Here is a 72,089-nt window from a genome sequence, read left to right as displayed (position 1 = left end):
CGGATGCAGCGCCGAAGGCCTCCGGAGCGTGCGAAGAGTTGGTAAGCTTTTGTCTTTCAGATGCCGGAATGCAGTATGAAGACCTCCGGAGCGCACGAAGAGTAGGTAAGCCTTTGCCTTTCCGATGCCGGAATGCTAACCTGTTCTTTCTTGTCTTTATAGGTGTTGCTGAAGACTGGATTCAGGATGGTAAGCCTTTGCCTTTCAGATGCCGGAATGCTAACCTGTTCTTTCTTGTCTTTATAGGTGTTGCTGAAGACTGGATTCAGGATGGTAAGCCTTTTTCCTTAGGCCCAGGACTGGATGCAGAAGACACGATGAGCGTCCTGCTGCAGAGGGTGCAGAATAACGCAAAGCAAGATTCATCCACCGGGTGTGGTTTAAATAGCCTCCTGTAGTGCTTAGGTGTCTCCTTCCACAGCCACGCCTAAGTAAGAAAAGAGTTCCTGGTAAGAAAAGAGTTCCTGCCTTCCAGAAGAGTTCCAGTGTTCTAAATCTAGGGAGTGGCTCCAGCCCCACCCAACAGGAAAAGTAGTTCCAAACAGAAGATGATCAGAGGCTCAACTGGCAGGCAAGTAAGCAGCATGGTCTGCTGCAGGTAAGTCCACCCAAGCATTATGAGCCCGGCGCTTCCAGCGCTGGGACTGGGCATATTTATGAGCCTGGTGCCACTGGCGCCAGGACTGGGTCCAAAAGGTCCCCATTGGGACTGGTTGGCACTCGGAACCTGGGTTATGGATCTGCTTCCTAGGGAGTTGGGAAAACCCAGACCTTTTGGAAGCAGAGATCATGACAGCTCTTGGCCCTTAAAGGACTACTGGAGGAGGAGCTGCCTGCTGCCTCCAGCCCGTATCAGCACTCTTAAGCACCTACGTCCACGTCAGCGGAGCAGAAGTGATGCGCAAGTGGTGTTGAAGGTGTTGCCGGGTGGTGCCTGTTGAGTAGGACATCCCCCGGAGCTGGCAGCATCTATTCCAATTTATTTTTTCAGACTTGAGGAGCTCTCAACAATGAAAATGAGACACCCAGCAGGTGACCAGATGGAAGTTGGAGGTGAGCCGGGAATTAAAACAAGAAATCAGGTGAGACAGCGCCTTACCTCACTCCCAGCTCTGCCCCCTCCCCCCTCCTCTTACCTGACGACCTTGAAGCAATTGCTACTACCCTATGGGAATAAGGAACTGACCACCATTGACATGGGGAGGAAAACTGTGTTGGCTTCAGAACCAACAACTTTGAACGGCACTGACCACCTGGACACCTGTCCCAGGGGGGTGCGACCACGAGACTTACCTTCCATACCCCCCTCGGCCACACCTGTCAAGGGGGAATATGGCATCCAAAGCATTATCAAACACCAGTCTTACAAACCAGGATGGAGGCGTGGAGGAGGGCCCAAATCAAGCCCCTTACTATAATGGGGGAGGATGTGTGGAAGCAACAGTTCATGCCCTGGAGTCGGAAGTCTTCAGGCAGGTGCCGCCAACACCAAACTCCCCGCAGTTAAAGGATGTGAAGCAAGTGTCTTCGGGGAGATGATCCTCTACAATTAACCATGGGACCAAAGATCTTATAAAAGAAGTCAGTGACATTAACTGCGTACCACAGGCTTTGGTGACCCATGACTCAATGGAAATGGAGACGGTAGATAGAAACCGGGAGGCAGATTCTTTTGTGGGTAGCCTAGAAGGGCTATCGGAAACAACATGGAATAATGACCCACCCCTCACATCTAATACTGAGACCCTGCCAGCTACACCTAAGCAGTTCGACACGGCAGAGCTCTTTGAGGGGAATGCGATAAAGTCTAATCTAAAATCATCGATCTATAGGATCAAATTGAAATCAACCCTTGCTCCCAAGGATGTGGAAAAAACTCTTAGCCCACTCAAAAAAAGTCACCCCAGCGACCTCATCAATTCCTAGCAGGAAGAGATATATATGAAAATCGGATGTGAGAAATGAGTGAGGCGGATACTGAAATATGGTTAGAGGATGACCCCTGGGATGAACTAATTGAACCTCCCCAGCCTTCAAAGAAAGATCAGGGGAAGCGTTAGGTATGCCATCTGCGGAAGGCAGGATTAAAATCCAAGCTTTGGAAAATGAAAACCTACATTGGTTGGGCCTTTCAAGCCAGCCCTCCCACAGCGGGCTAGCAGATACAGAGAAAAGAACACCAAGTAATACAAGTCTGGTGGATAAACTAATTCAAGACATTTCCAACCTAACAGGGCAAATCGTAACAGAAAAAAGGAAACGTCTCTCTTTTATGAAGGAGAGGCTAGATGCCCTGGATGGGGGTGCCCTGCTTGAGGATTCCAGTGAAAGATTAAAGGGGCTAAACGAGAGGGTCTTAAACACTCCTGTTAGCACTCTGGCTGGTAAATCAAACGTGAATTCTATCTCAGAGGCAAAGGGCTGAGAGGAAATGAGTATAGATGAAGTCTCACTCAGGAAAATCAGTGACCTGTCTAGAAAGGACAGAATGGACGATTTTGTGCATACACAGAATGTGGTGATGGCGGCGTTAAACATTGTGATTGCCCCTTTTCTCAAGCTATATGAGAACATCAATGAATCACTACAAAAAGTCCATGCGTCAAATCAGAAAACGAAGGAGCACTTGAGTGAAATAGATGGCTTCTGAGAAGGCTAGACCGGAGAATGGACAAGGAATCTGATCTACCAAGCCTTTGGCAGAATCGACTAAGCGTTTTAGCGAGACAAGAATCTAACGTCAAATCACTCTTATGGATGCTGTTTTGGAAAACTGTAAATGGCTAAGAAAGGCCCATCAGTTAAAAGACATGATGGCGGTAATATAGGCACGGCTGCTGCTGGTATTCATTTTTTTCCGGCGCCCAGAAATGGGCAATTACTGGGTCATTATGGCCTTGCCGGACCCGGTATTTGCACATTCCTGGGAGCCGGAAAAAATTCTTCCCCATTCCCATTGATTTATACGGTTTATAACGGTGCCTGTGCATCCGACATGCTGTGCTCACGGGCGCCTGGTGAGACCTAGTCAGACCTGGTGGAATGAAAGGCACCCGCAAGCACAACTCGGAGTTTGCCGGTCTGGATAGCTTACCGGTACCATTGTATCCGGACCGACAAGCTCGTAATGAGGCCCATGGTCTCCATCCCGGTATTAGAGGACCCCCTGGGAAAATTTACGGACCTAGGTGGCATGGAAAAGGCAAATAAGGAAGGTCAGGCCTCGCAGATAAAACAGCTGAGGAAGCAAAAGAGGGGTCCCCTGGTGCTGGCAAAGGGACTTGGCGACCCCCCTACCAGTGAAAGAACCTAGAGGACAGCACGTGGATGTCGGTCTTATGGATCCTCCATTACCTCCAGCACAGATGTATGCCTTAAAAGCAAGCTTTGCAGTTTTTAAAGAACCTGTTACACAAATATGATCAGGGTTGAAAGTGAAACTGAAAATGACTATGAAGTCAAGTCAAATGCATATCTGAATGATCTCATTGAAATGATAGAAAAAAATAAAGATGATAACAATTGGGATCACATTAGTCACACTGGCAAGAGAAAGATAAACAAATTGAACTTATCTCATATAACAAAAAAGAAGGGCTCAAGTGGAAGAATTCACAACAAACCTGTCAAGGATGGCAAAAAGGCGAACGAGACTAGTAAAGCTGTTGAAAGTAAACAAATATCTATTAAGAAGCGAAATATGGCAGTGATCTTGGAGAAACTGGAAGAGAGAAGAGGGGGTCGAGTGCAGGCCAAAGTTGGCTATCAGCGGGGAGCATCCCTGAGCCGAAATGATACAGAAAGACAAGAGAGAAATGGTACTGCGCATGGAAACACGAGGGATCAGGTTGCAAAGAAAGTAACCCACCAACAAAAGTTAAAATTGGAAAGAATAAACAGGAAAAATGTGATGACCCTATTCAATCAGTTTTCAAGACTGCAGACCATTACATCTGACGACATTGCAATTGTTGAATTTCCAATTGACAGAAGGCCTGACGTGGTAATCCTGCACTTGAGATCGCAGAAGATTAAAGACCCAATAAAGAAAGTTAAAGAGAAGCTGGACACTATAGGCTTTAGACTAAGTGACCAAGGGTCACGTGAAGGGTCGAGTGGAAAAGATAAAAGCCTGCGGCAGAATCAAGATCGTAAAGAGAAAAAAACAAAAACTGCAGAATCTGTTTATAGGTCAAAATATAATAAATATTTAGAAAGGCATGAACCTAAGACCAGGCAAAGTGAAAATCATCAGCCGAAGGAAAAGAAAAGAGAAATCTCTAAGAAAAAAAGGGAAGAAAAGGTTTTACCTAAACTTGTGGGTGACTCAGTCGCAAAGCTAAGATTTACTGTAGACAATTCAAGGACACATATGAAACAACTTGGAGTGCGGAAATAAGGATGTAAGAAAGTGGAGGATTGGGCATGGATGGCAAACATCTTGACCACAAAAAAGAAGCAATAGATTCATGTTGAAGATGATGGGAACAAAGTTCTACTTGCCTGATGGAACACCAGGGGATTTAATCACCTGTTCTCTGGAGAAAGTAATTTCCTGGGAAAGTTTGAACAAATCTGTCTACAAGAGACCTGGATAAGATCTACACGGGTTTGTGAGGGATCTAAAGTGTATATAAATCCGGCTAGAAAAGGTCTCAAGGGGAGACCCTTTGCTGGCCTTTTGACCCTAATAAAGGCGACTCTGATCTAACTGTGGTGGAACATCTTATCCCAAATCCCTTTGTTCAGACACTCAAAGTAAAGAAACTTATGGGAGCAAATGAGATTGGAATACTGTTGATTAATACGTCCTGGAGCACAAATAACTGTGAGATTGAAAAGTACATAGGCGATGTTATGGAGGCAATCGACAAATCGATGCAGGAAGATAAAAAACAATGTATCCTCCTATGCTGTGATCTTAATCTCAAACTATTGAATAAAGGAGGTCAGAGTAAACCGGTATTCACAATTGAAAGCAAGGGAGCTGAGATGGCTAGAAGAGATGGAAATTAGAGAGATGTTCATGCTGAATGGAGTGACTAAAGGGGATCTTCATGGGGCTGACACCTGGGCTTGCAACACGAGAAAAGCATGCCTGAATTACTATTTTGTGGCCAGGAATACCTTAAAATTGATTAACTCCATTACAGTTAAAAATCAATCCGCCAGTGACCATGCGCTGTTGGAAATAGAATTCCACTGGAAGGCCAGAGGGATGGACAGGAATATACCCCCGGCATTGGAAGTAACTTGGGGCAAAATAGACTAAGAATTAAACCCTGCGCTATCCCAGGAATAGTGATAAATTTAATAACCACGTGAAAGAGAATCCAGATGAAGTTGACTATATGTGGTTACTTAAGGAATATGAAGCAAAGAGCGATGTAAACAAAAAGAAAACAATTATAAGGAGACAAGAATTGGTTGCTAAAAGGAAACAATATCGAGCGCAACTGCTACGACTATGACAAAGCACTGTCTTGGACAAAGATGAACTTATAAGGAAATGTAAACAGATTTACAAAAATTAGCTGAGATCTTCAAGGGCACAGAATGCCCAAGGGGATGCAGAGCAAATGCTGGCCGCTATCAGGACAGGAAACGCTAGAAGCCTCTGGGAGATAATAAATAAGGGAGATGACCTCCAATTTGCCCTAGTTGCAAACCAAGTCTCGGCTGAGGCTTGGGTTAAACACTACACAACCTTATTTCAGCACAGTATAGCAGCTGGAAATAGTGAAAAAAGAGGTAATAAACCCTTGGCACATTGAGTTTGATCCCAAGGATATATCTCTGAGGATTAAAAAACTAAGTTCCTCAAGGGCAGCCGGTCCTGACGGCATATCTAATCATATGCTAAAAGCAAACTGTGAAACCTGGACTGACCTAATACTATCATTAGTCCAACAGATTATAAGAACCAGAACAATACCACAATCTTGGAAGGAGGATGTGATAGTGCCTATTTTTAAGAAAGGCGACTGCAGCAACCCCCGAAATTATAGGCCTATTGCCCTCTTGGACTCTATATGCAAGCTATTTGCCTCCATTCTTTTGCGGGACTTGAAGAGCTGGGCCTTAAAAGCTGGAATTATGGACAAAAGGCAAACAGCCTACATAAGTGGGGTAGGTACCTCCTTGAACCTATTTCTTTTGAACATATTAAAACTATGTGCACTGGAAACGAAGAGCAGCATCTATCCATGCTTCGTGGATTTAGAGCAGGCCTTTGACGGGATCAGCAGATAACTCCTCTGGGCTAAGCTCAAAAATGGGAACTGTCCGGATTACCTACTGGAAGCCATCCAAGCTCTGTATACGGATACATCAATTAAAATTCAAACGTCAAAGGGGGGAAGCACTACGGAGAGGATTTTGACCTTTAAGGGCATTAAACACGGTTGTGCCCTGGCTCTGTTCTTATTTGCCCTATACCTGGCTGATATGGCGGATTCACAGAGGAAAATACGAGCCTTCCCGCCCATGTGTGAAGGGAGAGAGATACCGTGTATCCTATACGCGGATGACGTTGTATATATAGATCAAACCGCGATTGGACTTCAAAGACGAATCACTGAATTCAAAAATTATCTAGATGAAAACAGCATGAAGATAAATGTAAGGAAGTCGATGATTCTAATTATGAAATCAGCCTGGGGAAAGCAAACTAAGAAGGAAAATTTCACTTGGTCGATCGAACATCAGAGTTTGGAAATAGTTGAATCAACAATCTTTCTTGGAGTGCGAATCAATAAAAACATGAATGAACAGGGCCAATACTGCCTAATCAGAGAGAGGCTACTGAAACTCACAAACCAGGGCTGAGCCTTCCATCGGAGATATGGTGTTTACTCAATGATTCCACTACTGCCTTTCTATAAACAGAAGGTAATAGCGGTATTGACCTATGGAGCCGAGTCACTGTTAAACCTTCCTTGGGAAACATGGAGAATCTGTAAAGCCTTCTTTTGGTGGAAAATACTCAGACTGCCTAACTGCTTATCGATCTCAACGATAAGACACAAGCTCAGATTGCAATCCCTTGCATCGACAGTTCTGTAGAAAACCATCTCCCTATATCGAAAATATATTCTTGAGTCACCTCCGATACCATTTAAGATCTTGACAAACACCGAGCCAAAAAGGGTCGACAAAAATGCTCAACTGTGGAGCCTGAAATGCAGGGAAGTATTAACTTCCTGTAATATCGACCCAGAGACAGTAAAGGGTAATCCCGAGAAGGCAAAAAAGATCCCTTCAAGAAAGGGATTGGAATGAAACTCTAATTCTAAAAAGAGAAAATAACCTCTGCTATAACATCATATGCAAACGAAAAACCTTGAATCTGCCTCCTCCCTACATGAGACAATTCCCATCTCCTTATTATCGGGATGTATTAATGCAATGCAGGCTTAACCTCTAAGAAAACACATCAAAATCCAAGACGCATGCTGTCGATTCTGCAGAGATCTGGAAACCGTGGAAACTATTAGACATTTGATGATGTCCTGTCCCAAACTCAATGAACAAAGAGTAAAAATAATGGGACGATATGTGGATTTATTCAACCTTGATAAAGAGGAAGAATATTGGGAAAGACTAATGACTGCCGACAAAATCGGTTGGACAATAGATGCCCTTGAATTTGTGGAATTCCTATTATTAACTGAACCTGACTTGGCCATTCATGAAGGGTGGGAAGGGCTCTTGACAATTGTGCTAGATGAATGGATCTATGTTAAAGGTTGAACATTTTGTTTAACCAATAAAACATTTTTTTTTTTAAATGATTGCCTTGCTTACTAATCCTAAAACTCAATTTATTTTTTAACTCTTTATTGCCGCATTAGCACATTATTATCGTAGAAGAAGCTGGCCTCCTCAGCAATGGTAATTTCGAAGGTTTGTTAGTTTTGGTCAACGCTTGTTTTAAACTTGTGGACAACGCCAACAGCGTACCCATATACAAAACATGCACACCACTGCAAGAGCTGTTGTATTGACATATTCTGCATTCCGCTGTCTCTACCTCTTTACCCTCCTTGCCTTGCAAAGGGTTGCCTTGTGATATACACACAGTGAAGCATATGCTAACACAAACCCTATTGTAACTGAAACTATACCTGAACTGATAACCAGCGCTGTCCAAGAAGTAAAAAGTCTTACGTGAAGCACACACACTGACTTTGAGCCTGTAAATGACTACTTAGCAGAGCAGACACACGTCACCATCAATATGTGGTACTAGCACATGACCAAGTTGTGAAGCGAGACCATGAAGGAGAGCTGCTATGTGTGCTCTCTTATCTCCTATGCCATGAGTAGTTCTAGAACAACCAGGGCTATGGAGATTCCAACAGCCAGAGCACAATGCCTTGTCCACGTAGCTCTCTGCACTACAAGGGGGCAATTTCAAGGAAGATGGGCCACATTGCGTGGATGTCACAAAAGATGTTCCCGTATGAAGATAGCTACATCCAGACTCAATAAATGATGGACAATTATTGGAGTTCAGATAAAACAATACAATATACTTTGGATTGCCTGAACAGAAGGGAAGCCAGGATAGTAACACAAAAAGAGTTGCAGTACCCGAAAACAGGGAAAATGGAAAAAGGAGGACTGCCAGGATGCTGGTAGAGATCTCAACTGTTGGTGTATGGACAGGTGTTCACAGGAGAAGCATGGGTAGAAGGGGTGATGGGGTGCAAAGCACAGGCACTCCTGACGGTTCCAGTGGAAGTGGTACAGAAGGAAAATTATGACTGCCTCAAAGAATGGGCAGCAAGTGACAAACTGCTCACATGGGTTGAGAACAAAGCAGGCCCTATGTCAATAATACCACTCGAGAATGCTTCCCTGTGTTTCCAGAACAATGGTCCAGTGAAGGTTGGGGCGAAGAAAAGATGCAAACAAACATCAAAGATACCAGGTATAAAGGTCAGCACCACAATAAAAATTGACCACTATTGGGCCTGCGGCTCCAAGTCGTACATGCAACTACCACCGAACTGGAGGGGGATATGTCCTCTAGCAAAGCTGACTACACCAGCCTTAGTGGCACCTCAAAAGGACATACACTTAGACGGGTTTCCCAAAATGGATGCACACCAGAGGAAGAAAAGATCTGTGGAGGTGACAAGAGTAAAGAGAGGAAACTATATCTCAACAAAGATGGAGGAAGCACTTGATGCAATACCACCATAACCCAAACTGTTTAGTAGGATGGCAATGTTTTTCATGTCAGTTGTCCCAGAGGTATAGGCCAACCTCAACACAAAGTGGCACCAGATCACAAGATGGGAACTGTTGCAGACAATTGATTCAATGGTTAAGGGGTTCAATACCATTAAAGAAGAACTGAGAGTTATCAGACTGATGAACCTGAAAAACAGATATGTCTTGGATCTCCTCACAGCTATGGAAGGAGGCGTGCGCACAGAGAGCCATCCTTTTGCACTTACGTGCCTGCCCACGATGGAGATAATGGAATCCTCACAGAAGCCATCATGCAGTTATCAGACTTGCATGCCAAGATGGAAGACATAACGAGCCCAGCATAGGAAGATGATGGTTGGCTGACATTCATGTTTTCCTGGATACCATCATGGATGGTCAACGGGCTGAAGGTACTCGTAACTGCCCCAGTACTAGTACTCCTCACTTTCTGTGTCATTAGAGTAGCTCTACCACAGTGCAAAAAGACTACTTAGAAGACAATAGGGATGAAAATATTATTAGATGTAGAAACAAAGGCAGATGGAGAGAAGCAGACTTTCCAAGTGCTAGAGTCACATTTGAAGAAATGTCCCCTTTTCCCTCCAGGCACAAGGTTCACATTTTGGGCAGGTCCACGCAACCACATGAGACGTTAGGTATGGTGCAAACCTGATGGAGGCTGCTGCTATTTGACCTGTGGTTTTGACAAACAAGTGAAGTACGAAGGTCACCTGGGAGGAGTGATGAAAGTATGGATTCCAAAGCGATACATTAACTCGGAGAACCTCCAGGAAAGTGTGGTCGATATATGGATCAGAGGGGTGATTGAAGGAAATATCAACATGGTCCCGCCCTCATCTCAACATCACAGATATGAAAGGTGTACATAGTTCTTGGCCCCGTCCTCTCCATCGCTGATGTACCGCAGATGTGAGAAACTGTCATGGCCCGCGCGCCATGGAAGCTATGGAGACAATGGAAAAAGGGCTAATTCCACCGGCGGTCTAGTCTTCCACGCACCTTGCACGTCATGACGCATTTAAATAGGCGTCACACGCGGAAGTCGTCGCGTTGCAACCTTGCTTCCCGGCTAGGTCCATACGCTTGTACTCCGCTCCTGTCCCGCATGTGTTTCTCCACTTGCCTTTCATCTTTGTCCGCCCTCTGTGGCCGTCCCCTTTCCTTTCATTCCGCCCATTGTGGCTGCTCGTTCTGCTCCGCCTCCTCTCCTTTCATTCCGTTCGAGCAGCCCGCTTTATCCCCAGCTTGTCTCGTGTGTATCCCTTGGTATCCTCCTGCTGTGTGTACAGCTGTCACTGTATGCTCCTTCCACCTCAGCGTCCTTCAGTCCTCTTCCTCATTTCTCGCCTGTAGTATCCATCCAAGCTGTTGTTCCGGATACCCATGCTGGAATCTCTTCCACCTGCCAACCATAGTGTCTTCTGGGAATTGGAGTCCATTCATCTTACTCCAACGGAAAGCCTTCCTGTCTTTGCATCCGTAGTGCTATCACATCTCAGCACACCAGGGTTTTTCAGCCACGCCTTTCCCTGGTTTTGGGGGCAGGTTCCCTGAGGGCCCCCTTTGCCTTGCTGTCTACCGGCAGGCAAGGTGGCCTCCGGTGGAGCTCGTCCTAAACTCACTAAGAAAGGACTGGACCTCTGGAGAGAAAGAAGAGCCATTTCCATGGACAGTTCTTCGGAAGAACCCAGTACAGGTGAGGAGGAGGGAACTAAAGAGGGTATTAGTCAAGCACACAATACTCCATCGCATGACAGTTTGCAATGCCAAGGATGGCTAGCTTAGAGCAGTATCAAGAACTGGTTAACGCCAAACAAGGGATAACTGCCGAGCTCCAAACCCTTAAGGTAGAAAACTCTGCTCTTAAGGCTGACAATGCCGCCCTGAGACAACAAATGATTCAGAGAGAAGAAGTCCGGGGTGATCTCCCACCTATGCCATTACCCTGTGGGAAGTATGAAGGGAACCCCAAGAGGATCAAGGAATTCCTTGACGCTTGTAGAGTATACTTCACCTTTCGCCCTAGGATGTATGAATTCGACCAGGCAAAGGTTGGCTTCCTCGTCTCAAACCTTGGGGGTAACGCCCTAGCATGGGCCACCCCATTGGTCACAGAAGCTGATCCAGTGCTAAATGATTACAATGCCTTTGTACTACGATTCAGAGAACGCTTCGAAAGGACCGAAGCCTTATACGCTTCGTATGAAAACATACTTGATCTCAAACAGGGCCTTTCTGATGTACAAACTTATGCCTCAAACTTCCAGATGATAGCTTTGGAGACAGGATGGCCCGATTCAGCTAAACAAACACTCTTTAGGAGAGGGTTACATGAAGACTTGAAGGATGAACTTTCTCGGGTAGCCAGACCTTCTTCATTCCAAGAACTGGTCGCCCTAGCCCTCCAGATGGAATTTCGGATATCCGAAAGACGAGCAGAAAGAAGGAAGTCCAGACCCAATCCACACTCTACTCCCTCCTCCTACTCGCCTACCGCTCCGGAGAAGTCTCATCTCCAGCCTGAAGAACCCATGCAAATTGGTGCAGCAAGGGGTCCCCTTAGTGCTGCAGAAAGAAAGAGACGAAAAGACCTAAGCTTGTGCATGTACTGTGGTTCTGAGAAGCACCTTCTTGGAGAGTGTCCAGAAGTACCTCCCAGAAGATCGGGAAACGAAGGACCCCGACCCTGAGCAGGGACACGGAAGGGGCTTCACTTGCTAATCCCTGTGTTACAAGTCCACCCATAACATGTAACCCCTCTAACCAACTTATGGTCCTGAAGATCGTTCTGGAATGGACAACAACTCATGCAGTAGAGTGTCTCGCTATGCTAGACTGCGGTGCAGCTGGAAACTTTATGGACGACCTATGGGCTAGTAAATACACCATTCCCAGAAGAGAAAAACCACAACCCATACCCATAGAAGGAGTAGACGGTACCCCTCTGTCTTCTGGTCTCATCCGACAAGAAACCACAGAAGTCGTGGTTAAGATGAAGACTCATCAGGAAACCCTGGTGTTTGACTGGATAAAGGCAGCTCACTTTCCAGTGATACTCGGAATACCCTGGTTAAGAAAGCACAATCCAGGGATTGACTGGGTAACCAACATAGTGGAATTCAGGTCAGACTTTTGTGTGCAGTCCTGCTTGAAAGAAGAAGGACAACATTCACATCAGGGAGATGCAGTGCCTGCAAGAAGTATCAACTCCATTCCTGTGACCTACCAAGAATTCACCGACATCTTTACAGATAATCAACCCAGACCCTTTCCTCCACATCGAGCCGAGGATTGTAGGATCGATCTTGTACCCAATGCTGTGGTTCCTTTTGGGAGAATGTATCCCTTATCACTTCCTGAGAAGGAAGCATTAAGGGACTACCTAGCAAGTCATTTACAGAATTGCTTGATACAAGAATCCACTTCATTGGCTGGAGCCTCCCTGTTCTTTATTCCAAAGAGAGGAACCAAGGAGCTAAGACCGTGTATTGACTTTAGGGGCCTGAATAGTCAAACCATACGAGACAGATACCCAATGCCTCTGATAAAGAAGATCATGGACGCAGTACAAGGGGCTAGATGGTTTACCAAATTAGACCTCAGAGGGGCCTATCATCTCCTACGAATCAAACAAGGGGACGAATGGAAGACTGCCTTTCGTACTCCTTTAGGTCAATCGAATACAAGGTGATGCCCTTTCGGTTAGATAACGCCCCAGCCCAGTTCCAAAGATTCATGGTCAAAGTCTTCAGTGATCTTCTGTTTAAATCCACGGTAGTCTACTTGGATGACATCTTGGTTTACTCGCACACGTTAGAACAACATTGTCTACATGTAAGGGAAGTACTCAAGAGACTACGAGACCATCATCTGTTAGCCAAACCTGAGAAATGTCTTTTCGATGTTTCTACAGTTCCGTACTTGGGCTTTATTCTGTCAGAAAACCGCATCGAGATGGATCCCAACAAGACAGCATCCATTAACAATTGGCCTGTTCCCAACTCAGTTAAAGACATTCAGAGGTTCTTGGGTCTGACTAATTTCTATCGGAAATTTATCACAGGCTTCTTCAACATAGTCTTGCCTATTACGGCTTTGCTAAAGAAGGGGGTGAAATTCCATTGGACAACCAAAGCTGATTCCGCCTTTAACCATCTCAAACAAGCGTTCACCTCTGCACCTATCCTCAGGCAGCCTGACCAGTTTCAGCCCTTTATCGTAGAAGCTGACACCTCACAAGGGGCCATTGGGGCAGCTTTGCTACAACGGAAGGAGGACCAACTCGAACATCCCAGCGCCTATTATTCCAGAACACTCACCTATAGTGAAAGAAACTATTCGGTGATTGAAAAGGAACTGTTAGCAATTAAACAGGCTTGTGAAGAGTGGCGTCATCTGTTGCAAGGAGCAAGGTACCCATTTCAAGTTCGGACTGACCACAGGAACCTAAGTATTCTCCAACAAATGGAATGCAGAAACTCTCGTCATGCTCGTTGGGCTTATTTCTTCTCCCAATTCGATTTCGTACTTACATACTTACCTGGTAAAGAAAACCACTTAGCTGATGCACTCTCCCGCAGCTACGGAGAGGAATCTGGGAACTACACAGAACAGGAATGTCTACTCAACGCGAAGAGTTTCATTGGAACCGTCAATAGTTATTTACAACAAGTATTGAATGCCCAAAAGACTGCATCTCTTCCAAAGGATCCCTCTCTAGCCTACAAAGGGGAATACCTATTCAAAGACGACTTGCTTTACCTGCCCACCCAAGATCTCTAGAACCAAGCAATGTCTTGGTGTCATGATCTGCCTATGGCTGGACATAAAGGTCGTGCTTCCACACTGGATTTGCTGAAAAGGAGATTTTGGTGGCCGACAATGAACAAGGACGTAGTGAAGTACGTCTCCACCTGCCCCATATGTGCCCAAAGCAAGCACAGTACGTCTAAACCATTGGGTCTTCTACAAAAAGATGAACCATCTACCGGACCCTGGCAACGTATATCCATGGATTTTATTGTTGATTTACCCAAATCAGAAGGATGTTCAGCAATCATGGTTGTTGTTGACTCCTTCAGTAAGCTAGCTCATTTCGTCCCACTCAAAGGTACTCCTTCGGCAACTACCACAGCGGACGTATTCCTGAAGGAGATAGTCCGTCTCCATGGCCTACCGTCCTCTATAGTGTCCGATAGAGGAACACAGTTCACCTCCAAGTTCTGCACAACCTTGTGTAAACAGTTACATATTCAGAGGGCGTTATCTTCTGGTTTTCACCTCGAAACTAATGGACAGACTGAACGCCTCAACGCTACACTTTAACAGTTTCTAAGATGTTACTGTAACCAGAATCAGGACAACTGGTATCATCTCTTATCAGTGGCAGAATTCTCATACAACAAAACCAAACATACTGCAATAGGAATGAGTCCTTTTAAATGTACCTATGGGTACGAACCCAAACATATCCCATTCTCTACAGTTCAACCCACCAATGTACCTACCATAGACCTACTGCTGAACACCCTTAAACAAACTCATAAGGCTGCTCAAGAAACCCTGTCAGTCAGTCGTCAGACTTATAAGAGATGGGCTGATAAGAACAGAAGACCAAATCCCGGTTGGAAAAAAGGAGACAAGGTATGGCTGTCCACTAGATATCTCCCCAGAAGAGTCCATCCGGGTAAATTCACTCCTAGATATATCGGACCATTTTCCATAGAACAGAAGATCAATCCTGTAGCCTTCCGGTTAGCCCTCCCAAACTCTCTTCTAAGGGTACATCCGGTATTCCATAACTCGCTTCTTAAAGAGTATAAACCTGATCCTTTCTCCAGAACCATCAGAAGAAAGATACCCAGTGAGGAGGATGACACCCAAGAGTATGAAGTTTCACGCATCTTGGACTCTCGATACAAACACGGTGTCCTGCAATACCTCATCTTATGGAAGGGATACCCTTGGACGGAAAGATCGTGGGAACCAATGAGAAATCTACATGCCTCCAGACTCCTACGCAAGTTTCACAGACTCCGTCCAGGTAAGCCTGGAGGAGGGTCTTGGAGAAGGGGTTATACTGTCATGGCGCGCGCGCCATGGAAGCTATGGAGACAATGGAAAAAGGGCTAATTCCACCGGCAGTCTAGTCTTCCACGCACCTTGCACGTCATGACGCATTTAAATAGGCGTTACACGCGGAAGTCGTCGTGTTGCAACCTTGCTTCCTGGCTAGGTCCATACGCTTGTACTCCGCTCCTGTCCCACATGTGTTTCTCCTCTTGCCTTTCCTCCTTGTCTGCCCTCTGTGGCCGCCTCCTCTCCTTTCATTCCGCCCGCTGTGGCTGCTCGTTCTGCTCCGCCTCCTCTCCTTTCATTCCGTTCGAGCAGCCCGCTTTATCCCCAGCTTGTCTCGTGTGTATCCCTTGGTATCCTCCTGCTGTGTGTACAGCTGTCACTGTACGCTCCTTCCACCTCAGCGTCCTTCAGTCCTCTTCCTCATTTCTCGCCTGTAGTATCCATCCAAGCTTTTGTTCCGGATACCCACGCTGGAATCTCTTCCACCTGCCAACCATAGTGTCTTCTGGGAATTGGAGTCCATTCATCTTACTCCAACGGAAAGCCTTCCTGTCTTTGCATCCGTAGTGCTATCACATCTCAGCACACCAGGGTTTTTCAGCCACGTTTTTCCCTGGTTTTGGGGGCAGGCTCCCTGAGAGCCCCCTTGCTGTCTACCGGCAGGCAAGGTGGCCTCTGGTGGAGCTCGTCCTAAACTCACTAAGAAAGGACTGGACCTCTGGAGAGAAAGAAGAGCCATTTCCACGGACAGTTCTTCGGAAGAACCCAGTACAGGTGAGGAGGAGGAGGAGGGAACTAAAGAGGGTATTAGTCAAGCACACAATACTCCATCGCATGACAGAAGCACTATTCATTCAGACCGGCATTTAGACCCTATCCTGACGACATTGTTGAAGAGATACGTTTGCAGTCAATGGAGCAAGTAGACTAACTGTGACTGTGCAAAAGGCTGATGACATCACGACCGAGACCATGTCATAGATGCAATAAACATGGAGCACATATGCATTCCTGCATGACGCTACTCAGACACTTAGATTAAGTTACTCTTCGACATGAACAACTGCTTATGACCCACTGAGATAGACGACGGATACACCAGTATCCGCAAGTCACACCAGAATACATGTGAACTGCTTGTTGACACTGAATGCAACTAACATCAGTGGCCATGTAAATCAAGATGGAGGCCACTGCCGCATTGAAATAAATGGAAGGCACTGAAAGGGACTCAAGATTGCAGAGAGAGGCCTGACCAGTTGATTTTGCAGAGACACACAGACCAGGCTAGCTGTGCAGCCAGCGTACATAATTCTGTCAAGAGCACCAGGGAGAGAAAGGTTCACGTTAGCAGAAGAGATAGGACACCTGCAGATGTAAAAGCTGAAAACCCTCATAAATGTCAGCAGGAAAAGTAAGCTTGTGGTCCCTGCACATGTGATCTGAACCTGGAAGACAAAGCCAGATGGAGATCGGTGTTCCAATCCAACTGAATACAGATTATACAAAAGTAATACCAGGTTGAAAGCTTAATGTCCTGTCTCAAGGCTGAGAGGATCGGAGATGGTAGCCCTGTTTGATGCTATTACCACCAGCTTGAAATGATGCTCATGGGCTGGTAACTTCCCAATGCTGAGAAGACACTCTCTGACCAATCCCTACCCACCGTCCACGCTAGCTCACACTTTGTTGCAAGACCCAATGGTAGCGCGCAAACCTGACATTCCTGAAGTTGCAATATTTAGGAGGTGGTCACAAGAGGAGCCACTAGACACGATTTAGCAAAAAAGTACTAATCCCTTAAATGTTAAATGTTATATATGTAGCCTACTGTACTAACCAATCCCATTTCACTTAGGTTTTTGCAATGTATAATTTATTTTGTGATGTCACTTCACATTCAATCTCCATGACAAGCCTGTAAACAACGAGAATGTATTGGGAAATCCTGTGTTGCCCATAACTTGATCCCTGTTTCGAAAGCTTGCAATAAACAATAAGATTTGTCACATTTTTGGACTCTTCCGTTTTTGAGTGCAGGGGATTTCCCCTGGACCAGTTCCTCTTGCATGAATTTTGGGAAATTAATACACCCTGCCATAATTCAAACTCTTTTGTTTTGGTAGTGGAATGACCCACACCATTTGATAGTGTGTAGTGCCTTCAAGTCACCAGGCCATGCTAGTTCTACGCAGGCACATTGTGGAGTGATTTCGATCTTACATTTCAATTCCATCACTGAGTCCCAGGATTCTGGATCTCAAAGATACCCTGTTATTCAGAGAGATGCTTCCAAGCTGCATTGTTCACATTTAAGTGCATTTTGCGGAAGGGAGTGGGGGCATTTATTAACATTCAAGACATCAAAGGTTGTTGGAGGAAGCAATCCTGTGTAGGATTCATGTGGGGGGAGAATGGTACCAAAGCCAGCACTCGATGGCAAGCTGGGGCTGCGAGTGACAGGGACGGATTTTCTGAAATTGATCTCACTAGTAATTACAGCATGGAAGTACAGCCAATCATCCAGCCACTCTCTTTGGGACAAGCCAATCACCCACCTAAAGGATTGTGTTTCAATGTGTACACTGAGATATTGACAAAAAACTCCATGAAGCCAAATGAGTCTCACTGAGCCCTATGCCCAGATTTCCTCAGCACTCTCCTCTTTTTTATGAAACTGCAAATTCCATCGCTTCCATCAGAGTGGGCAACGCATGGCACACAGTGTGAGAGCAAGCCCTTTCACTCATCCACTCTCATGCACAAGAAGCTCATGTGCACTTTCATACGTGCCTTCTTAATTCCAGGTGTAGTCAATCCTGAACTGAATCCTAGATGCCTCTGGGTTATGCACGCTATATACATGTCAAAATAAATAAATAAATAAACAAGCACATTTTTAAGTAGTTAGTTCGTTTTCCAATACGCTCTGCCGCATGCTCTATCCCGCCGGATCCACTCTGTTTCCCAGTGCACTGCTTGCATCCATTTCTTTTGTGAGAAGGTATGTTCTATGAGAGAAAACATCTCCCTCACTCGGATTTATTTCCCCTATCCGCCACATGACTCTTATCCTCGCTTACACTTCTTGCCTCCTTGTCTCCTATCACACATCACATGTTGATTTCTTACTCAATGCTGCAAAAGAGCACTGCCCCCCTCTTGCCTGTGACCCCCCACCCCACTTCCGGCGTTGATCAAGGTCCTTTTCCAGATAGTTGGTTCCCCTTTAGTCAACATCATAAGGCCTAATGATGGCTGCATCCCCAGAGCTAGGAAACTTCCACCAACGAGTTCCTCTCAGACAGGCTCGGTTGCTCATCTAGGTAAATCGGTAGGTACTTGGAGTAACGCCTGTGGGCAGAAGCCTAGGGTTGCACATCGTTAACTGCCCTCCTGTCAGGCTCCGAAGATCCAAGTACAGAGGCCATAACATTGAGCAACAGGGATTCAACAAGTAAAAAGAACATATTTACAGAATCTCTGTGAGCTACATTGCAGATTGGCTGTTTCTGAAGGGATGCACCCAACCCACTATTGCTGCCATTCTTCCAGATAAAAAGAAATTAAACTCAGACCCCTTGAGGGAAATATACTACTAACTCACATTTGTTCATGGGCCTCCTAAATCACACAAATAAAGGTGTGTCCAGGATATTTCAGCCGTGGATGGAAAATGTTGTTGGAGATTGTGGTGTACAGTGGAGAGTAAAAGGCAAAAAGAGATGCCAAAGTTGCAGTCACAGATAGCGTCTTGCAGATTAAGTTTTTGCTTGCCACACCAACATACCCAAGTTCTTCACCCGCAGTTCCCTTATCTGCCACATTTGGAGCGCTTGGTGTAATGTGACAGGTTTCTTTTTTAGTTTGTTCGTAATTTTATGCAGATGTTTTAATTTTTCTAATTAATTTTTTTATGAGATGTGATGTTTACCCTGTTTTCTACTATGTTGTGTAAGTTTTCTGTAAACCACAAATGCAACATTAATAGAATTAAAAGATAAAATAAAAGAATAAAAACAGGGTAAATTGCAGTATTAAACGATACATAAAGACAAACATTAACAGGGAAGGGTGATAGAGGGTTTGGTGAGATTTGAACATGTTCAAGATGGGGACCTTGTATTCCAGCTCTGTTTCGAGTGTGAGTCGTGTATCGGCTGACCTGGCCCAAAAGTAGGACCTCTCTAGTTGGTGTCCTGACTGGATGGTCGCCCCCCACCTTTATTGTAGCAGTGATTTGCAAGACAGAAACCATGCCAGTGTCCCCCATCCTACCACAGGTTATTAAGAACTATCATGACACAACCCCTTTTGGGAATATACTAGAAAAAAAGCGGTGGGTAAACGGAAGGCAGCTGAAGGGGAAGTGAGGTAAGGAACAGCTGGGAACAGAGGGAGTAAGAGATTTCCAGAGTGGTGTTGCTGTCCTGTGTGGGGGAGGCCTTCTTGTTACAATGGGCTTCCCAGCCTTGCCTGCTAGGTACCAACCACTATGCTTTGCTATTGCTCTTTCTATTCTTGGATGTTGTGCTTTGGTCAGCACTGCTATCTGAGGTTGCTACAGCAGCAGTTCTCGCCTCTTCATGAATATTGAGCCAGTTAATGGGCGTCTGCCATTTATTCGGGGTATGTTGAATGATAGCAATTTGCTTGATGGGTTCGGTACCCTATGTGAAGAAGAGACCTTGTTGGTTAGGACTTGGCCACTGCGTTTGGCAAGACCACAGTAGTCCTGAGCAAAGCAGCCATGCAGGGACTTGTGCTGAAGGGGGTTTGTAGCTTGTTGCTAAGTCATGGTTCTAACAAACATCCTTTGCCCAATCCTTTTCTGCTTGTTATGGCGGCATGGCATCTAGCATTCTGGCCAAGCTGTTCGATGCGTGGAATGGTAGAACAAAATATTCTGCTGAACAGGAGTGCTGATGAAGATCAGGTTGCAGGGTGTGGCTTGGTACGATATTTCTCGAGGACTGTGTATACTCGTAAACCAAAATCATGGTGAGAACTGATTTGTGGAACACAGTGCGGAAGCTTTTCATTGGACTAAGGGGCTCTTTGGATAGAGAGGCATGTGCTTCCGGGCTTTGGGGGCATTAGGATAGACTCATGACTATACTAGCTAGGGCTGATGGGAGTTGTAGTCCAAAACATATGCAGAGCCAAAGGTTGCAAACCCTCAAAGGGGGAAGGGGCTGATGATGATGTGCAAGGCCTTGGCCAGCTCATTTGCTGGCAGCTGATGACATGCACCGTGGTAGGCGCACAGGCAAAGGCCTTTTCTTGAAGGTTTGGCAAGTGAGATGCCAGCTCGTGGTACAGCTCCACCTGAAGATGATGTAGCAGCTGCCATTGGGTAAGTAAGGCAGAAGAGAATGTGTCAGAGAAACAGTGACTGCTGTAAGAACGGAGGGAGCAGAGTGAACAGGGAGGGGACATCAGTGCAACCTAGCCTGAAGGACTGGTGGAAAAAGGGCTGACAGTGAATAAAGAAAAGGTGCAGGGGTTGAGGGACTCTCAAAGCAGGAGAGGATCCCAGGGGTCCAGTGAAGGACCAGGAGCCAGAAATGTGTTGCCAAATGCAGAAGGGGGACACAAAAGGGGGTCTGGGAAGTAGCTGGGATTGAGAGATCATGCACTGCAAGTGCTGGCACATAGAAAGAGGGCATGGGGTGCTCAACCAAAATGTGAAGAAATGTGTGTTGGACAGAGGGCAGATCACTGCTCCTTAGAGTGGGAGGTGAGAGGCATGTGACTGCCAACCAATGTGACTAGAGCAAAACAAAAGAGGTGAAGTATTAAAATTAATCTTAACCTCTGGCATAGCTCTGGGAAACCCCCCAGGCCATTGTTGTTCACCTGAACTTATAGAAAGGGGAAATACTATATACAAATCAGGCTTTGTCCCACCACAAAAGGGACAGTCCAGCCCAAACTGCGTGGTCGCATTACTTCTGCACGAGACCACAAGCAATCGCAGACATGTTTCAGCCTCGTTGGGCACCATCAGTAGCTTCGGTCTCTAGGCCCAACACGCAGGGGACCACATCTGGGCATACCTGTCCCACTTGAGTGTCCGAAGCAAAACAAAAGAGGTGATGGCTGAATGGTTTAGAATTATTTTAACCTCTGGCATAGCTATGGGAAACCCTCAAGACCAACCTTCTGTGCCTGCCAAGCCATTACAGAAAGGGGAAAGACCATATGCAAATCAGGCTTGGTCCCACCCCAAAAGTGGCATTTCAGCCCAAACTGCTTGGTCACATCCCTTCTGCACAAGACCACAAGCATCCCCAGGCATGTTTCGGCCTCATTGGGCATCGTCATTCTGGGGATACAAACCATCAACTGAGATGTGGAAAGGATAACTGAAGGATGAGCCAAACAGATGGGCCAAGAAGGATATGCATAGAATGATATTGGTAGAGATAACAGACTTAACATGTGAGGGGAGGTTTAGGGCACATTGAAAGGGCGAGCTTTTCCAATTGGAAATCAAGCATGTCCCAGTCATTATTCACATAACTGTTCAAGGTGGCTTTCAGGCTCTCTGAAAAAGTGGGCATCAAAGAGTTGCCCAGATTGGATGCAGCCCTTGTGGGATAGTGTATGGACGGAGAGTGATTTGAGTTGTAGAAGTGCAAGAAGGATCAGAAATGTAAGGGCAGGGCGGTGACACCGGGGAGGTCTAGGATCGCATCCATTTCACCAATAAGATCAATTTTAGGTTAGGGTGAGAAGGTCCAGGCTAACAAGTCCATATTTCGCACACAAGAATGGAGTAGGAGTGTTTAGTAGACAGGTATTGGCAGAGATGTGAAAGTGTTTATTTGTGTTGGGAATGGTTCTAATGCAGTATCCGTTTTAGGTTAGTGCGCCATTACAGGGTTCCACATTAGGATTGGGTGGGGCAATCCTACGGAAGTTATGACCACCACTGGTGTAAGTGCGAGAAAAAAGTTGGGGAGAGGTAACACAATTTTGTCTTTTCTCGAGATGGAAGGGAACAATGAAATATATATTTGTTGCCAACCCATTGTGAAATGGTCAGGGCACTAAGCAGAGGAAAGGGCTGAGAGACAACAGGGAGGCCTAATCATGGAAGCGGGAGGACAGCTCCGGGGCAACAGTTTGCCTTGGAACCAAGATAATGCTAAGCAGCACAGGTTCGAATCCTGGTCTGTGAATGTATCTGGCATTAAGCACCATCCAAAAAAGAGGAATTCATTAAGCACAGCTGGGATGATTTTGGAAAAGTGAGATGGGATGGGCTCAGCTTTTCCTGATGTTATTAGAACTAAGTAATCAATGGAAAGGGAAGACTTGCTGACTTGTCATGTAGGGGAAATTACTTTCTGCAAATGGCAGGATTGGAGATTTTTAAAATGATAAAGAAAGATTTGCGCATGATTAGAAGTGTGTGATCGAGGCTTAGGGTGGGTTGGACACAGTTGCTTACCGAAATGTATGGAGGGGTGCCATGAAATCTGTCATGGGCCACAGGTCCCGGAAGAAAGTAAACCGGAAGTTGTCAGGCCTCTGTAGGACAATATGCATAAAGTGTTGTTAAGCATAAATATATACACATTTTCATGCAGGGCGGTGAACACTTTTTTGGGACTGTGTGAGAGCTAAAGGCTACAACAGATCATAATCTGAGGAGGGAACAGGTAGTTGCCGGAAGAGTGACAAAAAAAGCAAAATTGTATGCAACATTTTGATGTTAAGAAAAATTATGGCTCTGAAGATGGATACGAGCAGGAGAAGGGCGGGTACTTGGTCAGGTATGCCAAAGAAGGAATATTTATTTATCTGAGAAAATTCTATAGCATGAACCAGGGACAAGTGCACCAGAACGCTTCTCAAATCAACAGATACAAATCTTTTGCAATCATAATGACATCACGTACAAAACAACACAAAAGACAACAATCAAAAAGCAAGATTTTTTTAAAAAAAATAAGTTGAAACCTTTAAAAAAAAACAGAGTTCTGGGTCCATTAAAATACAGAATTCCATAACCATGCTTTTAGTTTTTTCCTGAGCACCAAATGGTCAGGATTTTTGCGGAGATCCACCGGCAAAGAATTCCAGAAAATTCCAGCTGACATATAAAGATAAAGGGAAGCAATATGGCCCAGGCAATGGCAGGAAAAGGCCAAATGCAGGGAGGAAAGTTCATGGCTGGGGAATACAAAGACTATGCAAACCCTATGAGGGAGAGTTTGTCTAGGGGAGAAGGGAACAGAATATCAACTGTATCAGGGAATCCACAAAGAACTTCATGGAAACACTATTGATTAACTAAAGTAATTTTGACTCACAAACCCATCAGACCCATATGTTCTTCCAAAAAGAACCAGCTAGACACCTCCCACTTCAAGTGCTGAAGATTTGCTGTGTGTGGTACTGTCTATGGAACTCGCTTCCTCACAATCTCTGCAACATCTGCGGCCTCTATCAATTCCAATGCAATTTGGAGTCCTGAATTTTCGCTCAAGCCTTCTAAGACCTTTCCCTCTATGTCTAGCTCCTTTCCAGGTGCCTTCTGGCTTCAATGTGATAAGGAGAGCTGCATTGAACCCCATTTTGATGGATCCGGTATCCAGAAACAATGTCTGACCGGATTTGGAGAAATTCATCTGCACACTTCATTTTTTAATGTGCATTTGGATTGCTTCAAATGGTGCCACACTGTGGAAACCGGGATTCAGAGATCATTAGGATCCGGGGAGCAGGAGGTTAGGAGGGGTGGGTGGAGACCCTTATCCACAAGACAACTTAAGCATATGAACAGGATCTCTGTGAAATCGCTTGTTAAGATTGTACTCTGCAGGAACTCAGGAATATTTAAGTGCAGGTTTAAAAGGTGTGCACCTTTTATTGTTCGGTTGCAACATTCTAGGAAACGCTCTTCCCTTGGGTTATTTTCCAGGTCTTCTTCTGAGATGCAAATGTTTATGTAGGGTAGTGGGTAAGGGGAGAGGGCTCCCCTACATCCCAGTTGCTGGTGGGATCATACAGTAAAAAAAATCCCATGTCCAGGGAATCGTACCAAAATGTCACCCTGACAATTACGACGGCCGAAAATGCTGACTTTTTCTTTTTACCCCTTACACCACATATATATGTGGGGGGTATAGAATAGAATATTAATATGGGGGGGTTTGCAGGGGGTCTCCCCTGCATATATATGTAATGTAAATGGGGTATAAAAGTCGTCATTTTCGGCCGTCGCAATAATCACATAGATCCCATGTCCAGCACTGGTGATAAGTGTACTTTACACATTGTTTCAATTAATAAAATTCAAATAAATAACAGGGAATGCATAGGATTTAAAGCAAAACGCGGAGCATTAATACATTTGGAAAAGGACCCTGCCTTTAACAAAGCAGCTTTTATCAAATTGAAGAGAGTCAGAGTGTATTACTGGATTTTCTCCAGCACCTGGGGCTGATCACGGGGGTCTTCAGCCTGATCGTTGAGTCGGTTAGAGAAAACTACTGTGGGCCGCCAGGAGCCGATGCATGTGCCTTGTATGTGCTAATGGAATTCGAGTAAGCAGGGAAGAAAGTGGTGAGGAGAGCGCTACACATTGCAGGCCCACGGAGCACGCCGAGGCAGTGTTGCTAACCTAGCGACTTTCTCGCTATATTTAGCGAGAAAGTACACCCCCCTAGCGACTTTTTCTTTAAAAAGCGGCTAGCGAGAAATCTAGCTAATTTTTTCAATTGGTTTGGAGACTTGCTCATTTATGCAAGTTTTCAAACCAATTGAAAAAAGTGTGGTCATTCGCCCGTTTTCTAACGGGAGTAATGCAAAAACACACTGATAACTTAAAAGGAAGGTGTTAAAAGGGGAGGGGGCCACAGTAAAAGCCATAAATCGCAGGGGGAAAGAGGAGGTAATTATGCAAATTAGGCAGTGACGTCATCTAGCTACTTCTGGCGACTTCTAGGGGAGCCAATAGCTACTTTCTTCACTGAGGAGTTGGCAACACTGTGCCGAGGGCTTCCAGCTGAATCACTCAAAATCTGGAGCTCAAAGCCAGGCCTCCCAATGGCAGTTAGAGTCTGCACGTGACTCCAATCAGGACTGCTCAAAACAGCCCTGACTTCCTGTCCCACGGATAGCTAACAGATTTACCTTTCAATCTACTGTTACCTATAGATACCATAGACAGACCACCATGCGCACGGCAACCTTACACGTGCCATCACCATTATAAACCACCAGAGCCACTTAGAGCTTAGAACATCTTTAGCCGTATCACACCACCCTTTCTCATCCCAATCCAGTGATCTCTCCTGGTATCTGTAATCTCCCCTTTCTATGTCCACCTAAGGAAAAGTACTCCACCAGTCCCCTCTCCATTACTGATGTGGGTGCAGCCCACCACATACGCAGAGGCGGGGTTACCGCCAGTTTTCAGTTTGTCGTTAGATAATAAAGAAGGCAGACCTCCAAGCTGGCTCCTGTGTCTGAATAAGTCACGGGTTCTCAACTCCAGATAAAGCCCATCAAGTGTCACCACCGCACAAACCATGGAATCATACCGGCACACAGGTCGCCGGTACTTTTGGCCTGTACTCCTCAACACCTCAGGAAACAAACCTTCATCTCCCTCCACTAAACATCTCTCCCCTCCCCATTTTTCTAAAACTATGCACCAGGAGAGGAGGCCCCCAACACGGCAGACGTGCATGCGAGAATACTGCTTTACATTACATGGCATATCTGTCCGCCAGGGTCCCACACCTCCCTCCAAAGCAACCCTATGCCTCTCCTCCAGCGACGATCCGGCAGGGCTGCCTCCCAACCTCCCAGGTTGTTCCAGGCATTCCGCAGCGAGGTATTGCCTAGCACTCCAAACACTCAAAGCAGCAACATCTCGTCTCCGCCAAATGTCTTGCTTACTAATATTTCTGCAGCTTGTCAGGAGTGTTTACACCCTGACATCCTTGGCGCGGCGTGGCGCCTCGCTGCTTTACATAAACTGATATGTGAGTGCGCAGAATGGCAACCGATCAGCAGGGAAACCCCGAGAGCAGCCATTTCTGTGACCAGCGTGCAGAGCGACCATGGCTAACGGGCAACTGGAAGGGGTGAACTGGCTTATACCAAAATCGACTAATTGCTCTACCAGTCACTCTGGAAATGAAAACGCACATGGTGGATATGCAGTGATCGAAGTGAGCGGGGACGGTCGGGAGCGGTGTTCCACTACTTTTATTGTTTTCTGTTTACCATTCCTCTACTTTTTACATCCATATTCACCATTATATATAGAGGATTTGTCCATTCATGTCCTTGTGCAAGTGTAAAGTTGTAATAGGAGACTTAGGGCCTCATTACACGGTAGGCGGTAACCATGGCGCTGTTAGCGCCATGGTTGCCGCTGGTATTTTACCATGTCCGCCTTGGTGGATGGCGAAATTACCGCCCTACTCCAAGGTGAGCGGGGGGCGGTAATTCCCCATTCACCAAGTCACTTCCCCATTCCCATTTTTGCGCCCATAGGGCTCAATGGGAATGGGGAAGGCGCTAATTACGGTACCACAAATTGCGGTACCATAATTAGCACCAAGGTCCCTTTGCGGCAACCTACTTTAACGGCTGGTAAAACCAGTCGTTAAGGTCGGGTCCCGCAAAGGGAACTCGTAGTAAGGCGGTAAGGGTTTACCGGTACCGGTGCCCTTACCGGTACCGGTAAACCCTTACCGCCTACCGTGTAATGAGGCCCCAAGTCACTAGTCATTTAGACAATTGCAATGCCCCAAACGCAACACCTTGCCACATGTTGCCCTATGCCCCTGCCTACCCTCTTCCTTGCTTTCACCACAGTTCCACTACTTTGTTCGGTGCACTTCTACCACTGTGGATATGGTGGACATGGTCATCAAAAATGCGGCACATCCAATCATAGACTAATGTATCTATTTATCTATCTATCTAACGCATGCCTGCCTATCAGACTCATCTGGGTCCTTCTCATCCGACCGAGGACATGAAGACTACCACAACAATCATCATAAAATTGAAACAAGAATAGCAAGAACCCTCCACCCCGTGTGATGCCAACATGACAGGAGCTCCTCTTTCAACCTGATGGCAGATTGAAACCCTTATCAGTGCAGACTAATCCATGATTTCCAAAGTCTCACTAACTAGCCCCCCCTAGTCAACCCTATAAACTCCAAACAGGACTCATTAAGAAGGCAGACTAAAACCACACCGGCTGGTCAAGCCAACAAACTCCAAAGAGGACTCCTCAAAGATGACAGACTGAAACCACACCTGTCAGTTGAGGCCGTAAGTTTCAAACAGGACTGCTTAAAGGAATGGTTCGGGCAGAAAATATTATTGTCCCTATGGGTCGGCCATGTGGTTTTAACCATAATTCGATCGATCGTACAAACATTTCCTATGCACCTTGCCTGAGTTTTCGTCTCTTGAACACAAGCAAAATCAGGCAGCGGGGCGTGGCCATTTTGTGATAATCTTATCACTTTCTGCATCGCCCTGCGTTTTCGGCACTAAATCAAATCCCCTGCCCCTGATCCTGACATGACTAGACGTGTACCGCCCATTTCACAACGCCAAAGCACGTCTTGTGTCAACATTCTCTGCGCCGCAGCTACTGACGTGTCGCCATGGAAACGGCAGGAAGCCTCTTTCCTGGACAAGTATAAACAGAGCGTTTCACAACACACAACAGCAGATTTTCTTTTCCATTCCACTCGCTGTATTTCTTTGAGTATTCTGTGACTCGTTTCTGTGCTCTGGCCAGCTACCTTCGTTGCTTGTAGCCCATGTGAACAGATACCAGTACCATCGCTATACTTTATTTTCGTTTCTTTACCACACAATGGCAAAAATAATGCCCTACCTGTACGAGCCCGAGTATTCCGAGGAGGAATTACTGGAAAGAGCAAGCAATGGGGATTTGGACAACAGTTGGGCGGACGTTTCAACAGATGAAGAGCCTGGGCCTAGTCCCATGGACAGTGTTTCCACCTGGTGCACCTGCAATCGGTGCGTGCTAATGCCAACCGAGGTGGAGAACTGCTGCTGCCGAGAAAACTCTTGATGCTTGTCCTACATATCGCAAGGCGATCCCAGCTGCAATGTGTTACCGAGCTGCCAGACTTCACGGCAGTCTGTCTCACACGGTACGTGTTGAGGATTTTGATGGTGCTTATGCACGAAATTCGCGCAACAGTTCGCCCTCGTAATCCAAGCAACGAGTAAGTGTAGCCTGGTTGTGATGTCAGTTAGGGCACTACTATTTCACGGTTGTCCCCTATATTCTCGTAACTTCAAGATATCATTGTCATATCCGTTTAGTCTTGCAATTCTCTAGTAATAGTCGCATCAAAGTCGTTCAATATTGTGCAGTGTCTAGTTAGCATTTGTATTGGCAAAAATGCCATTGTATACAAGAATTGTCATTGACAACTAAGGTTTAATACACTTATCTTGGTCATTTAAAAACAGATTCTATCTTTTTCTTTCATGGGTGGTACCGGCTGGTGGCCTATCATTTGTACACATGGTGGCTTCATGGGAGGCTTGGACACTGCGTTCGACGAGTAATACCCGCCTGTGTTGTTGTCGCCATTAGACACATTTTCCCCAGTGACAGTGTTCAGTACAGGGGATTTTTCCTCGCCGAGCTGCAACCAGACCTTTACAATATGTAGTATTTTTGTGCCATCAAAATAAGAAACCAAATAAAACACAACATATTTTTTATCTATGGTTGTTTCTTTTTTTAGTGAATCAAGTGTGTCTCAATTCAGCAGTGTTCCGGTGCCTTGCCTGCATGCCTGCCGGCCCATTCATCCCACCCCCACTATCAAAGCCAGTTCGCGCCAGTGGATGTGCGCTGCCATTGGGGGCTGTCAGGGGCGCGAAGGGCCAAGGTGCCAAACAACATGTACACTTCAAAAGGTATCCCACGCCCAGGGGTCATTTCTCACATGGCCTCCTCAGACCCCGTGTCTCCAGGCAGGCCTCCCCTGAAGCAGGCCGCACCCCTGCAATCCACATAATTGTGTCTCAATTCAGCAGTGTTCCGGTGCCTTGTCTGCACGCCTCCCGGCCCATCCATCCCACCCCCCACTATCAAAGGCAATTCGCGCCAGTGGATGTGCGCTGCCATGGGGGGCTGTCAGGGGCGCGAAGGGCCAAGGTGCCAAACAACATGTACACTTCAAAAGGTATCCCACGCCCAGGGGCCATTGCTCACATGGCCTCGTCAGACCCCGTGTTTCCAGGCAGGCCTCCCATGAAGCAGGCCGCGCCCCTGCAATCCACATAAGTGTGTCTCAATTCAGCAGTGTTCCGGTGCCTTGTCTGCACGCCTCCCGGCCCATCCATCCCACCCCCACTATCAAAGGCAGTTCACGCCAGTGGATGTGCGCTGCCATGGGGGGCTGTCAGGGGCGCGAAGGGCCAAGGTGCCAAACAACATGTACACTTCAAAAGGTATCCCACGCCCAGGGGCCAATGCTCACATGGCCTCCTCAGACCCTGTGTCTCCATGCAGGCCTCCCGTGAAGCAGTCCGCGCACCTGCAATGTATATATTACCACGACATATACACGTCATTCATTCACAAACACACCCCTTTTTGTTATTCTTTATAGACCTCTGGATGTTTACCATGAGAACATCTTTCAGCACTACAAGTCAACTCGTGAACGTGCTACTCTGTGACCGCTTCGAGTGAACTCGTCAGTGTGCTACCTGTGAGCATCTCCCTGTACTCCTTCCACTAATTACTCTGTTTGCTGAATCCACCTGTTTGTTGGTCAAGGTAAGGACATGTATCCTAATCGTATTGCATCCTTCGCGGGCCATGCCTATAGTATAAGCATGTTTCATTTTTGTGCATGATTGAACATTCAAGGGACGAGTAACAAGTTCTGATTTTCAACACATCAATGAATCATTTGTGAAATGTATCCTATTATACAGCCGCACACGCTGCACTGGTTTTGCTGTGGTGCCCAAAAGAAAGCGTGCATCGAAAAATGCATGGTCCAATTCATTCTTTCTCACATGCTCATGCAAAATAATTTTCTAATAATGTTGACCTTTATCTTGCTGAATTTACAACAATGCCTGCATGTGCTATTTTCGGTTGCCCTTAGAAGACCCATGACCAATCCAAAGGCATTACAATGCATGTACTCCCTAAGACTGTTGATCGAATAAGAGAATGGGTCAGATGTTGCGGATATGCACTGGAAGACCTTGAAAGTAGAGTCAACAAAGTCTTGGAGGGCAAGTTTCATTTTTGTGCATGATTGAACATTCAAGGGACGAGTAACAAGTTCTGATTTTCAACACATCAATGAATCATTTGTGAAATGTATCCTATTATACAGCCGCACACGCTGCACTGGTTTTGCTGTGGTGCCCAAAAGAAAGCGTGCATCGAAAAATGCATGGTCCAATTCATTCTTTCTCACATGCTCATGCAAAATAATTTTCTAATAATGTTGACCTTTATTTTGCTGAATTTACAACAATGCCTGCATGTGCTATTTTCGGTTGCCCTTAGAAGACCCATGACCAATCCGAAGGCATTACAATGCATGTACTCCCTAAGACTGTTGATCGAATAAGAGAATGGGTCAGATGTTGCGGATATGCACTGGAAGACCTTGAAAGTAGAGTCAACAAAGTCTTGGAGGGCAAGAGGGGTCATTGATACCGCATCTGCAGCATGCACTTCTCACCGGATATGTACGACACATCCTTGTACACAAAGAGGAATCCACCGAGAGCAACTCGGAAATTGCTCCCAAACGCTATTCCAACTTTACTCGTGAAAATGCTGCCACAGGTGAGTCACGATGCAGGATTTAGCTTTACGCCTGTATTTTCGGCGTAAATGCCACTTATAGTACTTTCCATATTTTTGTGATTGAATAGCTGATGAAATAATGAGTTTTTTGCTAAACATCAGTCCATGTTTTGTAGAACCCACATAGAAAAATGATTTATGGGGACGGATAACTATGCTATATTATGTGTTTTCATTAAGTGTCATTTTCTAGTATTCACTCTCCTTACATGCCATTTTGTAATGTTTGAATTTCTAAATCGAATAATACTTTCCCTTTACCACTCCATTACTACCCACCGAATATGAAGGAACAAGATTCAACATCCACGTGTTGCCTGGAGTTATCAACTACTTCGAGCGCGTATCAGGTAATCTTACCTAGCTATTCTGTTCCAGGCTGGTTTTATGTACGGAATTCTAGATAATGTGATCATATTTTTGATAAGTACCTTTGTCATCTTTCCAAATTGTGTGTACCATTTCCAATCTTTTCGACCTCACTAATGAAAGTACTGTGTTTCAGGAAGATGCTGAAATGTCCACTACAATGCGAACACCCCTCGCAGTAGATCCGGTGTCAGAGGTATGGGTCTTCATAGCTCAATAGGACGAGATAATCTGATCAGATTTTCGCAACCTATCATTGCATTGCACACTGTTTCTTTACCACTTTACTGTTGATATGTACCTTTGTCGTCTTTCCAAATTGTGTGTACCGTTTCCAATCTTTTCGACTTCACTAATGAAAGTGCTGTGTTTCAGGGAGATGCTGAAGCATCCACTACAATCCGAACACCCCTCGTAGTAGATCCGGTGTCAGGGGTATTGGTCATCATAGCTCAATAGGACGAGATAATCAGATTATATTTTCGCAACCTATCATTGCAAGTAACAGATGTTGAAATGACAGAACCTGAAGCATTAACAATATTGACCGACGAAACAGACAAAGATATCGGTTATAGCGTGTCCGGTTTGGTTGATATGTCCACAACGGTTCAGTACGAAACAACAGTGTTGCCAGATGACAGTATAATAAAAGAGGCCAAATACATAGTATTCGACAGCAGCTTGATGGAGACTATAAAGATGCTGAACTGTGTGCATTCAGTTGGAGGGGAAGTATGTGGAAAGCCATTGGTGAGCGTGACTCGTCTAACACAAGGCAGTAACCTGAAAATACAAGCCACCTGTGAAAAGTCACATAAAGCATTTTCATGGTCCTCTCAAACGATGCTGGGGAAACTGCCAGCTGGCAATCTACTGTGTGCAGCAGCTTTACTTTTCAGTGGCTCTAGTTTCACAAAGTTATCGAGTTTCATTCAGTTTGTGGGACTACATTTCATTTCTAAAACGCAATACTATAAATACCAACGTGAATATCTAGTCCCTGGCATTAATGAATCTTGGAAAATTGAACAATTTGCTATTGAAAGTACATTCCCCGACAAACGGTTCATGCTAGCCGGCGATGAACAGTGTGACATCCCCGGATGTTCTGCTAAGTACTGCACCTACCATCTTCAGGACATGGAAAGTAAGAAAATGTTGAGTTCGGTGGTCGTGCAGGTGTCCCAATGTAAATCCTCGGTGGCCATGGAGAAACTTGGTTTTATAAAATCACTGGAAGATCTAGAATCGAGGGGAATGCAAATCGACGTCATAGCCACAGACAGACACGTTTCAATAGCCAAGACAATGAGAGAGCAGTATCCAAATATTAAACATCAATTTGATGTATGGCATGTTGCCAAATCAATTAATAAATAAATCTCAGCTGCAAGGAAAGAAAATGTTTTTGAAAGTATTTGTCAATGGTCCCAGTCTTTCAGCAACCATCTTTGGTGGAGCTCCAAAACATGTGATGGGTCTGTGGAAATTCTACTGGAAAAATGGTGCTCACTGATGCACCACTGTTCCAACGTTCACCACTGGACAGAAAACCAACCTTTCCACCAATGTGAACATGGCCCTTTGTCCCCAGAGCAGGCACGGAAGAAGAAGTGGTTGATCCCATCTTCACCTACACACAAAGCCCTTGAGAAGATTGTGTTTGATAAAACTCTATCAAGAGATCTGAAGGGACTCACAGAATTCTGTCACACAGGAGATTTGGAGGTGTTCCACAATATGTGCCTAAAGTACGGGCCAAAGAGATTGCATTTTGGCATCCAGGGGATGAAATGTAGGACTTTACTAACGGTATTAGCGCATAATGAGAATGTGGGACAGGAACAATCTAGGACTGCAGGAAACTTGGGGATGCTTCGCTACAATATGGCCTTTACAAAAAGAAGCAGGTCAAGCCAGTATATGATCAAATGGAATTCGATTTTGTGAAAGATCTCATTGTTAATGTCGTCGAGATGCATACTCATGGAATCGCCCACAAATCTGTTCCGAGCACACAAACATTGTCACAAAACATTGCCAGCGTACCATGTACACCCAAAGCAGAGCTTGTTAAATCGTTCAAATCCCAGTTGAAATGATTACCGTCTGTTTTTATTTTTGCAAACAAATGTTTCTATAATCTGTATAAATAACGTATGCATTTTGTCTTTTGAAATCTATCCTCTCAGTCCTTTATCTTGAAAATATATTACAATTATTATGATTTCACAGTTTAGTTGAGATACTGTGGGACCTTCATTTTTAGTGTTAATGAACAATGGGTAACAGTGTGTAAGAATATTTGGGTTTTGGCAGTTGACTTGCAATAAAGTTCTGCAAAAAGCTGAATAACTGCTGGACCTACAAAAGGGATTAGACATAGCAGAAAAATAAGTAAAGGGGTAGACCTGCATTAAAGTCCCTGATCCTTCAGGTATTGTACAGTATCACCTGATACTATGGACTGGGTCACTGTTGAATATGATAATGGAAAATATCTGATGTAATGATATTCTGAATACCTACTGTAGGGAACACTAGGGTGTTTTATATTCATAGGTATGAATGAGTTTTGTATGTGGTTACAAATGAGGGTTTGAATTGATTGATTTTTATGAGATTTTATGATACTAGAATGAATTTTTCTTGTGATGAATTAATTGAATAAAATGTGATATGTATTAAACCTAACCAATGTCATCCCGTTCTACTGATCCAATTTTTGTGATAACTGGGATTAGACATAGGCCACAAAACATTCTAGGCATGCAAGAAGTACCGACTGTGAAAACATGCCATGTGGTAGGAGGCCATGAAATAAGCACTGGTGGTCCTATTGCCAAATTTCACTTACAGCTGAGCAGTGCCATGAACAACGAGCTGCCCCCTATTTCCTGAGCCCGTGTTTCAAAATTCATTTGTATCATGGATGCGTTGACACGGGATGTTGCAAAGTAAGAATGTACGTTCATTTTGAGTGAAGGTCGCCAGCTTTGAATTTCGGCTTGGGAGCTGTGAGGCCCTTATTCAATTAATTCATCACAAGGTTCGATTGTTTTTTGACCTTGAGAGGCAGGGACCATTGCGAAAGGGATTGAATTGAAGGGGGGTGTAATAACATATGATATGATTAGGTTGCCCATTCCGAAACTGCACCTAGTTACATGTAAGTTCAGTTTATGAGAAAACGTTGACACGAACGGAGGATTCTGCATCACGGTCTGCATTACGCCTAGAGAATGGAAATTGTGAATGTAATGTAATTTTCTCTTTAGACGATTTCATACCAGATCTAATCGAAATAAGAATAGCTGACCGTTACTGATGGGTGACATTGTACTTGTTCGTTCTGTTTGGCATATTGCAATGAAGTGCTAGTACTTCTATCTACCGGGCAACAGGGGTAGGCCAGCATCGAGACGCATGCAGACCACCACTCGTTTTTCCCTGGCTCAACGCTAAAAAATCATTACATTGTTTTTGCACCTCGAATTATTGCCCCAGTTTACGCATTATGTTTAGAACTCAACATTCTCATTTGCAGTATCCGCGGAAGCAAATAGCAGAGTACTTTGATATTCCACGTTGTATTCTCTCGGTTCACATTGTGTCACCTTTGCGCTAATAAAGGAAATGAATAATTGTAATAAAGATCAGCTACTGAGACACTTTTCGATTTTTATCTTTTGCAAACAGTTACACCGTGCCGTTCTGCGATTGTCATCTATTTCAGACCCCGACCGATGGCTTCTTCAACCGCCAACTGCAGCTACATGTCAATCGCTGGGACGACAGACAAAGTCCAATCTGTCCGTACGCGGTACCGGCAATTAGGAGCAACATAACAACCTTTACGGTGGTCTAGTGCCAAGTTGAAGCACCAGCCTTGCAACTCACTGTGCTACCGAAGTGCTTCGATTACCCAAAACGAACACCCTGTGCACCCAAAAGGAACAGCGCGTGGCTCACGATAAACATTTGCAGATTTATTACCCAAAACGAACACCCTGTGTACCCATAAAGGAACAGCGCGTGACTCACGATAAACATTTGCGGATTTATTAAACGACAGACAAGGTCCAACCTGTCCGTACGCGGTACCATCAAAGAATAAAAGTTCTATTTTAATTGATTCGGTCACACGCCGATTGTTATCAAAACATTTAATGTGAAATAAATGTATTTTTCCAATTGTACAGTCTCGTTGTTTCCTTTTAAATTACAGTTTCATATTCCTAATTGTGACGCGCTGTGCTGTGAGGCGATGTGTATTGTTTTCCGGGTTCCGCGTCTAGTCGCGTAGGTGACGACTGGGCGCGTTTGGGCACGCTGCCCAGCAACATCACGGAGAGAGGCGGCGAATATAAATGATTTGGTGATGTCAGGCTCAGGGGTGGGGGATATGATTTAGTGCTGCAAACGCAGGTCACCCTGGGCAATCATTTTGCTTGTGTTCATGAGACGAAAACTCGGGTAAGGTGCATATGAAATGTTTGTACGATCGATCGAATTAAGATTAAAAGCACATGGCCGAACCATAGGGACAACAATATTTCTGACCGAACCATTCCTTTAAGAGTATCCCTGCTTCCGCCCCACAACCAATCTACTCACCTTTCATTCCACTATTACCTAGAGACTCCATTGACAGCCCCTATGCACATGGTAGCCTTACACTTGCCAGCACCACCATCCACCACATTAACCACCAGAACCACTGAGAGCTCACTGCATGGCCTGCAACATAGTTCTATCACACTACCCCTTCTCCTCCCAATCCAATGCGTCTCCTGGTATCCCAGCACCTGCAGATAATACATGGTGGGTTCTCAACTCCAGATAAACTCCAACAAGTGTCATCACCACATATCGGCACACAGGTCACAGGTACTTCCAGCCTGCACTCATCAACAACTCAGGATATGCTCATTTATCTCCCTCTTCTTCCACTAAACATCTCTCCTCTCTCCATTTTTTCCAGAGCCACAAACCAGGAGGCCCCCAAAATGCCATCTTTTGAGCGCTACAATAATACTCATTGATCCATTGGTGGATGTCCAGTGCTTAACTGAAGCTCAACCCCTCCAAGACTAAATGCCTACTGCTGACCACCAGCACTGAACACCTGCACATCCAGACCAGTCTCGCTGCTAGGCACCTAGAGGGCTTCACACCCCAGGTGACCACCTGCGCCAAGACCCTTGGGTTTGAAATCGACAGACACCTCTCCTTTAAACAGCACACAGCAAGGAAGACACAAACAGCTTGGTATCAACCTTTTTCTCCTGCGGTAAATCAAGACCTTCATCCCAGAAAATAACTTCAGATCTGCTGTCCATGTCTTTGTCCTCCCCCTCCTGGATGGTGGTAATGCCCCTTTGGAAGGCCTTCCAGTGACTACCCTGGCTCCCCTGAAATGTGTCCTGCATGCACGACTCATCAAAGGACTCAGCAAAATCGATGACATCCCCCTGACACTCGTCGAACAGCACTGGCTCCCGCTTCACGCCTGTATCATCTTCAAATCCTGCTGCATCATCTACAAGGCTGTCATCCTGAAGTCCCCAAGCTACCTCACTGAGAAACCCAGCATTTCTGGAGACCTACGATCCACCAGAAGTGAGGTCATTCAGACTTGAACTCTGCCAGTGCAGGAAGGGGAAAAACTGAAGACAGGCCTTCTCTGTCTATGCTCCAAGACTCTTGAACCTCCTCCCCATCAACATCAGACTCGCCCCCTCACTTCTACAATTCAGGAAGGAGCTCAAGCCTCTCTTCTTCAAGGAATGGTCCTAACACCTAGGTCCATACAGCATCCACTCCCCACCATACCTGAGCCTGGGTGATCGGATCCCCACTGATTCCTCCCCTGGTTACTTGTAGACCCATTTCTGACAATTGCCCTTCCTCCCCTATTGTTAGATCCATACTCCCTTATTTCTCTGTTCCCTAACCTTCTTCTTCTCCCTGTGATTGTAAAGCACTGCATTGCTTCCCGAAGCTAGGTCCACATTCAATAACTACCCAAATAATAATAATAATACATTACATTACATAGCTTTCTATAGCCCATAGAATAACCAGTATGAGTGTATGTGCAGTGTAATTAAATAGAGCTACAATCTTCAAAAGGCTTTTTATAAAGTGGGCCACAGCCTAGAGAAGGGAGTGACAGCATTTTATGCGTAGGACTGTATTAATAAGGGCAAAAACCACAAACCGCTCTTGCATAATTTTATGAATAGTGTTTCATTTATAGGACTACACATCCTGAATGTGAATGGGGTCTGCAAGCATTTTATGTGTTTGGTTTACTACAAAGTAATAGAGCCCTACAAGGTTCCTGTAAAATCTGTATATGTAGGACTGACATCCTCAACTTGTCCTGAAAGCATTTCATATAAAACTCCAAGCCCAAACTGTGTCTTCACATTTTTACGTACTCTAAGTGCCTCATTACGAGTGTGCCGGTCCGGTAACAATGTTGTTTACCGGACCGGCACACTCCGAGTTCTGTGAGCAGCTGCCGTCCCACCTGTCTGGTCAGACCTGGCAGGAGGAACGGCACCCGCTCACAGACTTTGACAGAAGCACCGGCGCTGTTACACACGGTGCCGGTGCTTCCATCCTCCCCATTCCCATCGAGTCCTACTGGACTCAAATGGGAAGTCACAGGACCCATGTAGTCACCATTATCTGAGATTTGGGCTGGCAGTTGAGTTACATAACTTGGTTGGCACTTTTGCTAAGAGACAATGGGCTTCATTACAAGTTTGGCAGTAGCCTTGCTGGTAAAACCGGCAGGCTGCCGCCAAACCTGCAAATGTATTCGTCCCGTGGCAATGGGGAAAAACAGGGCCATTACAACCCTGGCAGACCCTGTATTTCCCCATTGCCAGGGGCTGGAAACTTTTACTCCCCATTCCCATTTAAGCCCCATAGTGTTCAATGGGAATGGGGAGGCCGGTAGCACCGGCACCATTGACAATGGTGCCGGTGCTACCGGCAGTGTGTGCTTGCGGGTGCCGGTACGCCCGCCAGGTCAGACCTTGTGGGCGAGAAGGCATCCGCGAGCAGAACTCGTAGTTTGCCGGTCCGGTAACAATGGTACCGGCAAGCTTACCGGTACCGTTGTTACCGGACTGGCAAACTTGTAATGAGGCCTAATGTGTTACAGAATTTCTGTGTGCAGATTTGTCATATTACAACAAACATAAAACAGGTGGACGTAGGTAAAAGGCATTCACCTTCCTCAGGGCCAGGGTAGGCAGGGTTGAGGTTATCAGGTAATGGCTATATGCAGTTATAATTATGATATGATTGGTTATGTATAACACGCTCGAACTCGTGTTGTTCCGTGCCGTCTTGCTTCCAAGGCGAGCACGTTGCCCCTGAGCTACCCTCCTGAGACATGTATTTATATGTCTCTCTCTCTCAAGCAAGTCAGTAAAGACCTATATATAAATACAGAGAGCTGGATAGATAGAAATTGATATAAAAAAGTTTAAAATAAGAGTTGAGGTTAATCTAGCAAAAGGAAATGTCACCAAACAATGTCAATGGGCCTCATTCCGAGTCGGGCGGTAAGGGTTAACGGTCACCGGTAACGACACCGGTGCCGTTAAACCCTTACCGCCCTATTCCGAGTTCCCTTTGCGGGTTGGAACCTAACACCTGCTTTTTGCAGGCGTTAAAAAACCAACCCGCAAAGGGACCTTGGAGCTAATTACGGCACCGTAAATTACGGTGCCGTAATTAGCACCTTCCCCATTCCCATTGAGCCCTATGGGGCAAAAATGGGAATGGGGAAGGGCCCATGGTGAATGGGGAATTACCGACCCCGCCAACCTTGGAATGGGGCGGTAATTCCGCTATTCACCATGGCGGAGTCGGAAAGATAACGGCGTCAACCAAGGCGCTAATAGCGCCTTGGTTAACGCCAGGGTCGGAATGAGGCCCAATGTTACGGGACAATCACTCACTGTATACCACTACAGGTGCATCCCTGAAACTCAAAGTATAAACACTCACTCCATACTACTACAAATTAAAACTCCCTTGACGTGTGATATTGATGTGACAAGCCTTATATTTTATGCAGTTTTGGAGTTTAAAAAAGGAGAGCAAGAATCTTTCTGCATGTTTTGACTTATGTTAAACCACAAAACATATTTTTGATGTATTATATGAAACTGCTTAAAACAAGCTTTTGCAACACAGTGCAAGCTGCATATTGTTTTTATTTTTTATTCGCTGGATTCTACATTGAAGATAAGTCCAGCAATTGAAAGATCACTTGCCTTAGAGTAAGCAAGAGACCAAGTATAAAAGGGCTGACTGATCTGCCGTGAATTATAAAGAACAAAATACACCCCTTACAGACTTATTTTTCTTTTTTAAGTTGCTGTGGCATTTTCTGATCCTTTAAAGGAATTTAGACTTTGGCCTTGCTCCTTTATTGGTTCACAAATTGTCTCACTGACTTGCAATATCTTGATAATATACATAAAGGGTACTTTATCCCATCTATTTGCCTTTTTTCGAATACCATACAGGGTGCCACCTGAATCACAGATGCAGTCAGCCAATGGGTATAAAGCACTACGTGTTGGTATTATGGCTCTCTTGTCAGGTACCAGTCATGTGGTGTAACCAGGACAATTCCCTTTCCTAAGCTATGCTTCTGGTTTCTTCTGGGATGGGCTCCATAATGCAGGCAGGACTTTTCAAAAAGAAACAGTCCAGTGTTGGCAGGAAGTTGGTCAGCTCATGGAGGAAGATATGATAAGCAAAAAGAGTATGATTGTAGCTTAATTTTTCATATCCCGAAAGAAAGACTAAGAACAGGAATATAAAGTAATGTGAGCGTGAAAAATCTCCTCTATGTTTATGTCTGAACTTTCAGGACATGAAGGCACACAAAAATAAACTGTAATAAGTTCACCTCTTTCTAGTCATTGTCAGAGAGTTGTACCTTTTGTAAGGGTTCAATAGAAGGAGTCTGATACAAAGGTGGCATCTTTTGGGCTAAAGACTTTCCCTAACCAATAAAGGAAGAGAAAACCTATCTTTACCCATTTCTAAGAGGGGTTTCCTTCCTAAAGAGCTAAGGTGACTGTCAGGATGTCTGTCAATGTAAAAGCGTCCAAAGTTCTGTGTCAAGAACACTTTAATTCTGTCCCTTACACTAAAAATGAAAGATTAAAGTGGTGTAATAGTGGCTAGGGGACTAATTACAGGCTCCCGATCTACATGCAAGAGGAAATGGGCCCTGGAAATCCCCAGCACCAAGAACAGAAGGCCCAGCCATAGGACAAAGTTATACTGGGCCTCATTATGACCCAGGCGGTAAGTGTTTAACGGCGCCGTAAAAGGCTGCGGCGCCGTTAAACATTTAGCGCCTAATTACGAGGTCCCTTTGCGGGACCCGACCTTAACGGCTGGTTTTACCAGCCGTTAAAGTAGGGTCCCGCAAAGGGACCTTGGTGTTAATTATGGTACTGCAATTTGCGGTACCGTAATTAGCGCCTTCCCCATTCCCATTGAGCCCTATGGGGCAAAAATGGGAATGGGGAAGGGCCATGGCGGCATGGGGAATTACCGCCCCACCAACTTCGGAATGGGGTGGTAATTCCTCATTCCGCCATGGCGGACTCCGGCATGGACCATGGTGCTAATAGAACCATGGTTTAGCGCCGGAGTCCTAATGAGGCCCACTGTCTTCATTGCGCATTTGAAGGACAGGGATTGCAGCATGAACAACGTGACATTCTCCAAGCTTTCTCTCAGTGTCTAGGCGATTGTCAGCTGGTTTTGTTAGCGCATGCCAGCACAAAATGTGTTTACATCCCAAAAACCTAACAGGGGAAGGGATTGGTAAGTGAGGTGAACTACATATGCTTTCTATAAGTGATTTGTATATTCATCGGGTAAACCATATCTGGTGGTTCCTCCTGAGACCACCTCCAAAAGTATCAAATGCAAAGTTAAGCGGTTATTGAACGGTGGTTGATCAATGCAGCAGAGTGTGAGCTCACTGTGGATGGTAAACCGGGATTGGACAGAAAGGGTCTTCACAGCCTTGGACAGATACCAGGCCAAGTGCAAGAACCTAAGGTAGTGGGAATGATCCCAAAAGTACTGCATGTTCCCAATAAGTTACCTTCTCAGATCTCCTAGGCCGTGAGACAGAACATTTGCCTTTGAACCTGTTTTACATTTGTATCCCCCTGCCTATAGTTCGATGGGAACAGCAATCTCTATCTGGTTTGAATGACTAGTCACTGCCTGAGGAGGGCACAAGAGAGCTCACCCAAGATGGCAGCTCCCCTGTGAGCTCCTAAAAGGGCTCCCAAACATCCTGAATACAGTTGCTCCTGCAGGGCCTATGAAGACACAAACACGACGGTGAACACTCCCCAAAAGCCCCCTGACCCCATGGTGTGAACGCGTGAACGAAGAAGACCGTATAACAACACGATCGTGATAACGGTGATCGGGTGGGAACACAGCCCCGTCCCTGGCGAGCAACCAAAGACCAACTTGAGAACAGCAACAGAGCCAGAGAGTCACTGAGACGCACAGTCAGTCCTCCTGTGCCCAGAGACAATCTATAATGGCGAGAGGTGCCCCATTAGACGAACCATCAGCAGGAGCGCGCAGGCGAACCATCGTTAAGATACGAACACTGCAGGCAACACCAGTGCCGCTGCCAACTCCCCCAGCGGTGACATTCAGGAAGCAGGGTAAGAGCGGGCAGAGCGATGCCAAAGCTGGCTAAGACCCCAGAGAATGGCAGAGCAACCTGTGGCTAAGCGCAGAAGATCGGAGCGTAACAAACAGAGGGCACAACACTTGCCAAATAGCAGAGAGCATAGACACCACAGCACCTCCCACGGATCAAAGCCCCCCGATCCACAGTGTGTTTCTGTTTAGAACCAGGACAGCAGAGAGACCACATGGGCTCAAGCAAACACACCATCTCATGACCCTGCAGCACTTCAACATAAGCACTCCGGGCCGGTGAGAACACAGGAACTGAAAATGCAGAGAGCCACCTGACCCGGCAACTAGCCCAGAAACCTTGAAGACATCGGCCTGCCTGACGCAGTCGAGGCACAACAAGAGAGATGAGTCTCCCACTTCCTCGGCTCCGCCTACCCCTCGGCATATTGCAAATCCGAACTCTCACCCCTCCACATAAAGACAGCGGCACCCAGGTGGCCGCAGACAGCGAGACTCCCAGCAGAGATTCAGCCCGGGTCTGACCAGGCCCAGAGTAACGCTAAAACCTGACCCCCGGGCCACATCCCTCCAACACTGAGCTTTGCTGTCACAGACTCATAACTCGTCCCAACACCCAAGGATTACCCAACACCTATTTGCACAACTGCATCCCGGCACTATAGATCCCCCCGTTACGGAGGAAACCACACGCAGTGCAGTCGAAGTCTGGACGTAACACTACAATATTAAAACTGTGAGGGCAAACACTGATAGCCGCGGAGTGGCGGGGTGCATACCAAAGTGTGTACCACAACTGCAATGCGATTCAACAAATCAAGTGTCGGCAGCACTCCAACATTGCCAGTGCAGAGTGCAACCGAAGCCTTGATCACTACTGCCCAGCCACCCAGCAAGTGGCAAGCGAAGGTTCCCCTACCTGGCCACCACATAAACGCTCCAGCGACACATCTCTACTGGAGAGGGTGAGATACCCACGGCGGGCACAGCAACCCGAGAAAAGCATACCAAACTCATTCTCTATACGAGCTACGAGTCTAGTCACAGACTAGCTAATCACTATGGCCCTCTGGGAAAACCGTTTCTCAGTTCAACACCCTAACAATACAACCATATTTCCAAACCAGGCACAACATCCCCCAACAACATAAGTCACCTTCGCCTGCAACACTTGTCGACCATGGGAAAATCAGACAAATCCCAAAGGAAGCTGAACTTTGAGTCCAGCACTGTCGCCAGGACACCTGGTCCACACCCACAACCAGAATCCACCGAAGCAGCAATGGAGCAAGACGAGAACACAAACCAGACCCCAGGCATTGACATTCGAGAAATCCTGATGGACCTTAAAACGTGTATTGGAAACCTTGATTATAAGCTAGATGCCCTATCCTCAAAGGTAGATCGCTCCAACATCGGCTAGACAAGAACAGTGACAGAATGGACACGGCCGAACAGAGGGTATCGGACCTAGAAGATGGAAGTACCGCACTGACAGCCAGAGTGTCTGCACTAGAAGTCCAAGTGAAAGCAGTGACAGCCAAGAATAAGGACTTAGAGGGGGGAATCCGTCACAACAACATTCGGCTAGTAGGGGTGAGAGAGAAACAAACTCATCCCAAGATGGAGGTATTCGTGGAAACCACGTGGAGGGGGCTGTATGGAGAAGACGCATTGTCCCACCTTTTTGTTGTCGAACGAGCACATCAGCCACCCAGCCCTGGGAGCGGCCACACAACCCTTTATTGCATGCCTACTAAATTACAGAGATCGCAATACGATCCTGTGGTTCGCCAGGGAGAAAGGTGAGCTACAATATGACAGAGACAAAATACAAGTCTACCCAGACTTCTCACAATCGGTTCAGTTGACGCGCAGGTCCTTCACAGGAGTGAAAAGACGCCTGAGGAACAATCAAATTCAATACTCCATGCTCCTCCTGGCAAAGCTCAAGTTCAACACACCGGGAAGACGCAGTTCTTTAACACATCTGAGGCAGAAAGCAACTTTATCGATGAGATCAGCTGCCGACCCTCCTACAACAACCTGAGACTGTCAAGAGACAACCAGAACAGAAGAAATCCACCCTGAATAATCATGGTACGTGAAGAAACAAGCAACAACCAGAATGCCTCACACCATGGAATTGATAAAGCGATACTTATACCGGGCGAGGCACCTGTATTCATCTTAAATAGTTTACTGACACAATAATCCACAAGTAGCTCTCTCAGACGGGATCATGTATAACGTCTGATGGGAGCCCACAGACTTGGCACGCCCCGAGCTCAACCCTGTTGAAAAGTTATTGGTTCAGGGGGTGGGTACAATTGACGGGCGGGTTGGGGGTTGCCCGTGTGGGAGGGAAGAGGGGGACTTCGCCTCGAGTTGGGGAGAGGAACAGTACGAGCAAGCACACTAAGTGTGAACCCGGCCCCCACCGGCAGACCACAGGATTAGACTATGGGAGACAAGGAGCACATGCATACACAAATAAAGCAATAACTAAGAAAGGGATACATAACCTGCACAAACATAAGGTCAACCAAAGACGTTCAAGGTAGCAACATGGAACATTAGAGGGGGAACAGCCCAATTAAAACTTGGAAATTATCCCAATTCTCAGAAGACATAAGGTCGACATCGCCCTAATACAAGAGACTCACCTACTCCACTCCCCTGAAGGAAAATGGACAGCAAACTGGGGCTGCCACAGATACTATTCTTCGTTCTCATCCTACGCCAGGGGAATAGCGATACTGATAAACAGGAGAATTAAGTTGGTTACTCTCAGTGGACCAAGACGAGGCGGGCAGAGCGCTACTGGTACATGGAGTGCTGGAGGGAGTGTGGTTGTCCGGGCGAACACAGACGGCCCACACACCGATAATACCAACTAATACGACTGGGTGATGACACGCTTGGCAGGATTTGACACTGCATCTATCATATGGGGCAGGGATTTGAACACCACCCTAGACCCCAAATGGGACAAATCTCGCGTGACCACCAATGGCTTCACCAAGGCGAACCTCCAAGTACAAGACATTTGCAAAAACTATAACCTAATAGATGCATGGAGACTCAGCCACATAGACACTTGAGAGTTCACCTTTCACTCCTGGGTCCATGGAACCAGCTCTAGGCTGGACCATCTATTAGTGTTCCAGGAGGGAGGATTCCACTGGGGCGAAAGGCAGATACTACCAAGAACTCTGTCCAATCACTCCCCAGTCACACTAGAATGCACTCCCATGGATGGCAAGGGAGGAGGCCATAGCTGGAGGTTCAAATCGGGAGCACTACAAGATTTAATGTTTGCCCAAGAACTTCTAACTGAAATTAAGTCCTTCCTTACAACTAACCAAGAGTCTGTGTCATCGAGTGGAACCCTGTGGGAAACACTAAAAGGCTATATCCATGGGATATGTATGGCCAAGGAAAATGTGATCCAGAAAATCATTAGGAAAGAACTAGCAGAGAACGAGACCTAACTAAAAAGCCTAGAGAAATTATATACCAAACACAAAAACTCCCAGACCCTGGCCCTACTTAGAGAAGAATTAGATAAATTCAGGACTAACGCAGATCGTGAGGTCCATCTCCTGGCACAAGGCTACCAGGTTCGGAACTACAGCGAAGTCCAGAAGCCAGGAGCTCTCCTGGCAAGGCAGCTGGCCGCTGACAGACAACCCCCACATTTAGACTATGTCCGCGATCTCCAGGGGAGATTCGTCCACACATAGGGTGAAATCGTCAAGGTGTTTTGCGCATTTTACCAAGACCTCTACAGCTCCAGATCCCTCAAGGACACCGTAGCCCTACGGCAAAACTTAGATGAAACAGAGCTGTATTGGGTTGAGGGTGAAACGAGAGAGTGCCTTAACAGACGGTCACTCTTGAGGAAATACGGGTGGTAATACAAGAATTACCAGTATCTTAATCACCTGGCCTCGATGGATTGACCGCGGAATACTATAAAGCGTTCGCCCTGACCCTTGCACCACTCCCACTATTAGTATACGAAGAGGCACTTGAGAATGGATGCTTAACCCTATGCTATGTGAAGCTGACATCATCTTACTTCAAAAGAATGGAAAACCCCTTGAGGAATGCACGTCTTACAGGCTGATTTCAATAATAAATGTTGATAATTTTCATGACCCTTGCCCCTGGCCCTCACTGGCAAGTCAGCCTTCCGGTTAGGGCCAGGTCAAAGGCATTAAAACCTCATCCAAGACTCTCTTGGAGTCAGTCCTGGTGAACCACCATGAAGACCAACATTTGAATGGGACTATTTACTTGGGATTATTTAACTTGGGTGGGTTCAGCCAACATGGAGGCACACACATACCTCAGTTACAAGGAACTGAGCTATGCGTTCTAGTCTTTTGGGTGTGGCAGGCCTGGGACTACTTTACCTGGACTACTTTGGGTGTGGCAGGCCTGGGACTATTTTACCTGGACTACTTTACCTGAGACTATTTAAACTGCTCCCAAACAGCAGAACATGCTTTGCTTTATTCTGCTGTGGGCAGCGTAATGCTCACCGTGTCCAGTTCTTTGTGGCAGCTTACATGAAACCAAGGACCTGCAGAGAGAGAAAGAACACTACGAAATTTACTTGGAACAGTATCCTGTCTTCAATCCATCGCCGATTTCAGTTCCACTCACCTGAAGGTACGAACTCCATCATCCGACACCGCATGCATCCTGGAATACCATAACCTGGAAAGAGGAGAAAGAAAGACAGCATTAGTAAGCGTTTACTCATGCGCATGTTTCCTACCGAATGAAGAAAACCACACAATTCTTACCTGGTTAGTCATCTCCTGGTCAGTATCATTGCTGGAGCATAACAGCGCTCGGCTAGGAACATTGTAACCTGCAAGGAGAAAAAAGACTCAGGTTAGCAATATAAAAGGCGAAACAGCGCTGCGCATCGCGCATTACTCACTGGTTAACATCGCGCACACCGCGCTTTCGCCTACCGGCCCATGCTCATCTTCAAACTGCATGACAACACCAAAATACCTTTCCATACCTAAAAAGAAAGAAGCAAGACATTATTATTCGAGCTAAGAGGAACATAAGAACTGCATATAAAGACTGTAAAGCAGCAAACCTACGGAGTCGCAGCAGGTCTGAATTCCCACAGGGGGGCTTGCACCAGTGAAGTAACTTGGTCGCTGCTCACCCCCCACCACATCTACGCGCCCCTGCCACGAGGAGCAGGATGGACAATCCACCTTTTACAATATTATGGTGCGGAAAGAGCCCAAGGGGGAGGAAGGAGTTAAGGCCAAGGGAGGTGGGAAAACATAAAGCCAATCTGGTATTGAATCCAGCTCTCCTATATTGCAGACCCATCTTTAACCAGAGGCCTTACCAAGGGACAGGGAGAGGGTTCGAGAGTGCAAATCATCCAACCAGGACTGTGTGGCATTCCCGTGGATACCAGGTGAGCGTAACAGAACGCAAAGCCTCAATAGTATTATCCACCTGGGCGTCATGGAGACTTCAGACGCTGACCAGTTAGTTCAGTTGTTGAGACAATTACGCGCTGAAGTACATTCAGCCAGGCGAGAAACCAACGCTCTTAGCAGGGATTTGATTGTTACTAAGGATCGTACCGACAAAATAAGTAGACAATTACTCCAATCACAGGCAGGACAGACCCCATTGCCTGGTAACATTCCGCCAGCACCAGTACCAACTTCTTCCACCAACCCAGTACAAATAACCCTTCCTGGGGCAGTTCCTTTAGCTCCACCTGAACGATTTACAGGGGACCCCAAAAAGTACGCAAGGTTCATGAACCAGTGTCGTCTTCATTTCCTTTGCAGACCTGGGGCTTTTCCTAACACCCAAGTGCGGGTTGCTTTTGTCTTGTCATATCTGAGTGGCAGTGCTGCGGATTGGTTGGTACCATTGGTTAGTCAGGATAACCCATTGTTACATGACTTTGGGGGTTTCCAGATGGAAATGGAAAAACATTTTGTTCGTCATACCCAAGGCCAAGCATTAGACAACAAACTTTTGTCACTCTGTCAAGGAAGTTAAGACTTGCTTACATATATAGCAACATTTAACAGACTAGTACTTGAAGCTGGGTGGCCTGAGGAAAAAAGGACCACAATATTTCATCAGGGTCTACGAGGGGAACTAAAGGATGTCCTTGCTCAAGTAGTTAACCCACCTAAAGACTGTGGAGAATCCATCAACCTTGTGGTGCAATTGGATCACAGATTACAAGACCGAAAAGCGGACCGGATAAGGTTAGATACCCGAGCTGTGTATGTCCGGACAAAGGATAATGTGCCACGTACATTGGAAAACATGGCAGAACCCATGCAAATCAGAGGTGTACGGCCCCCTTTAACTAAAACTGAAAGAGACAAGAGAAGGCAACAGCAATTATGCTTATAATCGGAAAACCAGGCCACTTCCTCAAAGAATGTCCACTGAAACCACCAAGGAGAACTGTTGGAGCCACAGAGAGGGAGATAATAACAAGGAGTTGGAAAACTACCAAGCCCGGCAAGTGTAGAGGTCCACTTGTCGAGCGAGAAGGATGAGCCACAGACCTCACACTTTGCATTACCAGTAATTTAGATCAATCACCAACAACCGTCTCGGATGCATGCTGTCGAAAGCATAAATAGACAGCGGATCAGTTGGGAATAATGTAGACCAAGATCTGGCAGCAGAGATGGGCTTCCCTTATGCTCTAAGCCGACTACTGAAAAAGTGACTACTGTTGATGGGACAGAAATAGCTTCCGGACCAGTAACCCAATGCACAGCAGCACTAACCCTACTGTGCCAGGATTGACACCAAGAATATATTACATTCGATCTCATCAAAGCTCCTCAGTTTCGACTAATCTTAGGGATGCCATGGTTGGTAGCTCACAACCCTCTAATAGATTGGCGTGCCAAGAAGTTGGCCTATTCCGATCACTGTGCTCGCACCTGTTATTATCACGAAAGGGGGAAAACAGACTTATGTGCATCTGCTAATCCTTGTACGGCGGCGATTGTACTAGGTGTGACTAGTACTCAACCAAATGAATACCAAGATTTTCAAGACGTGTTCCAGAAAGAACAAGCAAATACTCTACCACCGCACAGGCCCTACGATTGTCAGATCTATCTCATAACTGGTGTGCAAATTCCTTGTGGTCGAATGTATGCACTTACTGAACCAGAAAACCTCCATTTGAAATCTTATCTTGATCAGTACCTGGCAAATGGATTTATCCGCCCATCTAAATCACCGGCAGCCAGTCCCTTATTCTTCGTACCAAAGAAGGAAGGAGATTTGAGGACTTGCATCGACTATCGCGCATTAAACCAGATCACAATAAAAAACCATTATCCACTGCCCCTTATTCCTGAATTATTGTATCAAGTCAAAGACGCACTAATCTATACCAAACTAGACCTTAGGGGGGCCTACCATTTTGTTCCAGTGAAGAAAGGAGATGAATGGAAAACCGCCTTTCGTACCAAATATGGCTTGTATGAATACCAGGTAATGCCTTTTGGACTTTGCAATGCTCCTGCTGCATTCCAGTACTTTATGAATGATGTTGTGCAGGAGTTAATCGATGTTTGTGCCCTGGTTTACATTGATGACATCTTAGTGTATTCTGCTACAAAAGAAGACCATGTCAGCCAAACCCGCTCCGTCCTTACTAAACTCCGCCAACATAAACTGTATGCAAAACTTGAAAAATGCTCTTTTCATATCACCGAAGTTGAGTTCCTCGGTTTTATCCTCACACCAAAAGGTATCAGAATGGATAGGCACAAGGTAGATGCCATTCTTAACTAGCAGTCACCAACTTCATTTAAAGGAATCCAGAGTATGTTGGGCTTCCCAAACATTTACCGCCGATTCATCCCAGATTTGTCCCAAATAGTGCATCCAATTACATCACTATTGAGAAAAACAAAAAAAAGTCCCATTGGACCGATGAATCAGAGAAGGCCTTTCAAGAACTTAAGAAAAAATGTACTTCTGCTCCAGTTCTACGGCATCCTCGCCCAGACCTCCCTTATATAGTTGAAACAGATGCCTCTAGCATGGCTATGGGAGCTGTTCTCTCACAAAGTGACCCAGGAACTGGCCAGTTACACCCTGTGGCCTTCTGGTCATGAAAATTCTCACCTTCTGAACTCAACTATGCTATCACAGACAAAGAACTCTTGGCTATAAAATCAGCTTTCAAGGCATGGCGGCACTATCTCCTTGGTGCTAGACATACTGTCACGGTCATTACTGATCATCGAAACCTGCAATACCTAAAAACAGCAAAGGCTCAATCATCCTGTCAACTGCGGTGGGCTCTTTTCTTTTTTGAATATGAGTATGTAATCACCTACCGGTCAGGAGTCCAAAACAGAAAGGCTGACGCCTTGTCCCACATGGGTGTTGATGAAAAGGTATACATAACTCCAGATCCAGTAGCCATCATTCCAGAAGACAAACTCCTGGGTCTTACGACAACATTGACACAGGGTGAACTCCAAAACAAGATCCAACTCTAAATGGATCCCACTTTCTCACAAGAGTGGTGTACTCAAGGAGAACATTACACCATTAAAGACCAGTTACCATATTTTAGGAATCGTCTATACTTGCCAAGTAAAGATTTACAAGAGCAGGTTATTTCAGGTTATCACGACTCCCTGATTGAAGGTCATCCTGGAATTGCCACAAGTCACGATCCTCAAACAGATGGCCAAACAGAAAGAACAAACCAAACCCTCGAGCAATACTTACGTTGCATGTTACATCAAGTGGAAAGAAATTGGAAGAACTTGTTATGGATAGCTGAATATGCCTATAATAATTCATTACACACCAGCACTGGACACGCCCCTTTCTACACTATATATGGTAGACATCTACGTACTTCAGAATTGGATCTCCCAACCCCCTTGGAAATGGCAGCGGTTAAAACCCTACATACGACTATTTCTCAAGCCTTAAAAGAAGCAGCAGAACATTTACTCCAAGCCAAGAACAGACAAAAGACATGTGCTGACCAACATCGTAGTAAAGCCCCCGACTATCAAATTGGAGACAGGGTCTGGTTAGCATCAAAATATGTGCCCATAAAAGGAACTCTGACCTTTCGTCCCCGATATCTGGGACCTTATTTTATTGAATCCATAATAAATCCAGAGGCAGTTAAATTAGCCCTTATGGGAAGAAGTTGGATGAACACATCCAACTAAGTCTGGAGCTCTCCGTTGGAGCTTTTTTGGAGCTCACTATTCAGATTGTGTATGTTTCAATGTCAAATATAGTTAGAGTTCATCGCTTGTGGATGTCCAAGACGGTGTTTAAAGCCACTTGAGTAAGATTTCCAAAAGTATAATTCTGAATCTAAGGAGCATCAACAACTGGGTGTTTTACTGAATAAGAAGCAGACTTGTTTCATTTTTTGTATGGTTGTTTTAATGCCAATGCATTTCGGAGCAAATCTCCTTCTTCAGGGCGTTAACCATACCACTTATTGTACATTCTTTCATTATTATAATACAAGAATAAATCAAAATGTTTCAATACACACCATGTGTAGATTCCAAATCAAAACCAGATTATAATTCCAATCAACAGTTTGAGAGTAAATAACGGATGTTAACATGGTTCACCATAATTTAATATACAAATCAACAAATGTGTAAAATGAATAATTGAAAAATTTACATACCCAATGAAGGTAATTCGTTAAAGGTGAGAGATTATGTAGTGGGGGGGGGGAAACAACAACAATATAGAACCCTTGTTAGGTAAATGTAGGTACATGTTTGCGCACATTCACTTCTAAATCCAAAATAAATCCCCTGCAAGACTAACATGTTTTCAAAATTACCTTAATCGTTTTCCTGTGGTGTCTAGGACCTTTCTGTAATGAACAACTCTTTACATACAGCACTCCAGCCGTCTGTATTCTAAATCAAAAGAAATGTAATACTGGCAATGATATATATTGTAACCATCGCTCTATACGTTTACAAACATTATACCTAATTCTTCTTAAGTGTGGGGCACGGACTCACCCGTTGTATTGTTTAAACGTCTGGATAAGCTTCTGTCTAACGCTTAACTCGTGCTCTGCCTGTGTTGCATGTAAGCTGATCCACGTAGAGCCGTGTTCCGAGCAAAAATGCTGAAAAAAGCTTCCAAGTAGTTACTAAGGTAACCACGTACGATGTGCGTGGTCACATGACCACTAATCAGTGCTACGTCGTCACGCGTCCCGTGTTTCTATGGGAACCGAGAAGTCGGACGATAAATATACAAGAAAGTGCAGACGCATACTCCGCTGCTGCCAGGTATTTTAAATATCCATTACTGTGTATAAGTATTCAGAAAGGCTTATAATAGATCGATGATACCTTTGAACCAAAATGCATGTAAGTGCCCCTTTGAGCTTTCGCTTGCGCCTGGCTGCTAGCCTGCGTGGCGACGCCTTGGGTCCCGTGCCCCCATTGAAACAGGGAGACGGGATAATCGGGGTTACTTTGTTCTTCTATGAAGCTGCATATATGCTTATATTTTCCATATAATCTCTTATTCACCAATGTCATTCTTTAAGCCTCAGATGTACTGAATTTCGTTATAACATCTGTTTACACATTCATTTTGAGCGTGTTGCACTGAGCATAAACTGAATATTGTTTCATACATACAAAATTGTGTACACAAGTGAAATTAATGATGACTGATATTATGCACTATACGTAATGCTTATACCCAAAAATATCATGTGTGTTACTATGTCCAGATAGTTTGCAACAATAATAATAACTTGTGCATACTCGATCAGGCATGTATATTGCACTGCGTGCAGCAACCATCTGTCAGGATCTTGTTGTTGGACCTAAAATACCTAGGTTCCATCTTTACACTGCTTTCTTTTTATGTGTCCCCAACTGTTATTTAGCCACAATAGATATATCCATGTTGGTGTTCCCCTCACATCCTTTTACGCAATCACTAGCATGCTTATAAGAAACATGCCCAGTTTATCTCTTCATTCATTCCTCTCGAGGTGAGACACCCCAGGGTTTCAATCCAATAACATTCCCTTATGTCTAATTTGTTTTGTATGTTTTCATGAGGATCATTACTCCAGACAACCTCCAGCACCATGAATCGGATCTGTGTCAAGTTATGTCTCTCTTTGATCCAGTGTCTTGCGACCGCAGAATTTAAATTCTTATTCCGTATACACGAGCGATGCTCGTTCCATCAAAGTTTTGCTTTTCTTTGGGACTGTCCCATATAAAACTGTCCACAGGGACACTTAATACCGTAGATAATGTTAGTGGTGTCGCAAGTTGCAAATGATTTCAACATGATTTTTCTTCCTGTATGTGGATGGTTAATGATTGATCCTTGTTGCGCATAGCTACAATTACTACATTACAGACACGCAAACGTTCCAACACGTTTTGTCTCAGGTCGTTTCTTGCGTTGTCCTGTCTGTACCAAACTGTCAGGAAAGTTCCTGCTCCATTGGTAAATTAAATTAGCCCTACCACCCACTATGCAGATTCATCCTGTGTCTCACGTTTCACTCCTGAAACCGGTACACACCGGTACTCGGGTTACAACACCACCAAAACCAGTATTAGTTGACGTAGAGCCAGAGTTTGAAGTAAAGGATATGCTAGACTCAAAATACGCCAGATCCAAACTATACTACTTAGTTGATTGGATGGGATATGGCTCTCAAGACAGATCATGGGAACCTAGTGAATACATCCATGCACCTCGCTTAATTAAAAAGTTCCATCAGAATTACCCAGCCAAACCAGGACCAGGCAGAAGTGCCACCGTGAGAGGGGCTTTGGGGGGAGTGCTGTCATGACCCTTGCCCCTGGCCCTCACTGGCAAGTCAGCCTTCCAGTTAGGGCCAGGTCAAAAGCCTTAAAACCTCATCCAATACTCTCTTGAAGTCAGTCCTTGCACCTTTGGCGCCAGGCTAATAACCATCATGAAGACCAACGTTAAAATGGGACTATTTACTTGGGATTATTTAACTTGGGTGGGTTCAGCCAACATGGAGGCACACACATAGCTCAGTTGCAAGGAACTGAGCTACGCGGTCTAGTCTTTTGGGTGTGGCAGGCCTGGGACTACTTTACCTGCACTATTTTACCTGAGACTATTTAAACCGCACCCAAACAGCAGAACATGCTTTGCGTTATTCTGCTGTGGGCAGCGTAACGCTCACCGTGTCCAGCTCTTTGATGCTAGCTTACCTGAAACCAAAGACCTGCTTAGAGAGAAAGAACACTACGAAACTTACCTGCAACAGTATAATTTTCTTCAATCCATCGCCGACTTCAGTTCAACTCACCTGAAGGTACGAACTCCATCATCCGGCACCGCATGCATCCTGGAATACCATAACCTGGCAAGAGGAGAAAGAAAGACAGCATTAGTAAGCGTTTACTCACGTTTCCTTCCGAATGAAGAAAGCCACACAATTCTTACCTGGGTAGTCATCTCCTGGTCAGTATCATTGCTGGAACATTACAATGCTCGGCAAGGAACATCGCAACCTGCAAGGAGAGAAAAGACACAGGTTAGCAAAATAAAAGGCGAAACAGCGCCGCGCATCGTGCATTACTCACCGGACAGCATAGCGCACACCGCGCTTTCGCCTACCGGCCCATGCTTATCTTCAAACTGCATGAGAACTCCAAAATACCTTTCCATACCTAAAAGGAAAGAAGCAAGACATTATTACTCGAACTAAGAGGAACATAAGAACTGCATATAAAGACTGTAAAGCAGCAAACCTACAGAGTCGCAGCAGGCTTGGAATCCCACAGGGGGGGGCTTGCACCAGTGAAGTAACTTGGTCGCTGCTCGCCCCCCCCCACATCTACGCACCCCTGCCACGAGGAGCAGGATGGAGAATCCACCTTTTACAATATTAAGGTGAGGAGAGGGCCAAAGGAGGAGGAAGGAGTTGAGGCCAAGGGAGGTGGGAAAACATAAAGACAATCTGGTATTGAATCCAGCTCTCCTATATTGCAGACCCATCTTTAACCAGAGGCCTTACCAAGGGACCGGGAAAGGGTTCGAGAGTGCAAATCATCCAACCAGGGCTGGGTGGCGACCCCGTGGATACCAGGTGAGCGTAACAATAATAAAATTCTCGCCAAGATCCTAACTAAACGCTTACTCCCACTGATGATGGGACTAGTCATAGCAGACCACATACCAGGGTGGAATATGACATTTGTTATTCGACGGCTCTTTGGTATCATAGAGGGGTTGCACCCATCAACCCAGGCAGTGGCAGTCCTTTTACACACTTAAAAAACTTTTGGCTAAGTCGAATGGCCATACCTCTTCGCAGTATTGCAGAAGCTGGGCCTAGGGGGTTACTTGTTGAAGTTGATCTCACGCCTTTATAACCAACCCTTAGCTAGCATCATACTAGCGAAAACAAGGTCAGCATACATAGAACTAAATAGAGGGAGCAGACAGGGCTGCCCTCTGTTGGCCCTGCTCTTCGCCCTCGTGATGGAACCACTTGCTGCAGGCCTCAGAGCCAGACAAATGGAAAACGGACTCACCCTTTGGCCCCATAAATTGATCCTCTCATTATATGCCGATGACGTGGCCCTCTTCATCAGCGACACAGTGGTGAATCTGAACCCAGTGAGGAGAGAGGTGCTCAGGTTTGGTGGTTTCACAGGGCTAAAAATCAATCAGACCAAGTCAGTAGTATTTCCCCTAACTGCTGATACGACAGAATTCAGAGACAAATTTGAATTCCGATGAGAGACCACAGTAGTTAGGTATCTGGGAGTAATGCTGTTGAAGAACCACAAAGAACTGTTCCGAGACAACTATGGGAAGACAATTGAGCTACTTTGCGAAAAAATATCACGATGGCGACACCTTCCACTCACATTGTGGGGTCGGATCTCAATAGTGAAAATGGTTTTATTACCTAAACTACTATACTTGTTTGTCAACATCCCACTACTACTTTCAGGGGGCTTCTTTAGGCGCTTACGCAGCTTGTTCCTAGAATTAATATGGACAGGCAAGCCAGCCATAGTGGCTTACATGATTCTTGTCCAAACAATCACGAAAGAAGGGCTGGCACTGCCTGAATTAGAATGTTATTATTGGGCAGCACAAGCACAATTCCTGGGACAGTGGTACGCATCCCAATTCATCCGTCCACACGTCCAAATTGAAAGAGCCCTGATATCCCCAAATCTCCTGTGGGCAGCAATTAAAGGAGAACTCCAGGTACCACCAAGAACACTAAATAGAGTGTTGATTACATACGAAATCTGCAAAAAAATAGCGATGAAAAGTGGTGTTGATGTTAGATTGTCACCCCTCCTACCAGCAAGATTAATTCCATACCTCTTGCAACCGAAAGAGTTTATCTCCAATGGGCAGACAAACTAAAGATAGAAACATTACACGACTTTGTTTGTGGAAGGAAGTTTTCTGACAATCCAACAACCACGGGAACAAGGGGCTGATTCAGCTCTAGACGTATTTAAATACTTCCGGAATGCACTTAAATAAATATTTCCTTCATTTCTGATACAACCACCCACATGGCAACTCCCACACGAGGTAATTCGGACACAAGGTGAAGGCAGGCTGATTTCCAATATTTATAGAGACTCCGATCAACACATATAGGCTGAGAACTCCAAAAAAGGTGGGAAAAGGCACTAGAGTGTACAATTACAGAAGATGAATGGGCATACACACTGTGGCAAACACAAAAGGTATCCTTAAACTTGAGATATAAGCTAATTTATTTCAACTATGTCCATCAAGTATACCATACACCGGCTAGACTCCACAGGCAACGTCCATACATATCAGCGGCCTGTGGGCAATGTGGCACGGCAGGATTTCTTCACCTAGCTTGGGAATGCCGGACAATCGGTCAATTTTGGGCAGAGGTTTTGTAAGTGATTTCAATCCGGCACTTCACCTAAGTCAATGCCTAGCATGTAATGCACAACTGAAATCCTTATTTATTTATTTGTGTCTAACAGTTATTTTATTCGGAACTATGTACCACTTATATCACGCCCCTCTCTTGGAATTCCCCCGGTCACACTGAACCAGGAATCAGGCTGGTTTGCAAAGTTAAAATATTTATTTATACATTCACAATATAATCAAACTATTTTTAATGGGAATACAATGATCACCAATGGGGTGATGTCACACTAAGCAAATCTCTTTAATCACACATAGTAATAAGGAGCAAAAACAATTCAGCACAGCAATAATATTTTTGTGGGTGGGTGTTCAAATCAAATAGCAATGTGGTTACTCTTTCCCCCTGCACGCCCCTCAACCCCCCAATATGCAATGTAGAGAGATAGGAGGAGAGAGAACAGGTTTCAGGAATGCAGAATTCAAACAAATGTATCAATCTCAATTTCCCCCCCAGCAAACACAAGAGAGAAACAGAACTGACTGGCAAACTGTCCAAATGGTTTTTAAAGTTGTCTGAGAATGGATTGGGTAAAACACTAAATTTGGCTTAAATCACTGAAATTGTTTAGATTCTAATGGGAGCCACTTTATATGGTTGCAGACAAACACTAGCAATGATTAGACACTAAGAAGCAATGTGCAAACTGAAATTTGCAGTCGGGTGCAATGAAAAGCTTTTTTACACCTGTAATATTTTGCCAAAATGAAAAGTCGCGGCAAACTTTTCCCTGCGTGGTAATCACGATTGTGGAAAAACCATAGGGATCTGAGATGCAATGTTTGGTTCTCTGAAAAGCTCAGGATGTTAGCTACAAGCAGACATTTAGATTTTGTTTCTAGCATAAAATTTGAAGAAGTTATGGACGTTTTCGTGGAGGTCGTTTTTCTGAGATAGGTGCAAGAATGAGAAAACAGGGATGGATGCGCTTTTTAAAAGACAAACAAGATTTCTTTACACTAGGGTTTGACTATGGAGAAGCAAAAACTACACGGGAGCACAGCCACTAGACCAGGACGCCTCTGGATCAAGTTTTTGTCTGCCGAGGAGCTTGCATTCTTCAGATGGAATATATCAGCGCAAGAATATTTAACAATACTCTTACAGAATGAAGATAATAGGGATAAGATAGAGAGTTCAGGCAATTCAAAAATATTTCTAACAATGCAGTTCTGACTATAAGATAGCATGGATTTGGATAGGGATTGCTATGGACAGTACATAGGCTAGTGACAGTCCTATACTCCGGATACTCACTATATGTATTTGAACAGAACCGTCAGGAATTCTAGTCAGTCAAGAATTCTGCTGGGCACACCGGACTGGACAGGGGCTGTAATCAGCAAGGTGCTCTGGTTACCGCACGACAGGACTGGGTCTGCAATCAACACGGCGCTCTGGTCACCACACGACAGGACCGAGTTTAATCTGCCCTGGTTCTGCAGATAATTATTTGACAGGCAAGCAGTTACAGCACAGCCCAGCTGTTTTATTTGATGTTCCCCTTTGAGTTTGTGGGATTCTGGTTCTAGAAGTTTGAGGCCTACCTGAGAATGGTTCAGCTATAGAGTGGGCCTTTCTGCTTTGCCAAGTTTCTGGAGTCTGGAGCAAGGAATATGGATGGATCTTCTTCAGGGTGCTTCGCCAGCAATTGGTTAGTGGGTGAATCTGTGTGTCTTTCTAAGACCTCAGCTGTCTCTTTTTATGCATTTGATAAAGGGGTGTCTATGCTAATTATCCTAAGCACGCCCCCTTGGTTGGCTATAGGTTAGAATCTACCCTCTCCCTTGATTGGAGGAGAAAACAGGGTGTCAACATGATGATGTGGTTTTATGAGTCAGAGAATCCTCCCCTTCGCTTTTGAACATGAAATCTACTTTTTGTATAATACATATTTACAATTTTGCAATCTTTATAACAATAACATATCTAGATCACATATTTTGTGGAGCAAATGCTCTTCCAAGTCCCGTCATTGTAGGATCTTGTGTCGGCTTTTGACAGCTTTTGACAGAATTCTGCCCTTTTGCGCAAAAATGTGTACAATTGGATATAAGCGTGTGAAGTTTCATGCTTCTGACATAAATACGTTTGCTGCAAAACCAGAATTTTCACTTTGCCTTCCCAGAACATCGCGAGTTCTGGCATCTCTTAAAATGTGCACCCAAAAATCACATTAACAATGCTGTTAATTCTATAATTTTTATAAATTTGCACAGTCATGTATCAGTCTTTTTAAAAATATGCTTTCTGTGCTTGTGAATCCACAAATGGTTGTCTGTCCCCGCCTGCTTTTCCTACTGGCATCTCTGAAGCAATCCGCCCCCTTCCTTCTGGGAGAGGCCATTTTTGACACTTCACACTCTACATATCCTTTCAGCCAGAGAAAGTCCATTGTCCCCTTCTGCTGCAGCCCAAGATCTCCTCCCCTGATCTAATTCTCACAAAGGGGTGATTTCCTGGCCTTAGTGGGAAGCAGAAGGGAGATGCCGTTTGTTCGGGGAAGCTGTGGAACTGGTTTTTGTGGCTTTGAGTTCAGCTTAAATTCAATGTCATTTTATTACATTTTTCTTGGTTTAAAACAAAACTTTGCAATTTTCAAAGCAGCTAGAACTCTTATTCCAGCTTCTAAAACATGGAAATTAAATAGTTATAACCTAGGTTCCTCTTAATAACAGGTCACTTAGTTTCCAGACACTTGATTTCAATTGCACAAGTTTAAACTTCTGATGCAAACTACTGACAGCAGTCATACAGGCGGCCGCTGGTACTGCACCCATATTTTGACAGATCCCACAGGCAAACAATTTTGTGCTGTGGGTTTTTTGATGACCAATTCAGCTTTCCAGGATATTGCAATTTCACAATGATTTCTTGAATTCAGTAAGATGTGACACCCAGCAAGAAGATTGGATGTTTGTGGGTGTTTTGAACCAGAATTCTGTATTTTCAGCAACCAAGAAAAAGGATTTAAAAGCAAGATTTCTTTCAGCAAGCTCTGCTTTTCATGCAGGCTCAATTTTTACTGGTTGGGCAGCTCAATGACATGTTTCAGGTGTGAGGTCTCCGTTCCACCACTGACAACATGCATGGTAGATTTGGCAGCCATCTTTTTGTGCCTTGTAGAGCGCAATTTCCATAGGTTCTGGCGCGCATAGGGATTTTGCAGCCATTTTGATGATTCTGGCACCACCAGGACACAGGGATGCCGCAGAGCAGAGCATAAGTGGGTTCATACATCCCACAGTTTAAGACAAGATCTGAGCAATGATTGGTGAACAACTAGCAGGAAGCCCAAAAGTAACAATGCTGGGGTACACCAAAGACCTACAAACCCCAGTGAGGAGACTAACTGCCCTACTGCTAGTACTCACACATAACTATAACCTAGGGTAAGGGTCGCCCACCCACACTACAACAGTGGCTCCGAGACGTAACATATTGCCACGATAGAAACAACTTTCATCAGAACTCTGCCCCTCCATGCACGCCCCCCAGACATATGTGGTCCCCATATAAACTATCCACCAACATGATCGGACTAGATCTAGACTCCTGATTTCTTCACTTTGATTCCTGAACTTTGCTTGACCACCAAATTACAGATTGTTCTGTATCGCATGCCTGAAAGAAGAATTTCAGCCCAAGTTACAGGGGCGGGGGGAATCAGGCAACACTGCACATTTTTGCACTGTGTTACAGTTGCTGGTATAAAACTAAACTAAAAGATGGAGAAAGAAAATTAATAGGCACTGCCTCGTAGGGTCAGGTCACGTGTTTAGGGACCATGAAATGGATCTCTGTTGCCTGTAATTTTGAAGGTTTTCAGCTTTGGTTCCATGCAGGTGCCCTATATTTTCCGCTTATCTGGAAACCTTCCTTCTCTCTGTATCCTAGGCTATCTGTGCACGGTAACTGCATCAAAAGCCTGTCCTGCCAGCTTCGACTGAATCAGCCTGTCGGTTTTCTATGTGTCTCAAACTCTCAAAGCTTCTCCCATCCACTCCAGTGTACCTGTTGCATCTATATTTATTTGCATGGCTGTCCCTGTTAGTTGTGTTAAGCATCAGCAAGCCATTCATATGTATTCTTATACGTCTTGCTATTTTCTGCTCAGCAAAAAGGTATACGTGTGTCAGTCCTCTGTGACTCGCAAGCATATCCTTCATGTCTATGAGCAATAACCTAAAATGTCTGTGTAGCTTCATGCAGGGATGCATATGTGCTTCATGTGTAACGTATCTATGTTGTGATGTCAGTCGTGATGTCATCTTCTCTCGGTGGTTGCAGTCAGTCGACTTGCTCTATCGACTGCAGGCTTGTCTCTCATGTGATGTCATTTGGGTATGACCTGAATGGCTGTCTGAGTGAGTAATGTCGCTCACACCTGTAATACATCAATGATGTAGGAGAGGAGGGAGCCACAAGCGATGTACATCTCTCATTTTGCTGTCGTCAGGCTGAGAGCAGGTTGGATGGCAATGAGGGATATTTTTACGTCCCCCTATTCAATCACTTCTCTGGTTGACAGGTCAACTACACTCCCCAAACTATTCCTTCTGGCCAAGTACGATTTTGGAATCCATACCTTTGCCACTCCTCCCAAGTTTCCGGCACGCTGTACTTGTTTGTCTAAGTCCCAGGTAATATAGCAGCAATCTCCATCGGGTTTACACCATACCCATTTTCCCCAATGGTTGCATGGATCTGGGGGAAAGGAGAACCTTGTACCTGGCAGGAAGAGAGAACCCTGTTTCAAGTCTGATTGGGTTCCATGTAATAATGTTGTCACAAAAATCTTGCCATGCAAAAATATCACTGAAAAATGGCCGTTTTTTGTGGCGACATTATTGCATGGAACATGCGGGGGGCACCACTGCAACCCCCAAACTTTTTGCCCCTGTCCCCATATATATGGTCACCCATATAATATTGCTGCGACCTTTTCCCGGGGATATTATTGACGGCGACCATATATATGGGGATAATATTACCTGATACCGTCTGATTGCAATACATCAAGGGTCTGTGTTTCTCTGTCTGGTTTTGTCTCTACGCCCAATAAGATTTTCATCCATATTGTCTTTTCAGTGGTCGTTTTGCATTGTGTTATTGCTACTCTGATAACAGAGAAGGTGAATAAAACTAATACTAAAGCTGCTATCAGCATTGTCAGTCCACTAGCCATCCATGATGGTATCCAGGAAAAGATGTATGAAAGCCAATATCCATCTTCTTCTATCGAGTTTGTCATTGCCTTCATCTTGGCGTGCAGGTCTGATAATTGCATGATCGCCTCAGTAAGTGTTCTATTCTCTCCATGGTGGGAAGGCATGTATGTGCAACAGGAAGGCCCGATCTTGGTACAAACGCCTCCTTCCATTGCTGTGAGAAGGTCCAGGACACAGCTGTTCTTTAAGGTCATCAAACTAACAGTTCTTAACATCCTTGATAGCATTGAACCCCTTGACAGCCGAGTTTATTTTTATTTATTTTTATTTTTTCAATTGTTACACACCCAGACCCTGGGGTATCACGATGTGGTTACAGACAGCTTTGGTATTGGTCATACATTTGTACTAGTATTGGTCATACAGTTGTACAGCATACAGAACTTATTTACAAACAGAAAATTATACAATACAATCATGAGCATTATTTACAAATTCTACAATAATATTGGTTAAAAGAGCCGTTATGCTAATATTGGTTAAATAACCAGGTTTTTAGCAGTTTTTTAAAGCCGGGGAGAAAAGTCTCTTTTTTGATATAGATGGGGAGGGAGTTCCAGTGTTTAGGTGCTAGGACATGGAAACTGCTGCCCCCTGCTCTGGTATTTTTGTAACGGTGAGACACTAAAAGTAGATTATCATTGGATCTCAGAGTTCTAGTGGATTCTTTTTTCTGTAGGGCGTTGTTGAGGTAGATTGGGGCTTTTTTGGCAAGACATTTGTGCGTGATACAAAGTCTTTTAAAGATAATTCTGACTTCAATGGGTGACCAGTGGGCATCCTTTCTTATTTTAGAGATGTGCTCAAACTTTCTATCCCTAAGGCTTTATTTTGAATCAGTTGCAATTTACTGAGGTTGGTGTTGGAGGTCCCTAACAGTAACACATTGCAGTAATTCAATTTAGAAAGCACCAGGGCCCTAGCCATGGTGAGGCAAATGGTGGGAGTCAGAAATTGTCGACTTAATGCGATAAGTTTGGATGTATAAACCATGGAAGAAGAGAGCGTACTAACATGTTTGGTCATGGTGAGGTTAGCGTCTAGGTATACGCCTAATGTTTTTACTTGCTTGAGTACTCGGATTAGAGTACCATTGATATTGATCGAGGAGTAGTCCAAATGTAGGGCAGCTATTTTAGATGGGAGTCCCACAATGAGGACTTCTGTCTTCTTATCATTGAGACAAAGACTATTCAGCGCCATCCAGTTTTGGATGATGGCGTACATTTTATTATTAGTCAAGGTATGCTGGTCATAGTTTCCTGAGATGGGAATGAGGATCTGAGTGTCAACTGCAAAGTTGGTGTAGATGACACCCATATCATCTAATGCAGAGAAGAGGAGCTTTGTGTAGGCATTATAGAGTGTGGGAGAGAGGCATGAGCCTTGGGGTACTCCGATGGGGACTGGGATGGGATCCGCAGCTTCTTTGCCTATGGCAACTCTAGAGGTGCGTTCGGCAAGAAAGGATTTAACCCACATAGTGCCATCGTTAGAGAAGTCGAATCATTGGCCAGTGAAGTACACAGTTTGTCATGGTCCACAAGGTCAAATGTGGCGGACAGGTCTAACAGCAAGAGTATGCAGAGTTTCCCTGAATCTCTGATAGCATCCATCTGGATTTTGAAATCCAAGAGGGTGGTTTCTGTGCTATGATTGGGCCTAAAGCCTTATTGGCTGGTTCCGAGGAGCTGGTTCTGTCCAAGATATGCCTGGATTTGTGTGTATTCAATTTTATTTATGAGTTTAAGTAAAAATGTGACAGTTGTTATTGGACAATAATTGGTAGGTACTGTCGGTCCAGTGTAGGTTTTATTTAGAAGTGGGGTGACTCAGGATTCTGTGATACTAGCTGGGACAGTATTAGTGTTGAAGGAAGGATGAACAAAGTTGGTGATAGTAGGGGTGAGGGTGGATGCACATGCTTTAACTAGTTTAGCTGGGACTTTGTCTCCTTTACAATTGGAGGCTTTTAACTTGGAGATAGTGTCAAACACTTTTTCTTGGGTAATCGGGACAAAATGGAAACGGGAGTGATTATTGTCATTGAGGATGGGGAGGGGGTTAGTGGTTAGGGAATTTTTGTCTGCTAATGATACTCTTTTTGTGCTTATTTTGTTTTGGAAGCAAGTGCATCTTGTATGGTGGTGCACCATTATTTACTGGAGTTGGCAGAGGTCGTGATTGGGGAGTGGTTTTCTAATTCTTTAGGGGTAGAGAAGAGTTCTTTAGTGTCTGATGTGGCATTACTGATACACATGTTGTAGGTGTTGGCTTTATGGGAGCTAATGGCGGTTTTATAGTTTTTGTTGGCGTCCATGAAGGCTTTGGCAGAGTCAAAGGTGGGGTGTTTGGTATGGGTGTGTTCAAGGGAGCGTTTGGTCCTTCTTAGGGTAGCTGATTCTTCATCAAACCAGAAATGGGATTTTTTGCCGGCACATCGCGTTTTGGTTGTGATGGGTGCCACTTCATCAATGGTGAAAGTGAGGCATTCATGGTAGTAGTCGGCAATGGTACTTGGGTCGTTACTAGTGACTACATTTGTTGCTAGTGTTTTGTATAGGATGGGAGAAAATTACTCTGCAGTGAGCTTTCGGGGGTTTCTATCTTCGAAGGTGTCCATTACAATGGTCTTGGGAGGGCAGGGTTTGTCGCTCATGAGGGTGAATTTGATGCAGAAGTGGTTGTCAGGTCTGATATTTAGGTGGGCAGGTTATTGGAAAGTTGTGAATGTCATTATTAATTAGACTTTAATTATTTGTTGTTTTAATGTGCCTTTGGGTTATTGTTCTTAACCTTCATGAATCAGAGTGGTAGCTCCCCAAACCAACATGGAGGAAAAGGTGCTGATTCCTGATTGGAGGCTTCATGAACTTCAACCTCTTCTCATAATTCTAACTTCCTTTCATTGTTTACCTTCAAGGAGGAAGGTCCTGTCTTAACTAAGTCCCTGGTTCAAGGCCTTCTGTGAGGAAGTCAGGTGGTGATTCTGTGAGCTGTAGGGTTTTTCTGAATAACCTGATCTACGTGGGATAAGATCAGCAGATTTTTTGGTGGGAGCGCAGCGTTTGAATTTAAAGAAAAGATTCAAATCTACTTTCAACTTTGTTTGTATTTAGTTAGATAGGTATTTAGTGTCATTTAAAAGAATATCCATTTGAAAGACTTATTACTAACTTTTTGGAATTCAACTTTAAGTAATAATTGACTTTAATAAGTGTACTCTCTTGATCTGTAGCGTACACTTGTTATTCAGACTCTAGTCTTTCAGAGGGTCGCTCTGATTCTTTTGATAAGGAGATTGCAGAGTTGTTTCCTGGTCATTGATAATGCGCAGAAGAGAAGGATTAGTGATCGTGTTATTTTAAGTTGCGTAGTTGTTCCTGTACATGCATGCGCGAAGGAGCAGTGTCCATTGATCCCGGACACTGCAGTTAGACTGAAAACGAATGTGCGATGAAGGAGTGTCACATTACTTTATAAAGTACACGGAGCGCTTCTGATCATCGGTGCTTCGGAATCTTCTGATGATCGGAGCACGTACCGCATTAAGGAGAATACGTTCCCATTTGTAACAAAGGTTTTGTTTAATAAGAAAGCTACAAAGGAGTGTAAGTGTTTTGACGCATGCGCAGTGCGTAATCTCCATGGGATTGTCGGAGAGGTGTGCATGCCTAGTGAGTCATTTTTCTTTATAAGTCAAGTTGTTCTAAACGATTCACTAATTAATGGGATTTGCAACAGTGCTTGGAACACTTTTAAGCAGATCAGCACATGTGTATAATCAATCTATATCTAGCGAAAAGGAAATTTCTATAAAAAACACTTAACTCTATTTTTAAGAAGGTTTGTTTCTTAAACATGATGAAGCAGTATTGAAAGACATTCATTTGAAGTTGTGTACATGTGCATCGATTACACTGAACTGTGAAACAGTAATGACTCTGCTCAAATGAACACTTGAATGTCGTGGTTACACTGCATGCAGGAAGACAGTAGTTTTTGTTTTTCCCTTAGAGAAAGTTACATCTCAAATTGTTATTTGGAGCACTAAGTTAAAGCCTAAAGGAGAAAGGACAAATGATTCAACATTCGTCTTCAGGTTACTTCAATGGACTAATTGAAAGATTGCTGAACCTAAGAGTGAATGAACTATAGGATTCATCTTTTCTCCTGAGTGATCATAAACTTTATTCAATTGGTCATTCCACTAATATTTCTCTTGCAAATAGAGGAATCTGAATTACCAACCTCCATGTTTAAAAAGGAGGTTATACAGGTATAGTTTAAGAATTGTGGTTATTTGAGAAAGTTGAATTAAATAAATGTAACAAGTATTGGAAAACTAATTCTAACTTTTTCTCTACAGATTGCTGCATCTAAACAGAGGTAGGCACCTGTCGTTTGTTGTTTTCTCCACTTCCCCTTTTCCCTTGGGAGTGTTGGTTCTTCAGTTGGGTTTACAAACAGTTGTTGATCAAATGTTATTGAGGGATCTGTGGGGCTCAGCATCCTCTGCAGACTCGGAAGTCAGGACTGGACAGATGAAAGGCCAAAAAATAGTCTGCCTGGGTTGTTGAGTCTCACAGATTCATCATGGAACAATTAGAGGAAGTAATTCAGGAACTGAGAGAGGAATTAAGAGTAGCTCATTTAGAAAATTCGAAATTACATAAAACAGTGGAGGAGTTGGGAGTTAAGATGACTCGGATACAAGAATCTATAGGGGAGTCTCATACACACAGAGCAGGAGATTCAGGTGAAGGATTAGATCCTTCAATTAGAGTAGAGTCTTTGTCTTTGGATTTAGGAGCTTCTGGAAGAAATGAGCAACAACCTCCAGTTCTGGAAAGAGTGGATGGAAGAGATGAAGATAGAGTAGGGAGACAGATATGGAGTCAGACCTCAGTTCCATTAGCTTCTCCTGAGCATTTTAGTGGGCAGAGAAAGACATTTTCAGCTTTTATTACACAATGTGAGTTGCATTTCTTGTGTCGTCCGGAGTGTTTTAAAACAGACATGGCTAAAGTTGCTTTTATGTTATCTTATTTAATTGGAGATGCATCAGCATGGGTGGTTCTTTTAGCTCAAGAAAATCCTATTCTAAAAAACATTGTTTTATTTAAAGAGGAGTTTCGGAAGATGTTTCGAAGAAGAATGATTTCTCAAGAGATAGATGGTGAATTGTTAGATCTCAAACTAGGTAATAAAGATTTAGTAAGTTATGTCACAGCTTTTAAAGCCTTAGTTTTGGAGACTGCGTGGCCAGAAGAAAAAAGGTTGTCCTTGTTTTATAGAGGTTTAAGGGACGAATTTAAGGATGCCTTATCTACTATAGTGAATAGTGCTACTTCCTGTGATGCTCTTATTGATTTAGTAATGCAAACAAATTTTCGTTTGGGGGGAAAGAAGAAATGAACGCAGGAAGGGGGTTGGAGAGGTGAAGGTTATTAAGCGTTTTGAGAAACCAAGAGTGGAGGAGAGAAGTAAAGTTTTTGAGCAGACAGGCAAAGGTAGAGGACCATTATCCAAAGAAGAGAAGGATAGGAGAAGGGCTAACCACTTGTGTTTATACTGTGGTCATAGTGGTCATTTTTTAGGAAATTGCCCATACACTCCCAAGAGAGGACAATCTAATACTTCCCGGACTCAACAGGTGGCGAATACCCTTCAAGCTGCTGTACCTCACATTACTATCAACGTATCCTTATTTTTGGATGAGGTTTTAAAAGGGTCAGGGCCAGTGATGATAGATTCAGGAGCGACTGGTAATTTCATGGATTGGGGGTTGGCTCGGTCTGTGGGAATTCCTATAGTTGAACAACAAACTGCTGAACAAGTAAGAGAAGTAGATGGTTCTCAGTTAACATCAGGGCCCATCACACATGAAATTGTTCCATTATTCATGACTTTGATTAAAGATCATTCTGAGTATATTGTTGTTGAGCTTATTGATGCTCCTCAATTACAAATCATTTTGGGAATGCCATGGTTGACTAGTCACACCCCTAAAATTGATTGGGGAAGAAGAATTCTAGATTTTCAATCAGAGATTTGCAAAGAACATTGTTTTAATTGTAAGTATGAGATCAGGGAGATGAGTACAGAAGGTGGAAGAGTTGTGGCTTTGGCTCAAAGTGGGTTTAAAGAACATTCTATTGGAGCTGTGATGGGTTTTCTGCCTGATTGTTACAAAGAATTTACTAGTGTTTTTGATGAGGTTGAGGCAGGTGAGTTACCCCCACACAGAACGTATGACTGCAAGATTGATTTGGAAGATGGAGCAATTTTACCTAGTAGTAGAGTGTATGCCTTGACCGAGAAGGAAAATGATTATTTGAAGAAATATATTGAGGAAAATCTCAAGAAAGGGTTTATTAGGCACTCTCAGTCTCCGGCAGCTTCCCCATTGTTTTTTGTTCCCAAAAAGGAGGGGAAACTTAGAGCATGTATTGATTATAGATCTTTTAAAAAAGTCACTGTAAAAAAATCATTACCCTCTGCCATTCATTTCTGAGATGTTGAATCAAGTTCAAGGAGCCACTATTTTTTACTAAACTAGATCTGAGAGGGGCTTACCATATGGTTAGGGTTAGGGAAGGGGATGAGTGGAAAACAGCCTTCAAAACCCGGTTTGGATTGTTCGAATATCTTGTAATGCCATTTGGATTATGCAATCCCCCAGCGGCTTTTCAATTTTTTATCAATGATGTTTTGAAAGAATTTTTAGACCTTTTTTTCATAGTTTATATAGACATTTTAATTTTTTCACATGATTTGCAGTAACATCATCAACATGTAAAACAAGTTTTGAAGAAACTGCAAGATCACCATCTTTCTGCTAGTTTAGATAAAAATCAATTTCATACTGAGGTGGTGGAGTTTTTAGGATTTGTGATTTCTCCTCAAGGTTTGGAAATGGATCAAAGAAACATCAGAGTGGTTAAGGATTGGCCGACTCCCACCAAGGTCAAAGAGTTACAAAGTTTTTTAGTTTTTGCAAATTTTTACAGACGCTTTATTAAAAATTTCTCATCAATCATTCCTCCCATCACTAGACCTCTAAAGAAGGGTGTACCTTTTCTCTGGAATCAGGAAGCTGAAGAAGCTTTTAGCACTTTAAAAAAAAGATTTATTTCTGGTGCTATTCTTTTGCATCCAGATTCATCACAACCATTCTTTGTAGAAGCAGATGCCTTCAATTTTGCAGTTGGAACTATTTTATCTCAGAGACATAAGGAAACTGGTCAGCTTCATCCAATAGCATATTTCTCAAAGAAATTTTCTGCAGCGGAAAGTAATTACACAATTATGGACAATTAATTACTTGCAATCAAGACATCATTTCAAGAGTGGCGTCATTTTTTGATGGGTGCCAGGAATCCTGTTACAGTTCTTACTAACCATCGAAATCTGTTTTTTCTCAAATCAGCTAAAACTCTTACACCAAGACAGCTACGGTGGTCATTATTTTTTTCAGATTTTGATTTTGTAGTTACGTATAGACCAGGGAAATTAAATGGTAAGGCGGATGCCTTATCTAGACAATTTCCAGGATGTGAAAAAGAGTTGGAGTTACGTCCTGAAACAATAATACCTGAAGAACATTTTGTTTCAGCAAATTCTGTTGAAAAAGAAGATTTACAAGTATTAATTAAGGTGGCTCTGAATTCTCAGGAGATGAAAGAGTGGGCACATTTGGATGTCAAAAGAACTATTAAGAATGGTTTACCTTACTTTGAGAGTAAATTATACATTTCATGTGAGAATCTTAGAGAGAAAATTTTACATGATTGTCATGATTCAATTTTGGCTCGACATACAGGTTTCCATAAAACTTTGGATTTAGTCTTACAACATTTCTGGTGGGAAAATGTTAAGAAAGATGTTTTGAATTATGTAAAGACTTGTGAAGTCTGTGCCAAATCTAAACATGAGACTAGGAAGCCTGCTGGATTGCTTGAACCCTTGCCTATTCCTCCTCGGCCTTGGCATACAATCTCTCTAGATTTGATTGTAGATCTGCCGAATGATAAAGGATTTTCCACGATTTTGGTGGTGGTTGATTGTTTCTCTAAAGAGAGTGATTTTATTCCTATGAAAGGAGAAGTTATAGCTTCAAAACTAGCCCAGAAATTCATTCAAGAAATTGTATGATTGCATGGAGTGCCCAGTCAAGTTATTTCAGGTAGGGGACCTCAGTTTGTGTCGAAGTTTTGGAGAGAATTTTGTAAAATATTAGGTTTGAAAGTTAAATTGACATCAGGGTACCACCCAAAGGCCAATGGGCAAGTATTGATATTGATATTGTATTTGTATCGCGCTCATACACAAGTGTTTCAGAGCATGACAAGGCAGGGGAAAGGGAGCAGCGGAGAACAAAAACAACGATCTTACTAGGCCCAGTGACATTGAGAACGTGCAAGTGCAGGGTAGAGGGGGAAGGGGGAGAAGTGCATGGAAGGGGGAACAAAAGGAGAGTGCGGAGCAAGAAGGAAAAAACAAAAATAATAAAAAAATAATAAATAAAAAGGCAACAAACAATGGGAGTGCAGCCAGCAAGTGGCAAGTGCTGGGTTTATGGCAGCAGGCCATGTAGGTCTGAAAATTGCAGGAAGAAAAGGGGAGGGCTGTATGGGTACAGATACAGACCCCAGTACGAGGGTGGCAAGATGAGCAGGTACCTGGGCCCAGAGGACAGAGTGTGGCTAGGTGCATTGTGCCGATGGAGAGTAGAATCAACAGGGGAGAGGAGAGGAGAAGGCAGAAGCAAAGAGGAAGGTTTTGAGGTGATTCCGGAACCGGAGATGGTTCTCCTCAAGTTTTAGAGTGGCAGGGAGGCTGTTCCAGAGGGAGGGCCCAGCCAGTAGAAAGAATTAATCAGGAATTAGAAAAATACCTAAGATGTTTTGTGGAAGGAGAATTTGATTGGGTGGAGTTGCTGTGGACTGCAGAATTTGCATATAATAATTCTAATAAGAATTCCATTTCTATGTCACCTTTTCTTTGTGGACGAGGTTACAATCCTCGCTTTCTATGTGAGGATGAAATAGTTAATGAGACATGTCCAGCAGTGGAAGATACTATTGAAACTATTCAGAAAGGTTGGGTTAAGGCAAAAGAAATGTTACTGAAAAGTAAGGCTGATTATAAAAAATTTGCAGATTTCAAAAGAAGGAAAAGCCCAAGTTACTCTAAAGGTAATTTAGTGTGGTTGTCAGCCAAGAATAATAAACTGAAAGTAAAAAATACATTTTGTCCTAGATTTGTGGGGCCCTTTGAGGTTGAGGAAGTGGTATGACCAAATAAAACCCTTATTGACTTCAAATTTAAAGATTCACCCGGTTTTTCATGTGAGTTTATTAAAACCTGTTAAAAAGGTGGTAAAACAGGTATAGTTTAAGAATTGTGGTTATTTGAGAAAGTTGAATTAAAGAAATGTAACAAGTATTCGAAAACTAATTCCAACTTTTTCTCTACAGATTGCTGTATCTAACCAGAAGTAGACGTCTGT

Source organism: Ambystoma mexicanum, chromosome 8, assembly GCF_040938575.1.
Source record: "Ambystoma mexicanum isolate Mex_15411 chromosome 8, UKY_AmexF1_1, whole genome shotgun sequence".
Classification (NCBI taxonomy): Eukaryota; Metazoa; Chordata; class Amphibia; order Caudata; family Ambystomatidae; genus Ambystoma; species Ambystoma mexicanum.
This window is presented reverse-complemented; position numbering follows the sequence as displayed.